Genomic DNA, 72,089 nt, shown 5'->3' with positions numbered 1-72,089 from the left:
CACGGACATTGTGTCTAATTTTATTTCCTCCTGTTTACTACGCGATATTGAATAACGCGGGCGAGTAAATTTTCACTCGGGGTAGCTTACATTCTGCTAATCTGTTACACCTAGTGTGGGTTACGTAACTTGTGAGTCACTTTAATTTTGGCGTCCAGGCGCACGAAAACGGAAAGACTGTACCACCATTTCTTCAGGAATGTTATTTAGTAAATTAACTTGCGTCAAAACACTTCTTAATTAATGAACAGATTTTGTCTCACTTACGTGATGTGACTTTCTTTCGAAGATAAAAGACGTGAAAAGTTGCGAAGAAAACAGTTCAGTTTTGCAATCACGACTGCAGCCGAGAACTATACAGCTGAATGAGACTCACTCACACATAATAAAAGACAATTCATGTTACGAGCACCTGTGTTACGCAGCCGCAGTATATATGTGCCCATCAGTCTCTTATTACCGTAGAAAGCATAAATACTGTGCACACCCGAATCTGGTCTAGAAACTGCAGCGGAATGCTATTGTCACCAACATCAATGAGATACACGCTGTGGTAAACAAATAAATACTCCAGCTGACATAGTACCTCTCTGGTCCCATTTGTCATCGCAAAAAGATTAAAATCTATGAATAAATTACAAAATTTCGTTTAATGGTACTCTTTAAATACAGAAAAATTTAGCTAAGAGATATTTCCGGAGACATGTAAGATGTAATTATACCGGGTGATCAAAAAGTCAGTATAAATTTGAAAACTGAATAAATCACGAAATGGCGGCCGCGGTGGTCTCGCGGTTCTAGGCGCGCAGCCCGGAACCGTGCGACTGCTACGGTCGCAGGTTCGAATCCTGCCTCGGGCATGGATGTCTGTGAAGTCCTTAGGTTAGTTAGGTTTAAGTAGTTCTAAGTTCTAGGGGACTAATGACCACAGCAGTTGAGTCCCATAGTGCTCAGAGCCAAATCACGAAATAATGTAGATAGAGGGGTACAAATTGACACACATGCTTGGAATGAGATGGGGCTTTATTAGAACCAAAAAATACAAAAGTTCAAAAAATGTCCGACAGATGGCACTTCATCTGATCAGAATAGCAATAATTAGCATAACAAAGTAAGACAAAGCAAAGAAGATGTTCTTTACAGGAAATGCTCAATATGTCCACCATCATTCCTCAACAATAGTTGTAGTCGAGGAATAATGTTGTGAACAGCTCTGTAAAGCATGTCCGGAGTTATGGTGAGGCATTGGCGTCGGATGTTGTCTCTGAGCATCCCTAGAGATGTCGGTCGATCACGATACACTTGCGACTTCAGGTAACCCCCAAGCCAATAATCGCACGGACTGAGGTCTGGGGACCTGGGAGGCCAAGCATGACGAAAGTGGGCCGGCCGCAGTGGCCGTGCGGTTCTAGGCGCTCCAGTCAGGAGCCGCGCTGCTGCTACGGTCGCAGGTTCGAATCCTGCCTAGGGCATGGGTGTGTGTAATGTCCTCAAGTTAGTTAGGTTTAAGTAGTTCTAAGTTCTAGGGGACTGATGACCACAGCAGTTGAGTCCCATAGTGCTCAGAGCCATTTCAACCGTGACGAAAGTGGCGGCTGAGCACACGATCATCACCAAACGGCGCACGCAAGAAATCTTTCACGCGTCTAGCAATATGGGGTGGAGCGCCATCCTGCATAAACATCGTACGTTCCAGCAGGCGCTTATCAGCCAGGCTGAGGATGATTAGATTCTGTAACATATCGGCGTACCTCTCACCCGTCACGGTAGCAGTTACAAAACCAGAATCATGCATTTCCTAGAAGAAAAAAAGACCCGATAACGGTAGGTGTGGTAAATCCAACCCATACCGTGACTTTCTCTTCGTGCAATGGAGTTTCCACGACAGTTCTAGGATTTTCGGTAGCCCAAATTCTGCAGTTGTGGGTGTTGACAGACCCTCGGAGCGTGAAATAAGCTTCGTCGGCCCACAACACGTTACTCAACCAATCGTCATCTTCCGCCATCTTTTGAAACGCCCACACTGCAGATACACTCCGCTTCACTAAATTTCCAGGTAACAGTTCATGACGCCGTTGGATTTTGTACGGATAGCATCGGAGGGTACGCCTAAGTGCCAACCAAACAGTAGTGTGTGGAATGCCGGTGTGACGTGCGACTGCATGAACGCTGACTTCCCCGTCCATAGACGAACCCGCTACAGTCTCCATTTCTTCCTGAACTGTCTCTATCGTCTAAACAACCCGTGGCTTCGAACTTGGAAATCATTCTCGCCACAGCTGCATTTGTCAACGGACCTTCAATCGTTCGAATCCCCTTCCTATGGCGATAGTAACGCTGAACTAGCACATTCCCTATTCTGATAATACAGCTGCACTAAAAGCGCCTTTACAGGTAACGTCAACATGCTGCGACTGCTGGTGCATCTGATTTTCTCTCTCATTACAGCTCCTTTTATACACGATTGTCATGCACAGTCACTGACGTTTTGCTGTCCAGCGCCATCTGTTGGACATTTTGTGAACTTTTTTTTTGTTCTAATAAAACCCCACGTCATTCCAAGCATGTGTGTCAGTTTTTACCTCTCTATCTACATTATTCCGTGGTTTATTAAGTTTTCAAATTTATACTGACTTTTTGATCACCGGGTATTTTGACCTAGATCAATAGCAAGTGTGCCCTCACTATATGGCGTACAGTCCCTTTTCAGAGCTATATTAATTACAGGCATGTCGTTATGAATTTCGCTTTTTCAAATGCAAATGTAACAATTTCTACTACCAGTATCGTAATTCCAAAAGAGATGAATACAACGGCGTTTCACTGTTCAAACACCGATTACTAGTTTCGTATTAATTACAGTACTAAGAAATCAGTACTTATCTCTTTGAAACCGATTGCTGTCTCATGTAGAAGTTCATGTTCTTATGGGGAAGCGAAATTGATACCAGTATCTATGTTATCAATATAGCCATGAAAATACACTTTGTGTTATTTAGTGAGGACTTTTCACGGTTTATATGGGTGAAAGAAGAATTAAGCTATCCCAAACGTTCCAGGAAATATCTGATGCAAGCCACAAAGATGAATCATTCTATATACTGATACACGTTTGTTTTTTTTAATGTCGTCAGTCATAACTGATTTATTTGGAAGGCTGACAAACGCACCAGCAATTTATTTTTTCATGCTTAGCACAACGCGTTTCTAGAATTTATTCTCATTTACAACCGCATTTCTACACATAAACATTTATTTAATATTTGCATGTGTGATTTTCTGCCTCTATTGCACTGTAGTTGTCTCTTTGAAGTTATAATGCAATCGGGAAATCGAACAAATCAGTACTGGAATGTTTTTATATGATTATGTTAGAGACGGTGTTTTTCTTTGTGTACTTATAAGTATCCATTACACAGAATATAAACACGCGCAAATTATCAGTTACACTTTTTGTTTGGTAATCATACATGCTACATAGATACGACTACAGTATTTCAACTAAGTACAGAAAACACAAAATGGTTATGTACTTGTGAACATTCACTCTCCAGAGGGGGATCTCACAAATCAGGAATCCTGAAAATGCAAACCTAAAATATTTACAAGACCTTCATTTATACTTTGAAAAGAACTGCGTTGTTGGCAGAGACGTCTCTGCTGAAGAGCCAACTTTCTTCTGCAAACTTACTTATCGACCTGTAATGCCGCAGCAGTTGTTCTGAATAACAGGATTCTACGAATATTTATACATACATCTTTTACCCTCCAGAATATGAATATGGTCACTGAATAGAAACATTAGGCATCCAGAAATATCAGTACAATGGAGCCTTCTTTTTACGCATGTTATCGTTTCTGCCTTCAGTCCGAAGACTCGTTTGGTACAGCTCTCTATGCTAATATACTCAGTGAAAGTCTTTTCATTTCTGCAGGACAGCTGAAACCTAATTCCGTTTAAACCTGATTGGTGTAGTCAAGCCTAGGTCTGGGCTAAAACTCCCACACCTGCCTCCCCCCCCCCCCCCCGGTCACACACACACACACACACACACACACACACACACACACACAGAGAGAGAGAGAGAGAGAGAGAGAGAGAGAGAGACACACAACACTACTACTACTACTTAACTCCGGTAGCAAATACCTACTCTTTGAAGACTCTGAATGTGCCCTATCAACTATCAACTTATCCATTCTTGAAACCAAGTTGTGCCGTAAACTTATTTTCTTTGCAGTTCGATTCAGTACTTCTTCATTAGTTTTCCGATCTACGAATATAATCTTAGCATTTTTCTGTAGAGCCATAGCCGGCCGTTGTGGCCGAGCGGTTCTAGGCGCTTCATTGTGGAACTGCGCGGCCGCTACGGTCGCAGGTTCGAATCCTGCCTCGGGCATGGATGTGTGTGATGCCCTTAGGTTAGTTAGGTTTAAGTAGTTCTAAGTTATAGGGGACTGATGACCTCAGCAGTTAAGCACCATAGTGCTCAGAGCCATTTTTTCGAGCGCCATATTCCAAAAGATTCTATTCTATAAAATATTTTGAGGAAAGATTTACTGGTGCTTTAATTTATATAACTTGTTAAAATATTTCTCCTTTCCAGAAATGTTTTTCTTTCTATAGCGACTATGTATTTTATGTCTTCTCACCTTTACCCATTATCATTTTTTAGCTACCCAAATAGCAAACCCCGTCTACTACTTTTAGTGACCCATTTCCTAATCTAATTTCCTCAGTATCCCAAGATTTAATTCGCCTGCGCCCCAGTATCCATGTTTTCCTCTTGTTGACGTTCGTCGTACAACCTCTTTCACAGGCTTTATCCGTTCCAGTGCAGTACTCTTCCGAACCTTTTGCCGTCTCTGACAGAATAACGTTGCCAGCAACAAAACCAGTTCTGTGTAGTAAATGATTCAGCTTCTATGGCTTATGCGGAGCATGAGGCAGTTAGGCTTAATGGAACAAAGAGAATGTCTGGTGGGCGCGTTTACTGGAAGCGTCAAAGTGGAACCACGGTGTAGCTGTGTGCGGGGCTGGATCGTCGAATAGCGACCAGCGGCCGTGTATCGCAGTGGTGAAGTCACGTGCACGCGCCGTGAAGTTTCCGATCGACCAACCCCGACCACGCAAAGCGAAGACCTCCTATTGTGCGCCTCACGCCGCGCAAACTCGTCCTTCCTGCGCCTGACGCACCCAATGGACACAGGTACTGCTCTCTATCGCATTAAACCTGTCGTCATACCACGCTATTAAACGGTGACCAGCCCAGCAGAGCCACGATTGTACCGTCCTATGCGATGGGTGTTGTTAATGCCAGAGAATATACGGCTGCGTCTGGAGCAGTACCATAATCGAGACAAACGGCCTGCTCATGAGTTTTGTCATTTGCAGCAATAGATATCCATCCAGTGTTACCACTGATGCTCATCCGATATGAATACGGAAATACTGGAGGAAGGGAGTGCGTGCATTGAAAGCCACACTCTCGTAATGTCTGACATTTACTTCTTCATCAGCTGTCCGGTGTGTGCCAGCATCACTTTCGCCTCTTACCATTTCATTCGAGGATGTTACGAGGAAAGAAAGACCGTTAGCACCCCTTCCTATTATTCAGAAATTTCTCTTGTTCAGAGTCTTGGCCGTTACACGAGAGGTACGAGGGTCACTCCAAAAGAAATGCACACTATTTTTTTTAATCCATCTTTTATTCTACATGAACAATATTTTCATTTCTCTAGATAATTTCCATCCCTCTCAACTGCACTGATGACCATAGATGTTAAGTCCCATAGTGCTCAGAGAGCTTCCTCTCAACTGCCTTAGGCCATCTTGGAACCAGCGCCTGTATACCCGCACGGTAAAGTTCTCGACCAACTTGTTGGAGCCACTGTTTGGCAGCGTGCACAAGGGAGTCATCATCTTCAAACCTTGTTCCACAAAGAGAGTCTTTCAGTTTCCCAAAGAGATGGTTTTTGACTGACATGTGGCGGTGCATTGTCGTGCAACAGCAGAACATCCTTCGGAATCGAAAAACACCGTAGCCATAACTTTTCCAGCATAAGGTGTGGTTTTGAATTTTTTTTTTTTCTTGGGTGAATTTGAATGATGCCACTCCACTGATTGCCTCTTCGTCTCTGGTGAAACATGATGTAGCCATGTTTCATCACAACTCTCCCAAGAAATTCATCTCCACCATTCTCGTACTGTTCCAAAAGTTCGCTGGATACCGTTTTTCTCGTTTCTTTGTGAGCCACTGTCAACATCCTGGGAACCCACCTGGCATAAACGTTTTTTAACGCCAACATTTTCCTCTGATTATTTGAATAACTCTTCAATCTAGCCTTCTATACGGCCACGTCCATGTGATCGTTCCACTTTAAATAACTGCGTAAAGATATTCACAGATACTAGAAAGTTGTGACCGCGTGCTCGAACGACACCGGATATTTTCATGTATTTATGCCCGTTACATTGATGACGTGCAACGCAGTACTGATACTGAAATAAGGACGGCGATAGATAGTAAGTGAGAGGAATGCTGTGCAGCATGAGACCTACCTAAGGACTGACCAAAACAACAATGTCGCACATATTTCATCACCTTTCAGGGGTGCATCCTGGATAGTATTATTTCTTCTAACGACATTTCGTTTGGTAACCTTACAGCCATCTTCAAGGTGAGTTACGGGCAGAATTGGAACCATTAGTTCACATTATTGTGTCGAGCGGTTTAAACTGTGCCCGTGACTCATCTTGAAGCTACCAGTAAAGTTATCATCCGAATACTGGAAAAAATTAAAATACTACCGCCGAAAGCACGCCCGAAAGTGATGGAATATTCTACCCCCTGAGAAAACTTCAAGAAAAACATTACATATGCTTATCTTCTAAGTCCGCAACCACCAGGCACTAATCTCCGGCAAGTGTCCTTGCATTTCGAAACAAGTTTTTCTGCATGCAACAGCTTAGTCTGCGGTCACTCTCGTAGGGCTAAAGTCGTTTTCCGCTAGGTTTATTGTACAAATCATGGACAGCAGCGGCCCTGTCCTGTTAGATTGATGCACGGCTGACCCTACATTAAGTTCCAAGCCTCTCCGCAGTGATTATGAAGTGAGGGTACGTGCCATTGGTGATGGTGATTCTTCATCCGGACGTTAAGCTCAACCGTTCCTTTGGAGCTTTTAGACAAGAGTAGGCTATGAGTTGGCATCGGTATCACCCGGTGCCCTTTCTCATCATCATTCAACCCAAATATGACAACGTGTTGTACACGCACCCATTATAGTCACCTACATTCAGCAGGTACGCTTAAGGGGCAACTCTCACACACCACGAGGAGAAAAACAATTGTATACGGAGGAAGAAAACCCTTTCTGAATATGTGACTGAACCTGAAGCAAGTCGGTCAGTGAAGTGACTGACTGGTTTCATACGATGCTTCTTATGCTACCCTGGCAGGGAAAGGATGGTAACAGTAATAAGAAATGACACAAACAATTTGCACGAGATCGATGAATAGCCATTTACAGCACGCCATTATCCATGTAGTTAATTATATCTGAGTGCAGCAGTGGTTGAGAAATTGTAATCGTTCGTAACATAAATAGTTCACGCTTTCTCATAGGATTTTCGTATGGATGCATCCGGTCTGTGTGGGGACGCTTTCTTTCTTTTCAACTCACTTTAAAATAGTCGTGGGTTCCTTTTTGTCGCCTGTTCACAAAAGGCCGTTTACGCCTACAAGAATGGAGGGGCTAACCCTTTGGAAATACAGCGACTTCCGCGACGTGAGGGGAGTTGGCACAACGACTGAGCGGGACGCTACGTCGAGACACGCCTACCTATTTTGTCTGCCCGGGAACAAGTCAGTTACAAATCTACGAACCGTTTTCGTTCAACACAGCTGGCGCGACGCGCTCACTTGGTCAGGCGGTAATCAGACCACTAGCAAGCTCGTGTGGAACAGGACACCAACTTTTCGTTTGTCTCGCCTGACCGACCTTACGGTGTTCATACGATTTCGATAGGAAGAAGAAAGCTACGTGTCTTCTTAGGAGAGGTTAAGTGAAAGTGAGATGGGAATTACGAAAATTCATTTTGGAGCGAACTCCGAGTGGGGCAGAAGAGGTGCATGGCGCTGAGGCTTCAACCTTGACAGCCCATCCCGAGTGGTTCAGACTCCGAGTTTCAGGGAGTAGGGGCCAAGTTCGTTAAGCCTCACGGAAACTGTAGATGCGTAGGGTTACTTATTTTCGTTCGTTCTTTAACACATGATGGACGACAGAGTCTTGGTTGTTTATCCATTGCTGTGCAGATGTGATTTCACCTCATGTATTCTGAACTAACATTTCTGTTGAACAGTATGATCGAAGAAATTGTTTTGTTCGTATGGTCGCGTAGTTTGTGGCCGCAGTCATTGCAAGTAACATACGAGGCGTATTTGGAAAGTAAGGTCCGATTTAGCGCAAAATGGAAGCCACTGTGAAAATCCGATGAAACATTGCACAGAGGTGTTGGGCAGTGTCTTTCGTTTGCCTGTCGATCGCTTCACGTCGCTCTTTCCATTTCAGAGAACGAAGCGATCGCGTATAAATGACTAAAAAAACAGTGTCTCCCGCTAAGTATGTGGAACTGTTGAGAGATTTCACCTGAAGCTATGCAGCCCACATCACACAAATGTCATGCGTTGCTTTTTTCAAGACAATTGTAATCCGCACTCTGTAGGAGCAATGAAGATGCCCCTGCAGTTTTTTCGATGGGCAGCGTTTGATTGATGTTAGACCTTTACTGTGGTTTTCATTTCGCGACCGATAAGACCTTACTTTCCGAACATCCCTGGTATTTCATTCGGACTTGCTAGTTCTCCTTCCGGACCAGTCACTAAAGTAACAAGCCAATTTCTTATGTTCTTTGAAGATGTTAATTAATATTCAGATGTCTCTTTAAGATGGAAATAATTTGTAAAATTCTTTGCTCTATTGTGATGTTTATGAAAAACATTAAACAATCTAATGTATCCTGGACTCACAGTTTTCTTTAAGTACTGAGAAAGAGCAAACAGATCGCTTTCAAATCTAAGCGTCAGGGTCTCCCAGCCAAAAATGCCAAACAACTCTTTTTTTCTACTTCATACAGTGAAGCGTCAAAGAAACTGGTAAAGGCATGCATATTCAAATACAGAGATATCTAAACAGGCAGAATACGGCGCTGCGGTCGGCAGCGCCTATATAACATAACAAGTGTCTGGAGCAGTTGTCAGATGGGTTTCTGCTGCTACAGTGGCAGATTATCAAGATTTAACTGAATTTGAACGTGGTATTATAGTCGCCGCACGAGCGATGGAACACAGCATCTCCATGGCAGCGATGAAGAGGCATTTTCCCGCACGACCATTTCACGAGTGTAACGTGAATATCAGGAATCCGGCAAAACATCAAATCTCTGACATCGCTGCGACCGGGAAAAGATCCTGCAAGAACGGGACAAACGACAACTGAACAGAATCGTTAAACTTGACAGAAGTGCAAATTGCTGCATATTTCAATGCTGGACCATCATCAAGTGTCAGCGTGCGAACCATTCACCGAAACATAGTCGATATGGGCTTTCCGAGCCGAAGGACCACACATGTGCCCTTGATTACTGCACGTCACATAGCTTTACGCCTCGCCAGGGACGGTCAATCCGACATTGGACTTTTGATGACTGGAAACATGTTGCCTAGTCGGACGAGTCTCATTTCAAATTGTATCGAGCGGATGGACGTGTACGGGTATAGAAATAAGCTCATGAATCCAAGGACCCTGCATATCAGCAGGGTAGAGGCTCTGTAATGGTGTGAGGCATGTGCAGTTTGAGTGATATGGGACCACTGATACGTCTAGATACATGTCAGATGTTAGGTGACACGTACATCAGCATCCTGTCTAATCACTTGCATTTATTCATGTTCATTGCGCATTCCGACGGACTTGGGCAATTCCAGCAGGACAGTGCGACACCCCACATGTCCAGAATCGCTACAGAGTGGCTCTAGGAAGACTCTTCTGAGTTTAAATCCTTCCGATGGCCGCCAAACTGCGCAGACATGAACATTATTGAGCATATCTGGGATGCCTTGCAACGTGCTATTCATACTCTTACGGATTTATGGACAGCCCTGCAGTATTCATGGTGTCAGTTTCCTCCAGGGCTACTTCAGACATTAGTCTAGTCCTTGCCACGGCGTGTTGCGGTTCTTTTGCGCGCTCGCGGGGTTCCTACACGATATTTGAAGGTGTACCAGTTTCTTTGGCTCTTCATTGTATAATGAATACTAATTGGAGGACTGAGTATAATAATTCAAAATGTCTGTTACCAGTTCTTAGCTTCACAGAGGCGTTGTTTGTGATCGGCGTTTAGCCTTAATCATTCCAGCTGCGTCTTTGTTGCAATGTCAAAACCTTGGCTCTTCTCGTGCCATCTTGTGAGTTATCATTGCTCCCTGGCCGAAAATTCTCATCTGTTTCTCTACCAGTGCCGTCTAAGCCTAGCAAATTAAACTTACATATTTCGTAATAAGTGCAGGGCTTGTCAAGTCTGTCATGTTGGAAGATAATGGGGCACAGTGAATCCAGTGTTGAAACCCAATCTAAGTTAACCATCAACAGTGTTAAATGTCCTCACTCGGTACACTGCTTAAAAGTTTGGAATTTAACCGGATATTTATGTACTGCATTTCGAACACTCCTACTCTTTCCCCGGTGCTGGTCTACTAGCATTTTTCATTCTTTTTAACTGAAAAAATAATAAAAAACCTTCGTCCCGAAACATCAGAGAGAAGGATGAGTTCCGACCGATGTCCGTCAGCCAACAAACTGTTGCCATCATGTAATTACTCCCATCGGTCTGTCGTGCAAACCCTCTCTTCACTACTGATGTTATCGTTTATAGTAGAGGCATACTTCCTTGGAGCTGCGATGACGTTACTTGGAGCAGCATCGAATAATTGTCGAGTTTAGAGGACAGTGATTATGCAGAACTGGAATTATCTTGTGTATAAGTTAATTTACTCACGGCGCAAAACTCGATATTTCAATTGGTATGATCATAATTTATCATGTGAGCTTGTCGAAAAAGAAACGTAACATCCAGGGGAGGTTTATTGCATACTTTAATCTGCTCTCAGAAAGCCTACCGTTTCTAAAAATTTCTGCTCGTAAATTTTTAGGACTGGGTTGGGTAACTTACGAAAACCGGCATTCGACGGAGGAAGTATGAGAATTCTGTGGCCACTACCGTATATCTCGCGTGGGGATCACAAGATGAAGATAAGAGATTACATAGGCATGTACGCAGTCATTGTCCCTCGCTCGGTACGGGAATTTCACAGGATAGAAATCGTCAATATTGACACAAGACTCTCCGTCATGCATTGTGCAATGGATTGTCGTATACAGTGTATGCATATGTGGATACAGTACTAAATTATTAGACATATTTCATTATACGCCACGAAATTGGAACTACGGTAAACGCATCACTCACATAATATCGACTTAAAACATCATAATTATTCAGAAAAAGTGTACAAATGACATAATCTAAATTCTCAGACTAGAACAGCAAGGACATTATACAGACTCCTATTGCTGGAGATGTTCACATGTAACAAGATTGTTTCGATCGTTCTGAAGAACTTCAGAAATGAGAGGCGAATTTCTTGGTAAATGTATTTTAGCAAAGTTTATGTACATCCACAACTTCCGTCGTTGTCATTTCCTAAGCTCCTCAACTAAAATGTTAAACGCGCTGAAGTTTCCTGCTCAGTAGTTTGAGCACACGTCACCGCTGCATGCAACTTAGGCACACGCGCTTCCGTCTCGGGTTGTACCTACACCCTCTACCTGCTGTGCACACGGAAGCAGGTAGCTACTGTTCCTCTAGGCTCCTATAAAGCATGGAGTCTCTACGACTGCACTGCAAATCCTTCGCTTCAGATCAACCGTTTGTACGCCAGAAATAATATTTGCGTGAGTTATTCCAACGCTTTGGTTTCCTGGAAGCCAGTATCTTTAGCCATACATCGCTACAAGTCACTTTCAAACTGTTAGAATCACACTATTAATCACCCAGGAGTGTCTGTCTGCTCCAACATTCAGAAACGATAGTATATAAATGAGTATCGAATTTCATACCGACTGTGATAGAAGGCTTTATTTATTTCCCAATGTGTGGATGCAGAACATGTCCGTGTAGTATCCAGTTACAGTTAGAGTTTCTTTGTGAAACGTTTTGAAATGCAGTTCGATAATTATTCACCAACAGGGATATCATCGTACGACTAAAATAGATACCTGTAGGAAAAGTAGGTTGACAGTCATCAGAAGACTCTTAAGGTTAAGTAATTTTCCAGTGAAAGAAGTGGCTTGCAAAATAAACTAAAAGTTATTCGTTTCGATTTGCTTTAGTGAGTGAAAGTGTATTTAAAAGTCACTATGAATGTGTAGGTAACTTAACGCTAACTGCTGCTGGTGACAAAATTCACCTGCGACAAAGCATAGATAAATTTAGCTGCGAGAATCTTAAGAAAATCATGCCCTGTCTGAAACATGTTGTAGTCTGACTATGAACTTTGATAAAAGAAAATTGATTACTTTGAAAGTAAAACTGATCCCAGTAAATTTAACTAAAGAAAGAATCTGTTCTCCACACAAGTTGTCTTACCTGGGTGCAAATTGCTCTCGTAGCTACAACGCGTCTCGATAACAGAGCTGCAAAATCTAACTACAGAGATACGAAAAGGTGCAATGTCTACACTAAAAACATTGCTATTATAATTTTTTCATAATGGTTTTTTAAATAACTGGAAATTAATTAACTCTTGGGATGTGGACGATGATTCCTGTTTACATGAACTCAATTCCAGTTTTATTTCCTTAGGCTTAATGCCGTTTAATGAAACCTCAAAAATACTTAAGATTTCTGTGAAACAGCGTCACGATAATCCAAGAATTACAAAACCTGAACTTCACATGTATAACCTCTCTTCAAAGAAAATTCCAAAATCTATTCCTTAAACCCATTTTTCCCGCAGCGATCAACAAATCCTAATAAAAAAATGAAAAGCAAAAAGATTCCTGATGTGGATATCTGACGATCCAAGAATGCTGCATTATCAAACCGCTGCCTCAAATAAAACTAATTTAATCATTACCTGTAATACATCAATATTGGAGTACTAATGTAAAAATCAATTCTTTTTCTCTCCAGAATAAGTCGTCTATTGATTCATAGTATAACCCAAATATCTCCATTATTTGTCCCTTGCTGCTACCTAACTGACATATGTCCTGTCAAACTCCTTCTCTCACTACTACACATTTAGTTAGTTAGTTACGTGTTCCAATGATCTCACTGTAATCGTTATGATGTGGAACGGTTCGAGTGCATAAGAAATGCATACATGAATGAAGGTTTTAGAAAAAAAAAAGGTGACAATTTTTATTACCTACCCCATTCCCTTAAATGGCACAAAATGCATATATTATACCTATAGCTTTATTTATTCCTATTCAAGAAGTCGTCTAACTTTCTTCCCTTACTTCTAATTCTTTCGTTCTCCCCTCGATGTTAAATCCCACATTTCCATCGCTCTTCTGTGCATAGCCACGGAAGCGTCTTGTGCTCTAAGAAAGCGTTACTGCAGGAGAGATGCGAGAAAAATGCAAAAAGTAAATTACACATGTCACACGCTAAGATGATAGTGCAATAAGAGTGGAACATTTTCAGAGGAGAGTACATATTCCGGGTTTCCAGCAGACATAGCTCTGTTGCGACATGGTTAACAGATGCACTACAGTGTGGAATTGAAATGACGCGGCAACTGGAAACGTACTCAAAGACGAAATACGCTGAACAATGCGATGCTTGTGCGTAAAACCTTTAAATTTCATTCAGATTCGTAGTGGAATATGGCGATATATGGACCAAATTCAGTGCGGCGCACAGCCAGCAATTTGACCGAGCTCGCACAGACGTGGGTGATGCTGCTTCATCCTGAAGGCCATCGACATCGACCACTGACTACAATTTGTTGGCAGTCGAGGAACTAATTTGTAGCAATAGTAGATTTTTCCAATGATTAGGATGCTCACACAGTGATTCTCGAATGACTCTTGCACCGAGTAGCGGATTATTACCGTCGAGAAAATGAAGAAGTCCCGACTGTAGTTTACTAAGACTTGGTGACTATATCGAAAAGTAGTGCAATGTTTTTGTCACTCTCAAGTGTACTGCGGCATTCAGGAAAAGTTACTTGGCTTGCCATACTAATGTGTAATTTATTTTTTGAAGTACCCATGTATCACTTTTAGAGAAGTGACGGAACGTGAAACAGGATGATATGTGGAAAGAAAGTAGAATAAAGTGTTCGTCATCGAATTTTGGGAGACTGGGATAGAGTAATAAATAACTCTGCTAACCGGTTTCAATACGTGAGCCAATAGTGACATGTAAATGTCTTACTTACAGGCGTGAAGTATGTTATCTCTCACAGAATTGCTCTTTCATTAATGGATTCTGATGCTAAAATTTGAATCATTACTAAGCAGTACAGATCTTCGCTATAAGTGAGAACTGTGAGATACAATGATGGAAAAAAAATTGCAACACCAAAAAATAATTAATGTAGGGTATGAAATTTCGGAAATACATTTGTCTAGATAACATACACCACTGGTCATTAAAATTGCTACACCAAGAAGAAATGCAGATGATAAACGGGTATTCTTTGGACAAATATATTATACTAGAATGTGATTGCATTTTCACGCTATTTTGGTGCATAGATCCTGAGAAATCAGTACCCAGAACAACCACCTCTGCCCGTAATAACGCCCTTGATACGCCTGAGCATCGAGTCAAACAGAGCTTGGATGGCGTGCTGCCCATGCAGCTTCAACACGATACCACAGTTCATCAATAGTAGTGACTGGCGTATTGTAACGAACCAGTTGCTCGGCCACCATTGACCAGACGTTTTCAATTGGTGAGAGATCTGGAGAATGTCCTGGCCAGGGCAGCAGTGGAACATTTTCTGTATCCAGAAAGGCCCGTACAGGACCTGAAACATCCGGTAGTGCATTATCCTGCTGAAATGTAGGGATTCGTAGGGATCGAATGAGGGGTAGAGCTACTGGTCGTAACAAATCTGAAATGTAAGGTCCACTGTTCAAAGTGCCGTCTATGCGAACAAGAGGTGACCGAGACGTGTAACCAATAGCACCCCATACCATCACGCCGGGTGATACGACAGTATGGCGATGACGAATACACGCTTCCAATGTGCGTTCACCGTGATGTCGCCAAACACGGATACGACCATCATGATGTTTGATTGGCTCTGAGCATTATGGGACTTAACATCTAAACAGAACCTGGATTCATCCGAAAAAATGACATTTTGCCATTCGTGCACCCGGGTTCGTCGTTGAGTACACCATAGCAAGAGCTCCTGTCTGTGATGCATCGTCAAGGGTAACCGCAGCCATGGTCTCCGAGCTGATAGTCCATGCGACGGCAAACGTCGTCGGACTGTTTGTGCAGATGGTTGTTGTCTTTCAAACGACCCCATCTGTTGACGCAAGGATCGAGACGTGGCTGCACGATCCGTTACAGCCATGCGGATAAGATGCCTGTCATACTAGTGATACTAGGCCGTTGGGATCCAGCACGGCGTTCCGTATTACCCTCCTGAACCCAGCGATTCCATATTCTGCTAACATTCACTGGATCTCGACCAACACGAGCAGCAATGTTACGATACGATAATCCGTAATCGCGATAGGCTACAATCCGACCTTTACTAAAGTCGAAAACGTGATTGTACGCATTTCTTCATCTTACACGAGGCATCACAACAGCGTTTCACTAGGCAACGCCGGTCAACTGCTATTTGTGTATAAGAAATCGGTTGGAAACATTCCCCATGTCAGCACGTTGTAGGTGTCGCCACCGGCGCCAACCTTGTGTGAATGCTCTGAAAATCTATTCATTTGCATATCATAGCATCTTCTTCCTGTCGGTTAAATTTCGCGTCTGTAGCACGTCATCTTCGTGGTGTTGCAATTTTAATGGCCAGTAGTGTATTTAAGTGGTTAACATTGCAACATCGCAGGTTAATGTAACCACGAGGTAAGAAATCGAAAATGTGAAATGCTGGTACATTAATAACCGATGTAACCGACAGAATGTTGAATGCAAGCATGCAGACGTGCATGTATTGTGTTTTAGAGGTGCCGTATGTCAGGTTTTGGGATGGAGCTTCGTGCCTATTGCACCTGGGCGGTCAATACAAGGACGGTTAATGCTGTTTATGGACGACGCTGGAGTTTTCATCCGATGTTGCCCCATATGTGCGTGATTGCATACAGATTTGGTTACCGAGCAGGCCAAGGCAACATGTCGAGACTCTGTAGAGCATGTTGGGTTACAACAGCGGTATGTGGGTGAACGTTATCAGGTGGGTAAACACCCCTGGAATGTTCATGAATAGCAGAGCAATAGGTCGAATCACCAGACTGACGTTCAGTTTTGCAGTCAGGGCGGGTGGGATGACCACGAGAGTGCTCCTGCTGTCATACGAAATCGCACCCCATTCTATTACACGAGGTGAAGGTCCAGTGTGTCGAGACAGGTTGTTTGTAGGCCCACAGCTGCCGTCTTCCTAACCAAGACACGGCCATCACTGGCACCGAGGCAGAACCAGCTTTCAGCAGAAAACACAAAGGACCACCACCCTGCTCTCACTTGACACCCCTGAACTTACAAATAGCGGTGATATCGGGACAGTGAGACATATGGCACAGGGCGTCTGTCTCGAAGCTGTCGTTGAAGAAATTGATTTGTAACAGGGCGCTGGGTTACTGTGGTGCCAACTGCGGCAAAAAAAAAAAAAAAAAAAAAAAAATTGAAATGAGCGTATAGCATCGTTTACTGGAAGTCCCCATCCAGGGAAGTTCGGCCGCCAATTGCAAGACTTATTTCAGTCAACGCCACATTGGGCAACTTGCGCACGGTCATGAGGATGAAATGATGATGAGGACAACACAACACCCAGTTCCCGAGCGGGCAAATTCTCCAACCCGCCCGGGAATCGAACCCGGGCCTTCTTGCATGGGAGGCGAGCACGTTACCACCCAGCTAAGTAGGCGCATACTGTGGCAAAAAATTGGTGCTGCAGATGCAGCACGATGCGCTAGGGCCATACTTCGAAAACCATAGACTTGCTTCTCGGCAGTGGCACGTAACCGTATGGTTCAAATGGCTCTGAGCACTATGGGACTTAACATATATGGTCATCAGCCCCCTAGAACTTAGAACTACTTAAACCTAACTAACCTAAGGACATCACACAACACCCAGTCATCACGAGGCAGAGAAAATCCCTAACCCCGCCGGGAATCTAACCCGGGAACCCGGGCCCGACCACGAGCTGCGGACCGTAACCGTATGTATTCCGGTCTTCTTGCGACAGGACATTATCGTCACCACCATTGTCAGCAATCGTGTATAGTGGCTACCTTACTGCCTAGTCTTTCTGCGATGTCGCAGAAGGAACATCCGCCTTCTGGTACCCCTATTACACGACCTCGTTCAAACTGAGTGAGGTGCTCATAATATTGTCTTTAATGGCATTTTTAATAACGGTATCTCACCATGTCCATAGTCCGCCTGCTTAGCTGGGTGGTAATGTGCTCGCTTCCCAAGCAAGCGGACCCGAGTTCGATTCCCGGCCGGGGTGGAGGTTTTCTCCGCTCGGGGACTGGGTGTTGTGTTGTCCTCATCATCATTTCATCCTCATCAAGTCGCCCAATATGGCGTCGAATGAAATAAGACTTGTACTTGGCGGCCGAACTTCCTCAAATAGGGGCTTTTCGGCCAACGATGCCATACGCTCATTCTTAACTATAACTAACACTCATGACCGTTACAGCGTGTATTTAAGACAAACATGATGCGTACGCAGCCTCATATGGCGCCACTCTTATGCAACTGTCCCGAAATTTAAATGTAAGTCGTCTTTCAGAAGTAGAGAGACGTCTACCAACACTTGTTTATGTCGCACAGCGTCTTCTTGGTTTTGCGGTTTTTCTGTCAATGTATTTGACATAACTGGTCGTTTTATTATAGAAGTGAGGTAAGGTAACCACTATGAAGGCTTCGTAATAGAATTTTGAAGATGGGGTCATGGAGCAAATAATGCATCAACTGGTGCTAACACGAGAGTCAATGTCGAACAGTACGTGTCTTCTCTGCAAGCAGGAACTGTGTTGTTTCCGATAGAATTGGCATCGCAGTTACGGGAGCGAGACATTTAACTGAGCCGACGAACTCTGCGCTGAACTGGAGTTGGCAGTGGTAGAGGCTGGGAGCAATTAGGCACTGCCTGCCGGCTCGGGGCCGGAGCATTGCCCCCGCTGGCTTAGCCATGCCTAATCTGGCGGCAACTGCGAGTTGGGTGGTCGTCCATCCGGCAGAGAGCCGCGCCCAAGTTCTGCCGATCACCTGCAACACGTTCGCATGCTGCGGCTGTCTGCTTCCCGACAACAGGCAATTCGGGTACTCCCGGGGGCTTCGGTGCTCGCTCCGCGATTATTGGGGCTCATACTCCTTCGTTATGTAGAGAGTTGGTACTGGGACGCGCTACAAGCTCTGTGTATTGACAGTCACACAACTCCTCAAACTATTCCCAGGAATACAACCATCTTTGATATGACTTGCCAGTCTTTTCTCCAATGATGTGAAGGAGATTAAATAACCTTAAACAAATATAAGCGGACTAGTCCTGGACTATAAAGAGAGGGAGGGACAGGAGCAGATGACGGAAACAAATCTTGTTTCTTTTTCATCTACCTAAAGAAAAGAGTGAAATGAATGACACGTGAGCTTTCTCGGTATACTAACGCGAAAATGAACTAACAGGTATCACAAAAATGTTACAAAATTTTGTCGGGCTTCCAGCCGCATCAGGTCGTTAGAAACCACACGAGCTTTTCTTCGTCTTCTCCTTGGCCATTGTGAAATACCGAGAAGAGCCGGCAGTTCATGTGATTTCAACCACTTGTGAGCCTGGAAACTCGAGGAGATTTTATAAAAAAAAAGGTTAAAACGTGTGTGAAATCTTATGGGACTTAACTGCTAAGGTCATCAGTCCCTAAGCTTACACACTACTTAAGCAAAATTATCCTATGGACAAACACACACATCCATGCCCGACGGAGGACTCGAACCTCCGCCGGGACCACCTGCATTGTCAAAGACTGCAGCGCCTCAGACCGCTCGGCTAATCCCGCGTGGCGAGATTTTATCAACACATACTGCAGTGAGACCATGTATTCCTACTTCGGAGACATTTATTTGGATCCTGGTTCGTAATGTAAAGTTTTCCTCAACCCGAAACTGGATTTGAGCACCACACTGCTCTGAATTTGTAGTCATTTACAGCGGGTAGTACTCGTCTTCTTCAGCCCAGGCCTCCGCCTTATTGGTGAACCGACACTTTACATAAAATCCGAGCCAAGCTGCAACTCAGTTTTCATTAGATCGCCAAGGCAACGCCAGAGATGAAACTCAAGCTATCTGTAGAAACAGTCTTTATATCATTTGAAGACATACAGCACCAGTCACTTTCTATATAGCTTTAGTTATTCCATGACCGGCTTCGGTGTTTCACCCACTTTCAATTGGCGTAATACATTTATAGCTTCATCACTATTTCACTTCGGTCGGCTGCGTTTTGAACCCTGCATCCGCATCTTATTGCCGTATCGATAAACGGGCGAATTCGATGGTAGGGGAAATCCCGAGGAATCAAAAATTGGTTCATTAATAATGGAAGTAACACTTGCTGGTAAAAGTCGGTGGTACCACTATGCTGAGTATATTAAAGAGATATCATCTGTAATAAGACCAAGATCGGAAGTTATGAACTAGGGCTTCTGCCCATATCTCCCCACTCACATTTTTGTGGTTTTAGTCTATCAGTATTGGTGGAGGACTAAAATACAGGGTGAGGCACCTAACATTACCGCTGGATATATTTCGTAAACCACAACAAATACTGACGAATCGATTCCACAGACCGAACGTGAGGGGAGGGGCTAGTGTAATTGGTTAATACAAACCATAAAAAATGCACGGAAGTATGTTTTTTAACACAAACCTACGTTTTTTTTAAATGGAACCCCGTTAGCTTTGTTAGCACATCTGAACATATAAACAAATACGTAATCAGTGCCGTTTTTTGCATTGTAAAATGTTAATTACATTTGGAGATATTGTAACCTAAAATTGATGCTTGAGTACCACTCCTCCGCTGTTCGATCGTGTGTATCGGAGAGCACCGAATTACGTAGGGATCCAAAGGGAACGGTGATGGACCTTAGGTACAGAAGAGACTGGAACAGCACATTACGTCCACATTCTAACACATTTTTATTGGTCTTTTTCACTGACGCACACGTACATTACCATAAGGGGTGAGGTACACGTTGGACGGGCGTTTCATAGGACGTGCAGGACGCATAAATTGGCCAGCCCGTTCTCCTGATCTTACACCTCTGGACTTCTTTCTGTGGGGTACGTTAAAGAAGAGGATATGAAACAACGTATTGTGGCAGCCTGCGGTGACATTACATCATATGTACTGCGGCGTGTACGACATTCATTACGCCAGAGATTGTAATTGTGTGCAGCAAATGATGGCCACCACATTGAACATCTATTGGCGTGACAAGTCGGGACACACTCTATTCCACTCCGTAATTGAAAACGGAAAGCACGTGTGCACGTGTACCTCACCCCTCATGGTAATGTACATGTACATCAGTGAAAAAGACCAATAAAAATGTGTTAGCATGTGGACGTAATGTGCTGTTCCAGTGTCTTCTGTACCTAAGGTCCATCACCGTTCCCTTTGGGTCCCTACGTAATTCGGTGCTCTTCGATACACACGATCGAACAGCGGAGGAGTGGTACTCAAACGTCAGTTTTAGGTTTCAATATCTCCAGATTTAATGAACATTTTACAATGCAACAAACAGCACTGATTACGTATTTGTTTATATGTTCAGATGTGCTAACAAAACTAACAGAGTTCCATTTAAAAAACGTAGGTTTGTGTTAAAAAACATCCTTCCGTGCACTTTTTTTATGGTTTGTATTAACCAATTACACTAGCCCCTCTCCTCACGTTCGGTCTGTGGAATCGATTCGTCAGTATTTGATGTAGTTTACGAAATATATCCAGCGGTAACGTTAGGTGACTCACCCCGTATATGCATAACATATTGGTGGGCATATAAAAGTGCAACAATGATACAAAGAATATTGCACATCATGGCACTATGACGCAGATTTGCTTGGTGTGTACACATGGTTCAGTCATATTTATGCGTCAGAAGCCTGAATCTACATATACAGCTAATCTGGTCCACTCGCAGATAAGGCGAGAGGGAAACGACTGCCTATGAGCCCCTGTACGAGCCACTAATTTTTCTCGTCTTATCTTCGTGGTCCTTATGCCAAATGTACGTTGACGACAGTAGAATCGATTTGCAGTCGGCCTCAAATGCCGGTTCTCTAAATTTCTCTCGCGAAAAGAACGCCGTCTTGCCTGCAGGGATTCACATTTGACTTCACGATGCATTTCCGAAATAGCTGCGTGCTGATCAAACCTATAGGTAACAAATTTAGCAGCACGCTTCTCATTTGCTTCGATGTCTTCCTTTAATCTGACTTGGTGGGACCCGAAACACTCGGGCAGTACTCAAGAATGGGTCACACGAACGATCTACGATGTGCGTCAATAAAGTAATGAGACTGATGTGAAATAAAAATAAAAATGTTGCTTACCGTTTTAGTCAAGTTTAGTATTATCTTCTTCAAAGCAGTTCCCTTCTGATTGCACACACTTTTTCCAGCGCTTCTGCCATCGATGGTAACACTTCTGGAACTCATCTTCTGTAATATCATCCAATACTCTCGTCACAGCTTTTTGGACATCTTGTGTTGTTTGAAAATGGTATCCCTTGACCACCGTTTTGACTCTTGGAAATAGAAAAAAATTCCGTGTTTCTCGCTGTTGTGGTGTGAGATTTTTGGGGACCATTTTTGCACAAATCTTTCTCGTACGAAGATCTTCACTTATTATTAGACTAACCGTTTCTCGGATGATATTCAGTTCTTCTGCAATCATTTTCACTGATAATCTTCGATCTGATCGTAGGAATTCACGCACCCTGGCCAAGTTGACATCCGTCCGTGAGGTTGATGGTCGTTCACTGCGGTCTTCATCTTCAACATTCGTTCTGCCTACACTAAACATCTTATGCCCACGAAAACCTTGAGCTCTTGACATAACCTCCTCTTCAAAAGCCTTCTGAAGCTTAACCATAGGTTTTCGTCGTGTTTTAATTCAATTTAACGCAAAAGGAAATGGCATACCGTTGCGCAATATTATGCAGTTCCATTTCCGTGACAAGAGACACAAACACGTGTTAACTTATTACAGCACAACTCACGACTGAGCAGTTGCATCGATGTACCGCTTGGACTAGAAGGAGCTTGTAGACCAAGGTCAAAGATATTGTGCCCTTGCAAGCTCGCAGGCTTGCCACATATTGCAATGAACATCAGTCTCATTACTTTATTGTCGCACGTCGTATACGCCGTCTCCTTTACTGATGAGCTATACTTTCCCAAAAGTCTCCCAGTAAAACGAATTCCTGCATTAGCTTTCCCACCTACCAATGTGACGTTCTCTTTCCATTTCATATCGCTTTGCAACATTACACCTAGATATTTAATCGATGTGACTGTGCCAAGCTTCACATTACTAATGCTGTATTCGAACATTTTTCATAATCATCAGCATTAACTTAATTTTTCTACATTTCGATCAAGCCGCCATTCACAGCACCAACTATCAATTCTGTCAAGTTATCTTGTATGCCCCTATAGCCACACAAGAACGACACCTTCCTGTACAGCACAGCGTTATCAGCACATAGCCGAAAATTCCTACTCACCATCCCAAATGTTCAAATGTATGTGAAATCTTATGTGACTTAACTGTAAGGTGTCAGGCAAATCCAACACCTTACATGAAAACCCTGACATGATAAGCAAATCCAGTAGTATGTCACATAGCTCCGAATAAATCGTGACATTAAATTAACCAAAGTAATACGAGTAACGAGTGAGCAAATGGAATACCACAGACTAACACAAGAATGCCTAAATGCATGTCGTACCTTCCCACCGTGAGGCAGACGCAGTTCTGAGGGGACAAACGAGAACAGAAGCCGAGAGCAGAACCGTGTTAAGCTAGAAGGCCCTACGATAAGGGAGGGGCTGGACACCCACGCCACCAGCCTACCTGTACGACTACACAACGAGCACGTTTTAGCGTGAGACTGTTTCGCGTCTCAGGTACGTCAAGGACAACCCCCAGCCCATGTTAAAAGCTAGAGCCCTCCAGAAAAGCAGTATAGATCTTACGATAACACAAAAAGGGCCACTACCACCCGCAAGTTTTAGCGTGAGACTTTTTCACGTGTCTGTTACATTAGGACAATCCTCCAGCCCATGTTAAAAGATAGAGCCCTCCAGAAGAACAGTAGAGATCTCACGATAACGCTAAAAGGACCACACCAGCAGCAGGTTTTAGCGTGAGACTTTTTAGCGTCTCTGTTACGTTGCAAACTTTAAAAAAACATTGCCCCACCACGAAAAGTATAACGTTTCTCATTGGATAGACAGAATTTTTGTAGGCGGAGCTTAAGGTTAACATTGAGACCCTGATTGGTCAGATGAAAACACAGCCAGATAGGTTTTTTAAATCTACTTCGGTAAATTGTAGAAAGGAGAGGAGAGTTAGTTCCGAGACGGCGAGCTGGATGGCTGGTGCGCCGGCCGCTGTCGCCCTGACGCTGCCTAAACACCGACAAGGTAATGAACGCACGCGATGCCGCATTTTTGAGCGCATAAGGCTTCACTCAGAACTGCAGAAGGCTCATCTGTTACACCCCCTTTTTGCGTAATACTAGTGTCGATCGTTAATTAAAACTCATGGTGTTCACATTTGCCACGCGATGATTTTTCTTTTGTATACTTATTGAGAAGCCACATCAGCCACTGTAATTTACGACAAGTTAAATAAGTAATTAAAGATAATTGAGGGTCACTGTAGACCATTTTGATAGTTGTAGACCATTTTGATAGTTTTCTCTTTTGTTAAACTTAAATTAAACCGAGATTATAGATGTGATATGGCATAGGATCGATTGTAGAACTTGCAAACCCATTCAGGGAATATTCGTTCACATTTTTGTTGAACGCAGTTGGTTTTTACCATCCTGTATTAAAACATTTCCTTTTATCCATAGTGCAATTTATAAACGATGTTTTGTGAGTAGAATAAAATTTCCAATGGTAAACTTAACTGCTTTTTCGGCGTTATTTTACCAGCTAACTAAAAATAGGAAAGCCTTGAACCCTTTCCACTATACTTAGTTAGTATTAAGATTCTTTTACAGGGAGTGCAGTGGAGCTGACGCTGAAATCATTTAGTATTTGTTTATATCATCGCTAGTCTCACTGAACTCTTCTGAATTCTACATGTCATGGGTGGTCTGGCGTCTCCTTACCAGCAACAGGTCCCAGGTTCAAACTAGTTAATTCCCTAAAAAACACGCTCAGAGCGTCGTTGCGCGACAGTGGTAGGGAGACACGATATAGAACAAACAGACACCACCATGAATGTTTAGATAACTGCTAAGGTCATCAGTCCCTAAGCCTACACACTACTTACCCTAAATTATCCTAAGGACAAACACACACACCCATACCCGAGGGAGGACTCGAACCTCCGCCGGGACCAGCCGCACAGTCCATGACTACAGCGCCCTGAGACCGCTCGGCTAATCCCGCGCGGCACTCACCCTCCCACCTGAGCATTTATGTATATAGCGAATAGGAGCGGTCCTGTCACACTTCTGTTAGGGCACTCTCGACGATACCGTTATGCCTGATGAACACTCACCGTCGAGGACAACGTATTGGTTTCTATTACTGAAAAAAGTTTTTGAGCCACTCACATATCCCAGAACCTAATTCATATGCTAGGTTCTTCGTCAACAGTCTACAGTGGGGCAACGCGTCAAACTATTTCCGGGAGTCTAGGAATATGGAATCTGGCTGTCGCCCTCCAACCGTGGTTTGTAGGATATCATGTGAGAAAAGATAAAGCTGAGATTCGCACGGTCGATGCTTTCTATATCCGTGATGATTTGTTCACAGAAGTTTTCCTGTCTGAAGGAGCGTACAGCATGCAGTCGTCAGCAAGTTGTAGCTCACGTCGGCATCAATGACGCCTGCCGCATGGGTCCTGAGGCCATCCTCAGTTTTTAAAGGTGGCTGGAGGACGTGGTGAAGACGGCTGGTCTCTCATGTGGGATAAAGGCAGAGATCGCAGTTCGGGGAATCGTTCCCGGAATTGATCGTGGTCCTTTGGTTTGTAATGCTGTGGAAGCATTGGCTGTTGTATTATTGGTTCAAAAGAGGACCTGCAAATGACGACAGGCAAAGATTACTAGAGATTTTTGCATCTGTGAAAAGATCTATCGTGAAGCGTACAACAGCTACCATCGTCACACCTTGGCTGAAGATATGGCGGAGAGCCCGAAAAAATGCTGGTCCTATGTAAATCGCTAAGCGGGTCTAAGGCTTCCATCCAGTCATTCGTTGACCAGACTGGTTTAGCAGTAGAAGTTAGCAAAAGTATGGCCGAAATTTTAAATTTCACGTTTAAGAAATCGTTCATGCAGGAGAATCGTACAGACGTACTGTTGTTTGACCGTCGCACAGAGTCCCATATGGATGACACAAGCAACCCCGGCGAAGAGAGACCACTGGAAGTGTTGACAACAAACAAGTCTCCAAGTCCGGATGGGATCCCAGTTCGGCTTTACAAAGAGTAGGCCTACTCTACGTCATTGGCCCCTAACTAAGTTTACATTTATCGCAAAGTGCCAAGTGACTGGAAAAAAGCGCAGGTGACTCCTGTATACAAGAAGAGTAAAAGAACGCACCCGCACAATTACAAACTAATGTCCTTAACATCGGTTTGCTGCAGAATTGTAGAGCGTATTCTGGGTCAGAATATAATAAATTTCCTAGAGACCGAAAGGCTCACGTCTACGAATCAGCGCCGCCTTAGAAATTATCGCTCGTGCGAAACCCAGCTGGCTCTTTTCTCACGTGATATACTACGAACTATAGATAAAGGGCAACAGGCAGATTCCATATTTCTAGATTTTCGAAAAGCATTCGACGCGGTACCGCACTGGAGACTGTTAACGAAGGTACGTGCATATGGAGTAGGCTCCCTAATATATGAGTGGCTCGAAGACTTCATAAGTTATAGAACCCAGTATGTTATCCTCAACGGCAAGTGTTCATCGGAGACGGGGGTAACATAAGGAGCGTCCCAATAAAGTCTGACAGGACTGTTACTATTCTCTATATACGTAAATGACCTGGTAGACAGGCTGAATAGCAATTGCGGTTGTACACTGATGGTGCTATGGTGTACAGGAAGCTGTCGAAGATAAGTGACTGTTGGCTGATACAAGATGACCTAAACAATATTTCTAGTAAGTGTGCTGTATGGCAGCTGGCCCTTAATGTATAAAAATGTAATCTAATGCAGATTAGTAGGAACAACAAACCCGTAATTTTCGGATAAAGCATTAGAAGTGTCCTGCTCGACACAGACACGTCGTTTAAATACATCTACATCCATACTCCACGAGCCACCCAACGGTGTGTGGCGGAGGGCACTTTACGTGCCAGTATCATTACCTCCCTTTCCTTTTCCAGTCGCGTATGGTTCGCGGGAAGAAAGACTGCCGGAATGCCTCCGTGCGAGCTCGAATCTCTCTGATTTTACATTCGTGATCTCCTCGGGAGGTATAAGTAGGGGGAAGAAACATAGTCGATACTTCATCCAGAAACGCACCCTCTCGACACCTCGACAGCAAGCTACACCGCGATGCAGAGCGCCTCTCTTGCAGAGTCTGCCACTTGAGTTTGCTAAACATCTCCGTAACGCTATCACGCTTACCAAATAACCCTGTGGCGAAACGCGCCGCTCTTCTTTGGATCTTCTCTATCTCCTTTGTCAACCCGACCTGGTACAGATCCCACACTGATGAACAATACTCAAGTATAGGTCGAACGAGTGTTTTGTAAGCCACCTCCTTTGTTGATGGACTACATTTTCTAAGGACTCTCCCAATGAATCTCAACCTGGTACCCGCCTTACCAACAATTAATTTTATATGATCATTCCACTTCAAATCGTCCCGCACTCATACTCCCAGATATTTTACAGAAGTAACTGCTACCGGTGTCTGTTCCGCTATCATATAGTCATACAATAAAGGATCCTTCTTTCTATGTATTCGCAGTACATTACATTTGTCTATGTTAGGGGTCAGTTGCTACTCCCTGCACCAAGTGCCTATCCGCTGCACATCTTCCTGCATTTCGCTGCAATTTTCTAATTCTGCAACTTCTCTATATACTACAGCATCATCCGCGAAAAGCCGCATTCAACTTCCGACGCTATACCTGAGCGTTACGTTGCGAAGCGATATGAAATGGAAGGAACATGTGGGAATTGTGGTAGGGAAGGTGACTGGTCGACTTCGGTTAACTGGGAGAATTTTAGGAAAGTATAGTTCATCTGTAAAGGAGACTGCATGTAAGACCCTAGTGCGACCTATTCATGAGTACTGCCTGGGTGTTTGGGATCCACATCAAGGCGGATTGAAAGAAGACTTCGAAGCATTTCAGAGGCCAGTTGCTAGATTTGTTACCGGTAGGTTCGATCAACATGCAAGGGTTACGGATATCCTTCGGGAGCTCAAACGGGAATCCCTGGAGGAAAGAAGACATTTATTTTGAAGAAAACTTCCGTGAAAATTTAGAGAACCGGCATTTGAAGTGACTGCCACCAGCATACATTTCACAAAGGGTCCACTAAGATAAGATACGATAAATTAGGGCTCATACTGAGGCACATAGGCCGCCTTTTTCCCTCGATCTATCTGAGAGTGGGATGGGAAAGGAAACGACTAGTTGTGGTACAGGTACCCTCTGTCACGCACCGTATGGTGGCCTGCGGGGTATGTATGTAGATGTAGATGCAGCTGAATTTATTATATTCGAACTCAGAATGTGTTCAAGTATTCTGCAACAAATCAACGTAAAGGATATTGGTCTGTTCAAATGAAATGTGTGTGAAATCTTATGAGACTTAACTGCTAAGGTCATCAGTCCCTTAGCTTACACACTACTTAACCTAAGTTATCTCGGGAACAAACACACACACCCATTCTCGAGGGAGGACTCGAACCTCCGCCGGGAGCAGTCGCATAGTCCATGACTGCTGCGCCTAAGACCGCTCGGCTAATCCCGCGCGGCTATTGGTCTGTAATTATGCGGATCCACTCTTCTATACAGGAGTCACCTGCTCTTTTTTCCAGTCGCTTGGGCTTAGCCCAGTGCAAGGGATTATCCCCGTGAAAGTGAACTGGGATTCTGTCTGCATCTGGTGACTTATTTGTTTCCAATCGTTTCAGTTGCTTCTCTACGCCAGGGATGCTTATTTCTATTTCCTCATGCGGGAGTCTGTGAGCCAGTCAAATTATGGTATATTTGCACGATCCTCCTGTGCGAATAATTTCTTCGGTGGTCTAGCGGTTCTAGGCGCGCAGTCCGGAACCGCGCGGCTGCTACGGTCGCAGGTTCGAATCCTGCCTCGGGCATGGATGTGTGTGATGTACTTAGGTAAGTTAGGTTTAAGTAGTTCTAAGTTCTAGGGGACTGATGACCACAGATGTTAAGTCCCATAGTGCTCAGAGCCATTTGAACCATTTGAATAATTTCTTAAACAAAAAATTTAAAACTTCAGCTTTCCTTCTGCAGTCTTCTGTTGCCACACGAGGCTGGTGGACGAGTGACTGGATAGAAGCCTTCGGCCCGGTTAGTGATTCTGCGAATGACCAGAATTTTCTCGGATAGTCTGCAAGATATTTCGCAGAGGTATGACGGTGGAAGTTGTTGTATGCTTTGCGCTTTGATATTCTTGCGGATGCACGAATTTCTGCTAATTTTTTCCGGTCGACATTTGCGCGTTCCTTTTTGAACAGAGAATGCAACAGTTTTCTCAGCATTTTTCCGATCTGATTATTAAACTAAGGTGGGACTTTCCATCCTTAACCACTTACTTGGCACATATGTCTTCAGGGCGCGATTAATAATTAGTCCAAGCTTTGTCCGTAACTTCTTTACGTCCGTCGTATTGGAACTAAATAATGTCCATTCATGTTCCAAGTGGGATGCTAACAACTGATTATCTGCTTTTTGTAACATAAATACTCTCCTAGCCTTCTTGATGGATTTATTAACATTAGTAACCATCGTGGCTGCGATGACTACCTGATCACTAATCGTTGTCGCTATAGTGAGACTGTCGATAAGGTTAGGCCTGTTTGTTGCCACAAGGTCTAATGTATTTCCTCTGCGTGTGGGCCGTCGAACTAGTTGTTCAAAGCAGTTTTCGAGAAACGTGCTCAAACTTACTTCACAAGAATGTGAACCCTGCAATGAATCCACAGACGTCCCAGTCTGTACTCGGTAGATTAAAGTCACCTTCGACTAATACTGGATAATCTGGGTACTTCCTCACTACTGCGCATACACTTGAGCTGAAAGACTCTACAATTGCTAAGGCGAAATCAGGTGGCCGGTACAAAAAAAAGCAACGATAATTAACTTCAGTCTATCTAGACCTGCTACTCATGTTCAGATTACTTCACAGGCAGCCTCAGTGTCGACTAAGGTAGACACAATTATTTTGTCGACAGCAATAAACACTCCATCTCCTATGGCGTGCCTATTGCAGTGCAGACGTGCCTGCCGTAACAGCTGAGTGGTCAGCGTGATGGATTGCCGTCCGACGGGCCCTGGTTCGCTTCCCGGCTGGGTCGGGGATTTTCTCCGCTCAGGAGCTGGATGTTGTGGTGTCTTCAACATCATTTCATCCCCATGCGGGGCGCAGGTCGCCCAGTGTGGCGTCGAATGTACACTACTAGCCATTGAAATTGCTATACCAAGAAGAAATGCAGACGACAAACGGGTATTCATTGGACAAATATGTTATACTATAACTGACATGTGATTACATTTTCACGCAATTGGGGTGCATTGATCCTGAGAAATCAGTAACAAGAACAACCACCTCTGGCCGTAATAACGGCCTTGATACGACTGGGCATTGAGTCAAACAGAGCTTGGATGGCGTGTACAGGTACAGCTGCCCATGCAGCTTCAACACGATACCACAGTTTATCAAGAGTAGTGACTGACGTATTGTGACGAGCCAGTTGCTCGGCCACCATCGACCAGACATTTTCAATTTGTGAGAGATCTGGAGAATGTGCTGACCAGGGCAGCAGTCGAACATTTTCTGTATCCAGATAGGCCCGTACAGGACCTGCAACATGCGGTCGTGCATTATCCTGCTGAAATGTAGGGTTTCGCAGGGATCGAATGAAGGTTAGAGCCACGGGTCGTAACACATCTGAAATGTAGCGCCCACTGTTCGAAGTGATGTCTATGCGAACAAGAGGTGACCGAGACGTGTAACAAATAGCACCCCATACCATCACGCCGGGTGATACGTCCGTATGGCAATGACGAATACACGCTTCCAATGTACATTCACCGCAATCATGACATTTTGCCATTCGTACACCCAGGTTCGTCGTTGAGTACATCATCTCAGGCGCTCCTGTCTGTGATGCAGCGTCAAGGGTAACCGCAGCCATGGGATCCAGCACGGCGTTCCGTATTACCCTCCTGAACCCACCGATTCCAGATTCTGCTAAAAGTCATTGGGTCTCGACCAACGCGAGCTGCAATGTCGTGATACGGTAAATCACAATGGCGATGTGCTACAATCCGACCTTTATCAAAGTCGGAAACGTGATGGTACGCACTTCTCTTTACACGAGGTATCACAACAACGTTTCACTAGGCAACGCCGGTCAACTGCTGTTTGTGTATGAGAAATTGGTTGGAAACTTTCCCTAGCTCACCACGTTGTAGGTGTCGCCACCGGCGCCAACCCTCTGTGAATGCTCTGAAAAGTTAATCGTTTGCGAATCGCAGCATCTTCTTCCTGTCGGTTTAATTTCACGTCTGTAGCACATCATCTTCGTGATGTAGCAATTTTAATGACCAGTAGTGTAATAAGACCTGCACCAAGGCGGCCGGACCTGCCCCGCAAGGAGCCTCCCGGCCAATGACGCCAAACGCTCATTTCCATTTCCAGTGCAGACGTGCAGGGAGAGAAGCAGTGATGTTCTGAAAGGTACCGAGAGGGATGTCGAGCCATGTTGACTCCAGCCATGGCCATGTGCGCTGGTTTTCTCGGTTGAGAACCCGTGGCGAGAAGTCCGCAGTTTGTGGTCTTGCGCTCACGTTTTCGCTTCCCGAGCACGGGGTCCCGGGTTCGATTACCGGCGGGGTCAGGGATTTTCACCTGCCTCGAGCTGACTGGGTGTTTGTGCTGTCCTCATTATTTCATCATCATTCATTAAAGTGGCGCGATTGGGCTGAGGAAAGACTGGGAATTTGCATGGGTGCTGATAACCGCGAAGTTGAGTGCCCTACAAAGCAAACATCATCAGCATCAGCATCATCCGTGGCGAGAACAGACATATCCAGGTGGTTCTACAAATTCTCAGCTGGGTTGAAATCCCGGGGTTCGGTGGTCAGAGTGTATGTTACACTCATCCTGATGCTCTTAGAACCACTCACATACACTGTGAGCTGTGTGACACGTTGCATTGCCCTGCTGGCAGACGCCACCGTGCCGATAAATAACCAAACTGCATATAGTGGTGGACATGGCCACCAAGGATAGCTGCATATGGTATGTTGCGCCATTGTGCATTCCAGAATCACGAGATCAACCAGGCAATGCCACGAAAACATTCCCCAGATCATAACGATCCCTCCTCCGACCTAGACCCTTCCGACGATTGTTGCAGAACCGTACACGGTAACAGTGATCTGTCCGATGGAGCATGAAACGTGATTTATCTGAAAAGGTCTCCTGTTGCCAACCAGTGGACGTCCAGTTGGGCTCTCACATTCCAACCTTCGTCGCCGATGAGCACAGTCAGTATGGGTGCATGGAAAAGGGTCTTGTGTGGATGCCCATAAGCAGCAACGTTCGGTGAAAGGTCGTTTGCTGAACTGTTGGTAGGCCCTCTGTGCATCTGGACGATCAGTTGCTCAATAGTTGCACGTCAGTTCGCTCGTACACGTCTCCGCAGCCGTTGTTCACCCCTGTCATCTATAGCTCGTGATGCACCAGAGTTGCCTCGGGGCCAGTTTTGGATAGCGTCATTTTTCCATGCGCGGTATGCTTTAACACGAACAGTATACCAACATAACCATTTCGGAAATGCTTTGGACCGAAGTCCATTGATCATGCCCTTTTGGATACGACGGATAAACTGATCTCTTTCTACATTAGAACGAATGCACTGATTTCCGCGTCCCACTGATACGTTTCTTGTACCCTCCACTGCTAGAGTGCCACCTAGGGTCTGCGAGCGGTTATTGCACGTTGATCTCTGTGGTCATGTTAATGTGACTGGACCTTGCATATCTATTGAGAAAAAACGCATATCAACTATTAAAGTAGCCACTTACATAGCAATTAATAATATTTAAACCTCCAAAAGACGATAAACTCAGCCGGCCGGAGTGGCCGTGGGGTTCTAGACGCTGCAGTCTGGAACCGAGGGACCGCTACGGTCGCAGATTCGAATCCTGCCTCTGACATTGATGTGTGTGAGGTTTAATTAGTTCTAAGTTCTAGGCGACTGATGACCTCAGAAGTTAAGTCGCATAGTGCTCAGAGCCATTTGAACGATAAACTCACTAAAGAGAGCTAGAGATAATTCAACAGGCAAACGGTCCATTGAGTTTTGAATAAATAAAAAACAGGTGATTCTTGGAAACACAGATGCGTGAGAGTGGTAGCAAAAGAAACAGACGTTGAAGTAGGTATAGTACAGTCCCTCATATAGAGTGGGTAAGACAGGAAGATCTGAACTGGTCTCGAATTTGGAGTAGGGAGTATTGTCGATTTAAGACCTGTCCAAGGTATCCTCCGGATTCCAAACGGATGTTCAAAGCAGTCAAGCTAGGAAATTATTTAAGACTGTTTATAATGTAAACCACACTGGGAAATTTGATATTTTTAGATTCTTGAAAACTCAATAGAAGGTGACTGGAAAAGGCATGAAGCCCTTTCTTGCTGCCTATAATTTCTGACAGACGAGAGGTCATAAGATGCGTAAATAAGTTCGAAAATATATGAGTCCTGAGAGGAAGAGCAACATGTCTGCGTTTAATTTTGTCCCTCCCAACTTCTAAAATCTTATTTAGAAGTTATGCAAAATTCATAAGCAAGTACATCTTTTCTCTCGGGGAGGTAGAGGTCGGCGCGCGGCTTGCGCCTGCTCTTAAGACGGCGTATGTTGGTTGCTCTTCCTCTTAGTTCATTAATGTTATCTCTATAGGCGGGACGAGGCCTTCCACGAAATTAAATTTCTTGTCACTGCAGAAGCATAGGAGAATTATATTAAGATCAATCGGATCGCAACGTGATTTCGGTTCCTGTCAGCCGCAGAGTGAGGAGACGTAGTGTACTTTAACTACAGCTGTATGTGGCTGGTTAAATAATTATAAGTTGCAATTTTCTCTGCCTCCTTGCATATGTGAGCTCTTGAAAAGCCGTGTTTCTACACAAACAGATCCCCTAAAAGGAAGGATGTCGGCGATGAGAATGAGGTGGAGTGGTAGAAAACAACAAGTATACAGGGTGTTTGAGGAGGAAAGGTCAATATTTTACAGTGATAGTATAAGTAATTCTGAACAAAAAATGTTATATGAACATAGGTCCACAAATGCTTTGTTAGGGAGGTATGGGTATTGAAAGGAACTTTAATTCTGCAAAAATGATGTGCACAACATGAACATATAAGCAATACAACTGGACCGTAACGTGACTTTCTTGAAAACAATGATACAGAGGAGGACAGTTATGTTACACATTTTTACATTATGTTTATTTACTTTGCATTTAGTACATAATGCATTAAAACATGCACATTACATGTATTCAGTTGGAAAAAAACGTACCACGTCTTCTACAAACAGCTTTAACACTTATCGTACAGATGTTGTACACTTCACAGTACAGATTCGAATATCCCACCATGTACGTCAACGCAATTTTCCACTCTAGCGATAAAATGTTGTTTTGCTTGTTCAATTGCCTGTGGTTGGTTTTTAATCAATTCAGCAGCGTCAATGATGTGACGTAGCAGTTCATCACGTGTATTTACCTTCACTTTGTTCACCTCTGTTTTCATCCAACCCTATAAATAGAAATCCAAAGGTGTAAAGTCAGTTGATCTTGGAGGCCAGTTAATAGCACCGCCATGGCCAATCCAGTGATTAGGCTAAAGTCAGTTGATCTTGGAGGCCAGTTAATAGCACCGCCACGGCCAATCGAGTGATTAGGGTAGGTGCGGTTGAGATGGTCCCTCACATGTAAGGTAACATGTGGAGGGGCACCATAATGTTGAAAGTACATTCCAGTTCACTTGGATAAAGGAACGTCTTCCAATAGTTCCACAAATGAATTTTCCAAAAAATGCAGGTAGCTCTTTCCCGTCAATCGCTGATTGACGATAAATGGACCTGTTAAAAGGTTAGATATCATTCCGCACCAAACATTTATGGCAAGACGACCTTGGAAGTTGCTATCCAATGAAGCGTGTGTATTTTATCATGACCATCGGGTGCAGTTTATTCCATGTCGTGAAAACTGGGCTTCGTCAGTGAATAGTATGTATAGAAGCAAATGACTCTTCTCAATTATCCAGTGACAGAATTGAAGTCGTTGGGCATTGTTGCCAACGTGGTGATTTTGGACAAGCAGTATGTGAAATGGATACAGGTTTTCCGCATGTAATGTTTCCCATACACGTGTCTGTGGGACATTCACACGCAGGGACCTGCGATAATGTCTTCCTGTTCTTGCAAAGTTTGTTGAAGTGCACGCTCGGATGAAAAATGTCTACTTGGAAAAAAGCCTGTTGCACACTGAGTGAGAAACTCTTTGGTAAACATCCTGCGATCAGGTAATCGCCGAGTCGGAAACTGCATGTGGTATTCTTCTCTAGCAGCGGTAGCATTACCGTCGCAGAAGCCATAAACACATACCATATCTGCGTATTCCTCATTACTGTAGACGCGTGGCATTGTTAGCAACGCTTGTACGAACACAGTTCACACTATACACTACACAGCTAACTGATCCGTACACTACACAATGCGGCTTACATGGCACAACTGCGCAAACAAAGGGTGACTGTACTACGTACGTCACAAGACCATAATACGTGGTAGGTTGCATAGCGTAAACATGGCATGTACCAGTGCACTGTTTGCAAGAAAAACACGATACGGTCCAGTTGTATTCCATATATTTTCACGTTGTGCACATCAGTTTTGCAGAATTAAAGTTCCTTTCAATACCCATACCTCCCTAACGAAGCATTTGCGGACCTATATTCATATAACGTTTTTTGTTCGGAATTATTTATACTATCACTGTGTAAAATATTGACCTTTCCTCCACAAACACACTGTATAACTAATAAGCAACATGAATAGAGGACTGCATTAAACCAACCATAGCACTGATGAATGATATACCAGCATACTACATCTTCAGGGCAGTAATCTTAAATTTTCAACTATATAGCATCTGGCAGATTCGCGTATATGTGGGTCCACTGTGCATTTCCCAGCAACAACAGAACTCTCACGCGGTATGAAGGCTGAGAATCAGCAGTACTAATGAAGTTAAATGAAAACATGGAAACCAAAATTATCTTCCCTGACACCGTTATTACACTGTTATCGAAGTTAGGGAAATTATCATGGTAAATTTCCTGTCATTTACCGGTCAAAATATCGATAAGTATCAAACATTGTAAACACTCTGTTAACAGGGGAAACTCCCTGAGATTTAGTGATAAGATGGCGTCGTGGATAGCGCGTCAAAAACTGAAGACAGATCAAACATGAAAAGAGCAAGAAGGTGTACTGAGCTGTGAAAAAATAAGCAAAATAGAAGTAGTGAGCAGTCCGATCTCAAGATGGGCAACATCGAGCAAACTTCAAGAACTTTGCCGTCGTTGTTATGTGATCACGGTGATGGACTTCGAAAATGAAGATCCGCGTTCGAATCTCCCTCATGTCTCTCTCTCTGTCTCTCTCTCTCTCTCTCTCTCTCTCTAGCAACGCTATGAACTCTCCGTCCGGTCATTGACGAGCCTTTTCGCTGTATTCAGATTTGTGTCTTTGTCGTGCTGTAACATCCGTTTGCAGCAGCGGGGTGTAAGGAAGGGACATTCAGAAGTACGTACTTCCTATTTGTTCTACACAAGTACCACATGTTACGACTCTCCCGTTCCATTTTGGAAGTTTTGAATTCCTTTGTTGTGACAGAGTTCATACCCGTTTATCTATTGTTTTCATTTATGTGAGAGGCCTATGCAGCATCTCGATTGCACTCACATTTCATCACATTTACTAGCGACGATAATATATATCCTTATCATATGACTGATGTTCTCTAACCAATGTATAGTATGACAGTTGGCAAGTCTACAGAAAGTGAACAGACACGTCAAAGACCGGATAGACCGTTCATAATTTTGTGAAAAAAAAATACCAACGCCGTGATCACACAGCCACGGTAAAGGTTCTGCCAATTCGCTCGAGGTTGCATTTCTTGAGATTGAACCGTTCACTGTATATATTTTTCTTCTTTTTTCATAGTTCAGAACACCTTCTTCCTAATTTCACGCTTGAACTGTGTTCAGTTTTTGACGGGATGTCCAATGGGCTTTAGTCTGGAACCGCGCAACCGCTACGTCGCAGCTTCGAATCCTGCCTCGGGCATGGATATGTGTGATGTCCTGCATGATGACAATCGAGCTGACAGTTCTTCTCAAATGGCCAGAAAATTTACTCTCTATGTGAGAAAACCATTATAGCATCACAGCGACAGTCATACTTTTCAACATCGGTTTTCCAGGCACAAATTATACACTGTAACGCCAAAGAAACTGATACAGGCATGCGTATTCACATACAGAGACATGTAAACAGGCAGAACACGGCGCTGTGGTCGGCAACGCCTGTTTAAGCCAACAAGGGTCTAGCGCAGTTGTTAAATCTGTTACTGCTGCTACAATGGCAGATTATCAAGATTTAAGTGAATCTTCCTTGCAGATTAAAACTGTGTGGCGGACCGAGACTCGAACTCGGGACCTTTGCCTTTCACGGGCAAGTGCTCTACCAACTGAGCTACCCAAGAACGACTCACGCCTCGTGCTCACAGCTTTACTTCTGCCAGTATCTCGTCTCCTACCTTCCAAACGTTACAGAAGCTCTCCTCCAATCCTTTACTTCGGGAGTGTTAGTTCTTCTGGGATCGCAGGAGAGCTTCTGTAAGGTTTGGAAGGTGAAAATCTCATTCTCAAGATTTAAGTGAGTTTCAACTTGGTGTTATAGTCGGTGAACGAGCAATGGGCCACAGCATCTCCGAGGTAGCAATGAAGTGGGGATTTTCCCGTACGACCATCTCACGAGTGTACCGTGAATATCAGGAATCCGATGAAAAATCAAATCTTCGACATTGCATGTCAGCAGGGGACTGTCCAACCTGGTGGAGGCTACGTAATGGTGTGGGTCGTGTACAGTTGGAGTGATATGGGACCCCTGATACTTCTAGATACGACTGCGACAGATGACACGTACCTAGGCATCCTGTCTGATTGCCTGCGCCCATTCATGTCAATTGTGCATTCCAACGGACTTGGGGAATTTCAACAGGACAATGCAACACCCCATACGTCCAGAATAGTTACAGATTGGCTCCAGAAACACTCTTCCGAGTTTAAACACTTCCGCTGGCCACGAAACTCGCCAGACATGAACATTATTGAGCATATCAGGGATGCCTTGCAACGTGTTGTTCAGAAAAATCTTCACCCGCTAGTACTCTTACGGAATTATGGACAGCGCTGCAGAATCCATGGTGTCAATTCCCTCCAGTAATACTTCAGACATTGGTCTAGTCATTGCCAGGTTATGTTGCGCACTTCTGCGTGCTCGCAGGGGACCTACACGATATTAGGCAGGTGTACCAATATTTTTGCCTTTTCAGTGTACAATCTTCAAATATACCTCCTAGACAACTGTCTTCTTCATTGAAGAATTAACTGTTATAGACTAAAATCTGTGCAGCCCAGTGATGGTTAAAATGGCTCTGAGCACTATGGGACTTAACATCTAAGGTCATCAGTCCCCTACAACTCAGAACTACTTAAACCTAACTAACCTAAGGACATCACACACATCCATGCCCGACGCAGGGTTCGAACCTGCGACCGTAACGGTCGCGCGGTTCCAGAGTGAAGCCCCTAGAGCCGCTCGGCCACACCGACCGGCTAGCCCAGTGATGCCGACAGAAAGAAATGTGAGAAATCAGAAAGAAGGATCTGAAAGAAAATGGCAACATTATCGTGTTATGTGTAGTGCCACAATGTGACTGCTCATATCGAGTGCATATTTAAGTGAAAGTGCCAAGAGATTTCAAAAAGGTGATTAGTATACTTGGACGGTATTGCTGTTGTTTTTAGGCTGTTTCCCGTACTGGTCTGTATAAGATAAATATTGGTTATACATTTTAGACTCAGTTAGCGAATGAGAAAATAGCTATAGAACAATAATTGCGTACTTCACAGATAAATTTTCGGTTCCTACTTTATGACAACGCTTATGGGGACAGGATGGGCAATAGGTTATAAAAACAAATCCCGGGTCCAGAACGGTCAGATTACCATCATGTGTAAACAAAATATAGTGAACAACGCCAGCAAAATAATATGGTGTTTAACAGAAGAATCATATCGAATTCTGTGCTGATGCTTTAAACGTGCAATGTGGCTACGCATTGCAAGCCATTAGTTTTTATGAATTCAGTGTATTCCCGTTTTGCTACAGCACTGGATAGGCCCAGGTGACACTTTTAAAGCTATTTTACACAGCTATCCATACCGCTGCACAAGCTGTTCACTATACAGATTTCAAGGCTCATATTATTTTTTCCGTTGTAAACGACCTTATGTGTGCTGAACAAAGTTGTAGCTTACCGTGTTCCCATCTTGTGCATACATGTTCACATTTTGCCTTCGTACATATTTAACATGCGTCCGTGCTCGCCTGCAGGCACGCATTTTTGCTGTAGAAAGAGACGTGTTTTCTTACCCAGTTTACGTCGCTGCGTGTAAAACATTGTTAGCGGCGAAGTTCTCTGCTGTATTACAAGCCATTCTTGCTGTTTACGATGCATCTTTTCTGTACAGTACTAGATTAACATAATTTAATATGCTCTGATCTTTTGGTTGTCTCGCCCTCACCCCCTTCCCCCCCGCCCTAACACTCACCCACACCAAACCTAGCGTTAAGTTCCCTTAAGTTCCGCGCGGTTTTTGTGTCAAAAAATGGCATCCACCTCTACATCTACATGGATACTCTGCTAATTACACTTAATTTGCTGGCAGAGGGTTAATCAAAAATCTTTCACAACAATTATCTATTATCCCTCTCTCAAACAGCGCGCGGAAACACCTATATCTATCCATGCGAAATCTGATATCCCTTATTTTATTATGATGATCGTTTCTCCCTATGTAGGTAGACGCCAAGAAAATACACTCCTGGAACTTGAAATAAGAACACCGTGAATTCATTGTCCCAGGAAGGGGAAACTTTATTGACACATTCCTGGGGTCAGATACATCATCTACATCTACATGACTACTCTGCAATTCACATTTAAGTGCTTGGCAGAGGGTTCATCGAACCACAATCATACTATCTCTCTACTATTCCACTCCCGAACAGCGAGCGGGAAAAACGAACACCTAAACCTTTCTGTTCGAGCTCTGATTTCTCTTATTTTATTTTGATGATCATTCCTACCTATGTAGGTTGGGCTCAACAAAATATTTTCGCATTCGGAAGAGAAAGTTGGTGACTGAAATTTCGTAAAAAGCTCTCGCCGCGACGAAAAACGTCTATGCTGTAATGACTTCCATCCCAACTCGTGTATCATATCTGCCACACTCTCTCCTCTATAACGCGATAATACAAAACGAGCTGCCCTCCTTTGCACCCTCTCGATGTCCTCCGTCAATCCCACCTGGTAAGGATCCCACACCGCGCAGCAATATTCTAACAGAGGACGAACGAGTGTAGTGTAAGCTGTCTCTTTAGTGGACTTGTTGCATCTTCTAAGTGTCCTGCCAATGAAACGCAACCTTTGGCTCGCCTTCCCGACAATATTATCTATGTGGTCCTTCCAACTGAAGTTGTTCGTAATTTTAACACCCAGGTACTTAGTTGAATTGACAGCGTTGAGAATTGTACTATTTATCGAGTAATCGAATTCCAACGGATTTCTTTTCGAACTCATGTGGATCATCTCACACTTTTCGTTATTTAGCGTCAACTGCCACCTGACACACCATACAGCAATCTTTTCTAAATCGCTTTGCAGCTGATACTGGTCTTCGGATGACCTTACTAGACGGTAAATTACAGCATCATCTGCGAACAACCTAAGAGAACTGCTCAGATTGTCACCCAGGTCATTTATATAGATCAGGAACAGTAGAGGTCCCAGGACGCTTCCCTGGGGAACACCTGATATCACTTCAGTTTTACTCGATGATTTGCCGTCTATTACTACGAACTGCGACCTTCCTGACAGGAAATCACGAATCCAGTCGCACAACTGAGACGATACCCCATAGCTCCGCAGCTTGATTAGAAGTCGCTTGTTAGGAACGGTGTCAAAAGCTTTCCGGAAATCTAGAAATACGGAATCAACTTGAGATCCCCTGTCGATAGCGGCCATTACTTCGTGCGAATAAAGAGCTAGCTGCGTTGCACAAGAGCGATGTTTTCTGAAGCCATGCTGATTACGTGTCAATAGATCGTTCTCTTCGAGGTGATTCATAATGTTTGAATACAGTATATGCTCCAAAACCCTACTGCAAACCGACGTCAATGATATAGGTCTGTAGTTAAATGGATTACTCCTACTACCCTTCTTGAACACTGGTGCGACCTGCGCAATTTTCCAATCTGTAGGTACAGATCTATCGGTGAGCGAGCGGTTGTATATGAGTGCTAAGTAGGGAGCTATAGTATCAGCGTAATCTGAAAGGAACCTAATCGGTATACAATCTGGACCTGAAGACTTGCCCGTATCAAGCGATTTGAGTTGCTTCGCAACCCCTAAGGTATGTACTTCTAAGAAACTCATGCTAGCAGATGTTCGTGTTTCAAATTCTGGAATATTCCATTCGTCTTCCCTGGTGAAGGAATTTCGGAAAACTGCGTTCAATAACTCCGCTTTAGCGGCACAGTCGTCGATAACAGTACCATCGGCACTGCGCAGCGAAGGTATTGACTGCGTCTTGCCGCTTGTGTACTTTACATACGACCAGAATTTCTTCGGATTTTCTACCAAATTTCGAGACATCACATGATCACACTGACAGAACCACATGCACATAGACACAGGCAACAGAGCATGCACAATGTCGGCACTAGTACAGTGTATATCCACCTTTCGCAGCAATGCAGGCTGCTATTCTCCCATGGAGACGATCGTAGAGATGCTGGATGTAGTCCTGTGGAATGGCTTGCCATGCCATTTCCACCGGGTGCCTCAGTTGGACCAGCGTTCGTGCTGGACGTGCAGACCGCGTGAGACGACGCTTCATTCAGTCCCAAACATGCTCAATGGGGGACAGATCCGGAGATCTTGCTGGCCAGGGTAGTTGACTTACACCTTCTAGAGCACGTTGGGTGGCACGGGATACATGCGGACGTACATTGTCCTGTTGGAACAGCAAGTTCCCTTGCCGGTCTAGGAATGGTAGAACGATGGGTTCGATGACGGTTTGGATGTACCGTGCACTATTCAGTGTCCCCTCGACGATCACCAGAGGTGTACGGCCAGTGTAGGAGATCGCTCCCCACACCATGATGCCGGGTGTTGGCCCTGTGTGCCTCGGTCGTATGCAGTCCTGATTGTGGCGCTCTCCTGCACGGCGCCAAACACGCATACGACCATCATTGGCACCAAGGCAGAAGCGACTCTCATCGCTGAAGACGACACGTCTCCATTCGTCCCTCCATTCACGCCTGTCGCGACACCACTGGAGGCGGGCAGCACGATGTTGGGGCGTGAGCGGAAGACGGCCTAACGTTGTGCGGGACCGTAGCCCAGCTTCATGGAGACGGTTGCGAATGGTCCTCGCCGATACCCCAGGAGCAACAGTGTCCCTAATTTGCTGGGAAGTGGCGGTGCGGTCCCCTACGGCACTGCGTAGGATCCTACGGTCTTGGCGTGCATCCGTGCGTCGCTGCGGTCCGGTCCCAGGTCGACGGGCACGTGCACCTTCCGCCGACCACTGGCGACAACATCGATGTACTGTGGAGACCTCACGCCCCACGTGTTGAGCAATTCGGTGGTACGTCCACCCGGCCTCCCGCATGCCCACTATACGCCCTCGCTCAAAGTCCGCCAACTGCACATACGGTTCACGTCCACGCTGTCGCGACATGCTACCAGTGTTAAAGACTGCGATGGAGCTCCGTATGCCACGGCAAACTGGTTGACACTGACGGCGGCGGTGCACAAATGCTGCGCAGCTAGCGCCATTCGACGGCCAACACCGCGATTCCTGGTGTGTCCGCTGTGCCGTGCGTGTGATCATTGCTTGTACAGCCCTCTCGCAGTGTCCGGAGCAAGTATGGTGGGTCTGACACACCTGTGTCAATGTGTTCTTTTTTCCATTTCCAGGAGTGTATTTTCTCATTCGGAGGAGAAAGTTGGTGATTGAAATTATGCGAAAAGATTCCGCCGCAACGAGAAACGCCTTTGTTTTAGTGGTGTCCATCCTAAATCCTGTATCATGTCCGGATATTCTCTCCCCTATTTCGTGATAATACAAAACGTGCTGCTCTTCTTTGTACTTTCTCAATGTACTCCGTTAAACCTAACTGTTAAGGGCCTCAGAACGTGTAGCAGTACTCCAAAAGAGGACGGACAAGCGCAGTATAGGCACTCTCTTTAGTGGATATATTACATTTTCTAAGTGTTCTGCCAATAAACCGCTGTCTTTGGTTTGCCTCCTCCACAACATTTTCTATGTGTTATTTAGATTTAAATTGTTCGTAATTGTAATTCCTAGGTATTGAGTTGAATTTACGGCTTTTAGATTAGACTGATTTATCGCGTAACCGAAGTTTAACGAATTCCTTTTAGCCGTCATGTGGATTACCTCACTCTTTTCGTTATTTACGGTCAGTTGCCAATTTTCACACCATACAGATATATAATCTAAATCGTTTTGGAATTGGTTTTCATTTTCTGATGAGTTTACTACACGATAAACGACAGCATTGTCTGCAAACAATCTAAGACGGCTGGTCAGATTGTCTTCTTCATCAAATGGTTCAAATGGGTCTGAGCTATTGGACTTAGCGTCTGAGGTCATCAGTCCCCTAGAACTTAGAACTACTTAAACCTAACTAACCTAAGGACATCACGCACAACCACTCACGAGGCAGGATTCGAACCTGCGACCGTAGAATTCGCGCGGATCCAGACTGTAGTTCCTAGAACCGCTCGGCCACCCCGGCCGGCTCCCCTTCATAGTTTACATGAAGTAAGTAACAGCAGAGGGCCTACAACACTACCTTGGTGAAAACCAAATAACTTGTGTTTTACTCGATGACTTTCCGTCAGTTACTATCAACCGTGACTCCTGTAACAGGAAATCACGAATCCCGTCACATAACTGAGACGATATCCCATATGCCCGCAATTTCACTACAATGTGCTTGTTTGGTAGAGTATCAGAAGCCTTTTGGAAATTTAGAAATACGGAATCAATTTGAAATCCGTTGTCAATAGCACCCAACACTTTGGGTGTGTAAAGAGCTAGCTGTGTTTCACAAGAACGATGTTTTCTAAATCCGTGCTGACTATGTCAACAGACCGTTCTCTTCGAGGTAATTCATAATGTTCGAACGCAATATACGTTCCAGAGTCCTGCTGCATCTGGACATTAATGAAATGGACATGTAATTTAATGGATTACTCCTACTACGTTTCTTGAGTATTGTTGTGACCCGTGCAACTTCCCAGTATGCAGTCAGGACCATAACACTTTCTTTAATTAAGTGATTTAAAATTTCACTAGTCCTAGTATACCTACTTCTAAGTTACTCATGTGGGCAGCTGTTCTTGCACACATCGTAAGGACTGAAGAAGCATGTCACATTTTTTTAGATCCTTTCGCCGAGGTGCATTTTGAGCTTTTGCCCATTAATGGACTTAAGTAATTACCCATCTTTTATCGACTAATTTTACAACCCTACGCGTGTCCTACACATAATAACATTATCTTTAGCTGCTGTGTTGTAGAGTTACATGCACACTACATTTAAGGGGAGTTAGAACGGAATTTTTTTCACATTTTCGAATTTTTATCTCATTACAAAATTTGCAATTTACCAAATACAATGATGTATATATCACTTATAAACTCACATTGGAAGTATTTTATTTTATTTTTTAAATATAATATACATCGGTTGAAAATGTTAAAATTTTTACATGCATTACTTCAAGATCTAATAAAATTGGCAATTTTTTATACACAAGGCAGTGGACTGCAGTTATAATGGTTAACAGCTTTGGCCATGTCCAGAGGAGGATGGGCACCAGGTTGGGGAAGTTGAAACAAAGTCTGAGAGACAAGAAACTTTCTGATGGTAAAACCATAAGAGGCAGGCTGACAGACAAAATTATTGATGAACTACAGCAGTATTATGGGATGACCATTAGAAATAATACTGAGGATTTGTTGAAAATGAAGCAGACGGTATGGGATGCCTTCTTCCACAGGCTGTCAACTGATGAAAAACCAGTACACCGTCTTTGCTCTCCTGGACCTGATTCATGGTGCAATTACCGCAATTCCCAGTACTCAAACAGTTCATACAGCCATAAACATTCCACCCCAGCAACAGTCATAAACATCATAAGACCCATTAGAGATCTGGCAAATCCTTAATTACTGTAGAAGTGTTGCATAGTCAGGCTCAAAATCCCAGTGAGTCGTTCAATAATCTTATATGGACTCGCTTATCAAAAACTTTTTTGTTGGAATGAAGACACTAAAGTGGGGAGTCAGTGATGGTATTTTTGTTTTTAATTATGGCAACATTGGCAGGGTTAAAGTGCTACAGCATATGGGAATAGTCAGGATGAAAAACGGGAGGTTATCGTCCTATCGACGGCTGGCGCCGAAGAGAAGTGGATCGGGATGGAAAATGACCACTTCCTTTGCAAAGAACTAATCCGCACTTCAATAACATTTATATAATCATAAAATCTTGAAAATTAAAAGCTCATATGGTGTTGATGAAAAGAATTCTGTAAAATTGTTCTAACTTCATCTGTAATGTGCTTAGGTTCTAACTTCATCTGTAATGTGCTTAGTGATACATGTAACGCATAACTTCTGCAAGAAATTTTTCTAAATATATTAAAATATGCAATAATTGTTAAGCCTCTTTATAAGGATGGTCACAAGAAAGATTTACATCATTACAGTCTAGTTACCTTACTGATGTCTTTTTTCCGAATATACGAAAGAGTAATGTACTCAGGAGTAGTCTCACATTTAAGTAGAAACAATTAGTTAGCAGAATGAGATTTTCACTCTGCAGCGGAGTGTGCGGTGATATGAAACTTCCTGGCAGATTAAAACTGTGTGCCCGACCGAGACTCGAACTCGGGACCTTTGCCTTTCGCGGGCAAGTGCTCTACCATCTTTTTTTTTTATTATCAGATTGACTTGGTATATTTCACGAAAATTCAGACAACCATAGTCAAATCATCATTTAATATTAGCTGCAAAAAGAAAATCAACAAATTAGGTGAAACACAAATAAAACATTTCTTCTGAAGGGGAAGACCAACCCGTTACCCCACCCGTATGAATTTTGGGTGTATATATATATACATGCAAAAGAGAGAGAGAAAAAAAAATTACGAAAAAATACAACAAGGGAGGGGACTCGAGCTCAGGGAAGAAACAGGAATCACAGGGGAACTTAACCAACCCCTTGACGGTTAAACACAAGAAAAAGCATATTCGCAAAAAGCGTTCGGTATTGTGGTAACCGCTGCCATTTCCAATGCGCAGTTGACAAATAATGGTGAAAAACGCGGGGATCTGGGTCATTACCGCCTTCAATGACGTAATGGACATAGTAACCCAAGAGCCAAACAATCGTGTTCGTTTTCGTCTGAGGAAAATAAGAGATGTCCGGATGTAAGAAGATGTCGTCTGGGAATGCGGTTTCAGGCCCTCTAGTAAGAAAAGCTAATTGACGGCGGACCCAGAGCCAATGATCCCGTCCGCAAGCAACTAGCCTGTGAAGTAAGGTGTCAGTTTGATGACATTCCTCACACTGATCAGTCGGACGAAGGCCAATACGAAAAAGACGATCTCCAGTAGGTATCAGACGGTAAATGACCTTATACCACGTTGAAACAATCTCCATCGGCAAAATGGGAAGACTAAGATGAGACCAGACCGTTTTCCATGACGTTGACGCGGAAGCAAGTTCAACAGAAGAAGGGAAACATGCTGTACCCCAACGGATTTGTAGCATGTTGGTAGTTATATGCGTCATAGAAAGTATATCAGCACCCAGAATACCGACAAGTACAAAGTATTCACGAATGTGCCGCAATTTAGGATTAATCCGTCCAACATCAACAGGAGGGGTCAGACTGGCCGCCCGGAGGCGGGAAAGTAAACGAGAGGTGACTGAATGCGGAGCCCGCGTACAGGTTAAAACATTGCGGCGGGCAAATAAGATGGACGTCTTCACTTTGATATCTGAAAGACCCAATCCTCCAAGCTTCCGAGGCCTGGCCACAACTTCATATCGGACACGGAAGATATGGCGGCGCCACAGAAATCGACTAGACAGCTGTTTCAGCCTGCGGGCCATCATCGCGGGAAGCGGGAAGACCTGCGCAACGTAGTATATTTTACTGAAGACATAGGTCTCTAAAACCCGTGCCTTGTGAAGGAGGCTAAGGGAACGGCGGTCATGTTCAAGGATCGCCCCGTGAACACGACTCGTAACCTCACGCCAATTTAGTGCCGCCATTTTGATCGGATTACGATCCACTATGATCCCCAAGGTCTTATGGCGATCGACAACCGTCGCCCAAGGAATGACGACATGATCAAAGCCTCTCAACGGCAGGAACGTGCATTTGCGATCATTAATGCGAGCACCAGCAAGACCACAAAATGAATCCAAGGTATCCTTAAGCCGCGGTATATCCTCGGCATGTCGTACTAAAACCATGACGTCATCGGCGTATGCACGGACTGCAAAAATTTCCCCCAATATATTCCAGCCACGTAAGTGCATAGTGAGATGGCGAAGTAAGGGCTCTAAGGATAGAACAAAAAGTGACATGGATAAGGGGCTTCCCTGGGGTAACCCCCGTCTGATCGATATCCGGGGGGTAGGGTGACCGTTCACAATCACCGAGACACTGATACCGGTAAAAAGATTAGTTAAGACTTGTCGAGCATCATTATTAAAGCCGACAGCGGTGAGCACTCTCGATAAAAAATCATGGCTGACGCGATCGAACGCTTTTTGGAAATCAAGAAAAAGCAAAGCCCCTGGGATATTAGCGGCAGCCGCCACCGAGATTACATCGCGACATTCGAGAACGGAAGTCAGTATCGTGCGTCCAGGCACACAGCTTTGGTGGGCGGCAATAATGGTATCGAGCAGCTTAGAGAGACGGATATTAATTGCTCGAGCGACAAGTTTATAATCAAAGTTAAGGAGAGTAATAGGACGGAGGGAATCAATTGCAGGTCGACCTGTGGATTTCGGGAGGAGGACCATTCTGCCTTCCTGAAAAGGAGCAGGAAGTGAGACTCCCCGCATCACTTCATTTACCATTGACGTTAAGGTGTCACCAATGAGCGGCCAAAATTGAACATAGAACTCCTTAGGAATACCATCTAATCCAGGCGACTTGCGGGACTGCGATCCTGCAACAACATCATATATGTCATCCTTTTGAAAGGGACGCAGAAAGGCGTCGTTTAATTGAGGAGTGACGACGCGAGGCAGCAAGGAGGTAAAGTCGTCAAGAGAGGTTTCCGCCGGGACATGAGTATCGTACAGATCAGTAAAATAGGTGTAAACGAAGTCAGAAATGTCACGGTGAGAGGTGAACACGCGGCCGTCAGCGGTTGTGAGGGAGGCTAGGCACCCACGTTTCCGGCGCGACCGTAAACGGACTAGATGGTAGAGTGACGTCAGTTCCTCTTGTAGAAGGGAACGGGGTTGAGACCTCGTCCGCAGGCCCTCCATTTGAATGCGTTTGAGCTGCAGCAATTTGGCTTTGATGCGCTGTATATCAGTAACCCGGAGGGGAGCATGCGTAGCACTATCGTACAGTTGACGTAAGACAGAATAGTAAAATTCTTGCGTTCGTCGATCTTCTGCCACCTTCGCAGCCCCAAAACGCATGAGAGCCCTACGGATGTGAGGTTTTGCATACAGTGTCCACCATGCCACGATAGACGGGTACCGGTCCATAGTACGAGAACAACGTGTCCAAATGTCCTCCAGGACGATACCAAGGGAGGTATCTTGCAAATACGCGATATTGAGCATCCAAGGAGGACGAAACAATTTTACCGGTTGTCGCTCGTAATTAAACGTAACGGCTACAGCGCAATGATCAGTAAAACAGGCTGGTATCACATCAACAGCCAGAAGTTGCCCACACAAGGAATCGGAAAGGTAAAAGCGATCGAGGCGACTGCTAGACGTGGGAGTAAAGTAGGTATGTCGCACAAGCGTAGGATAGCGAGAAACCCACACGTCACGCAGGTGCAAGGAGCGCACAAGGTCGTCGAGTTCTTTACTGAAATTAAAATTAGGAGACTGATCTACCGGCCGTAGAACACAATTGAAGTCCCCACCTAAAATTATCTTTGTCGGGGATTTACGAAGCAGGTAAATGACTTCTTCTTTATAGAAACTCGAGCGTGCGGTAGTACAACCCGAACCAGAAGGGGCATAAAGAAGGAGTAAACTGAGATCATAAAACGTGCACCCGATCCCCCTTCCACTGTCAAGTACTTCGAAATTCATCAACGGAATGCCTTCTCTATAAAACAAGGCAGTGCCCGTAGAAAGTTCGGAAGCGACATTAAAAAACGTCGAGAACCCAGGAATGGAAAACTGGTCGAATAGGACTTCCTGTAAAAAAACAACATCTGCCCCAGACTGATAGATAAACTGTCGCAAAGCGGCGAGCCGAAGCTCAGAACATATTCTGTTAATATTCAGAGTAAGAAATGTATATGCTTGCATGGAACTTCAACCTACAAAGAAAAACAAAGATCGGCAGAGAGCCGTCAGCTGACGGAGCAGCATACAAGTAATCATACCAGAAACAAGCACTGAACCACAGAGAGAAAAACTACGAAACAGAACCCTCATCTTCCCACTGCTTTTTCTTCGGCCGTGACGCGGCTCTCCGTGGCTGTTTACGGATTCGACTGCGGCTCCGCGGTGCCGACGCTGCAGCGTTCGGCTGCGTAGGAGCATCATGTAGACATTCCGTGTCAGATTGCGAGAGAGAGGCCTCTACATCCCACTCGTCCGCAGACATGGGTTCACGGTGGGACAGTTGGTGAATAACAACGGGATCCACTGGCTCTGGAGAATCAATCAGTTGTTTGATGGGAGGAGGCTGTGACCCAGAGGGGGCGACAGAAATTCCAGAAGGGGGATGCGAAACAGAGTCAATAGGAGAAGTGTCAGAGAGCACCGGAGAAGACACGTGGCAACCAGAAGCAGGTTCCGTCACGGGCGTCTCCGAAGAGGCTGCCGCGGTAGCAGGAACAACGTCAGATAAGGTGTCAGGGAGCTTCTGCAAAGGCGTGATAGCACCTGTGGCTTCCTCATCCACGATTTCCGACTGAGAAAGAGAGTCCTTTACCGGAGGCCCATCGGAAGGGCGAGCCAATAAGGAAGATTCATCAGCCGCATCATCCTGTGTTCGCCGACGCTTGTTGTGAGAAATCAGCGCGGGAACATCGGAATTATGGGCAGCAACATCCCTACTCAAGGACAACGGGGGAAAATCACGGCCGTTGTCGGGTAACGGATCACTGCGTCTCTCAGTAACAGTGAGCGATTCAGTCCGAGATCCTTGCGGGAGAAGATCAGCTAAAGTCAATTTTTTACGCTGTTCGTATGTAGGTTTTAATACCACCACACGCCGCGGACAATTAGTACGGAAATGACCAGTTTCATTACAATAATAACATGTTCCTTCCTGGCCACTGTACGTGATATGGACCCTATAACCACATACCTGTAGGTGAGAAGGAATAGGTTTTTTGACCACCATTTCCACCGACCGAATACCACTATATACCTGTAAGCGGTGCTGAGCAGACCAGCGTTCCTTTCGAATATGGCGTACGTCCCCATAAGGAAGCAAAACGGACTTCAGAAAAGAGTCGTCAACCTCGGGCGGAAGGTTAAATACCCGAACATTCGTATATACCACTTCTGCATTTGCCAAGAGAAACATACTAGTGGAACCATCACGGTGCGTAAAGGGTACCTGAGAACCATGACGAGAAAGTAGCCTATCAACCTGGAGCGGGTCAAGAAACTTAACAAAAAACACATATAATTCGCTGTCGAAATATGCGGTATGCACCTGATCAGTAGTGACCTTAACTGTATCGACTAACCAGTCATGTATCTCCAAAGAACCGGGCTGGACGTGACGCGTGGATTTGTCAAAGGTAAAACTGACTGTACCTGTACGCGGAACTTTCGTGGGAACCATGGTGGACATCACGGCGAGAGACGACGCCGCGACAGGAAGGGCCGCACGAACACCAAACACCAGCCGACAACCAGCGATGCGACGCGCACGGAGACCAACACGGCACTAAACTGACAGGAGGAAAACACGCTGCGCTACGGTAGAGGCGGAACTAAGAGCACGACCTAGTCGACCGACGCGCGAAGCGAGAATGACCATCTGAGCTACCGAAGCACGACTCACGCCTGGTACTCACAGCTTTACTTCTGCCAGTATCCGTCTCCTACCTTCCAAACTTTACAGAAGCTCTCCTGCGAACCTTGCAGAACTAGCACTCCTGAAAGAAAGGATATTGCGGAGACATGGCTTAGCCACAGCCTGGGGGATGTTTCCAGAATGAGATTTTCACTCTGCAGCGGAGTGTGCGCTGATATGAAACTTCCTGGCAGATTAAAACTGTGTGCCCGACCGAGACTCGAACTCGGGACTGTAATTAATTACGTATTGTTTTTTGCACTATGTTAAAGTCTTTGATCCCACAAAACCTTCACAGCCAAAAGTATTTGTTTCTCTACCTGACGATCACGTAACAGCCGGAAACTGGCTTGTAGAATAAAAAGTATTGTAGAATTTTGCTGAATATTACATCACTGTCGTCCATAATGTGTGAAATATTCTACCAACCAAACAATGAAACAGGCAGTTAATGCGGTTCGATCTCAGTTAAAAATGTGGTCGACTGCCGTGGGCAGTCAACGGAACTAGCCAATGGCTTTTTCAAGTGATTTTGCAGGAAACTAACACATTACATTAATCTTATCTAGGTTTTTAATGTGGGGTTTTTTGTTTATGAAATATTAGAAACGTGACTACAAAATACGACACGTATGCTTCAGTAATCGTCAGCCCATAGTAAAAAATCCCACTGATTTTATTTTTTCAGTGATTTGTTTTGTATGGAAACAGCTATAAAAATTATTTATCGTTCACAGACGCACTGTCAGCATCGGACGCTGACATATTTGTGGCTGTCAATAACAATGCTGTAGATGTATTTAATGTATTCTGTTGTAGTGTTTGACGAGTCTGTGTTAGAACGTCAGTATCCGAAATAGTTTCCTATACACCCTTACGGGCGTATTCCTATTTATACTTAGCTTTGACGACCGCAGAAATGCGAGGCCGAATATTCCTTTGAATGTTGAAATCACCGGTACCCGTTTCACGCCCGCAAATATTCCGGGCATCCAAAGCGTAGTCGCAGTTGTTAGAGATGCACGGCTCTTTGGAGTGCTTCATATCAACCACAAATTTTCTATTACAGGAATGTGAGAGAAAATAAAAACGAGTCCCCAAACAGCTGCCGTGTTGCAGCCCTGCAGGAACACAAAAAAAAAAAAACTGCTGACATCATATTGCATCATATTGAGCAAAAGGAACACAGGCACAGCTAAGAGAAATGAATAATAACTTCAGTCACAGCCATCATCATCATCAAAACTATCATCATCATAATCATCACCATTAATTTTAAGTCCAGTACTGAATAAGACTCTTTCCGAATTCTCCTTTACGATCTTCCGTCACAAACACCCACGTTGCTCTCTCTTGTTATTTATTTCCGTTTCATTACGTCTCCCATTCCACTCCGTTCCTTGATCCATGTTTCTTCTATCTCTCCTTGCAATTCTTAATATACATGTCTTCATTGCTCTCTGAGCAACAGTGAGTTTTTGAATAGTTTTCACATGAATAGTCCGTAAGTGAAAAGTTGTAGCCGCACTGTCTAGGGCGCATTGCCATGGTTCGCGCGGCTCCCCCCGTCAGATGTTCGAATCCTCCCTCGGGCATTGGTGGGTGTGTTGTCCTTAGAGTAAGTTAATTAAGTAGTGTGTAACCCTAGGGACCGATGATCTCAGCAGTTTGGTCCCATAGGAACATACCACAAATTTCAAAACTGGTAGTACACCCTGGCTGTCAACTTTACTTTCCAAACACATCGGAATATTCCATACTAAGCAATCAATTACTTGTAAACGGACTGTACAGCGAACGAAAATAATTTTTTTTAAAAATTCTAATTTAACGATTTTACGTGAACGCAATATTAAAGTATACTGAAGCGCCAAAGAAACTGGTATAGGCATGCGTATTCAAATAGAGAGTTATGTAGAAAGGCACACTACTGCGCTGCAGTCGACAACGCCTATATAAGACATCAAGTGTCTGGCACAGTTGTTAGCTCGGTTACTGCTGCTTCAATGACAGGTTATAAAGATTTAGAAATGTTGGAAATTTGTGGTAAGTTCCTATGGGACCAAACTGCTGGGGTCATCGGTCGCTGGACATACACACTACGTCTAACTTAAACTAACTTACTCTAAGGATTACACATACACTCATGCCCGAAGGAGTACTCGAACCTCCGACGGGGATGCCTTAGAGCAAACGGCTACCAAGCGAGTTACTCAAGATTTAAGTGAGTTTGAACGTGGTGTTACAGTTGGCGCACGAGCGATGGGACACAGCATCTCCGAGGTAGCGATTAAGTGGGGATTTTCCCGTACGACCATTTGAAGAGTGTACCGTGAATATAAGGAATCTGGTAGAACATCAAATCTCCGAAATCGCTGTAGCTGGAAAATATCCTGCAGGAACGGGATAACGACAACTGAAGAGAATCGTTCAACGTGACAGAAGTGCAACCCTCCCACAAATTGCAGCAGATTTCTGTGCTGGACCATCAACAAGTGTTCAGAAGATATCTTCACCCTTTCGTCCTATTACGGATTTATGGACAGCCTTGCAGGATTCATGGTGTTAATTCCCTCCAGCACCCTCGCCATCTACTGCGCAGTAATCAGGCCGTGCACACTCTGACGCAAACCGCCAGCAAGTGAGCGCCTATATGAATGGATCACAAATAGAAGCCGTACCCACACATGATCAAGTTATTGCATGGGAAATTGCTAAACCAACTAACAGAATATTCTAAGTTTTTTCGCCTGTTCTTTCACGGACAAGCTACAATAAAAAAAACTGCTGGAAGGTATGGAGCTTTGCAGTTGATAAAAGTTTGATGCACATAGAGACTTTTTAATGAAGTAAATATTCCTACACTTACGTATGTTGCTCCAATATTATACACTGAAGAGCCAAATAAACTGGTACACCTGCCTGATATCGGGTAGAGCCCCGCGACACGTCGTGGCATTGACTCACTATGTCTGAAGTGGTGCTGGAGGGAACTGGCACCCTGAATCATTCAAGGCTCTCCATAAATCTGTAAGAGTACCAGGGGATGGAGCTCTCTTCTGAACAGCACGTTACAAGCCGTCCCAGATATGCTCAATATTTTTCATGTCTCGGGAGTTTGGCGGCCAGTGGAAGTGTTTAAATTCGGAAGCATGTTCCTGGAGTCACTTTATAGCAATTCTGGACGTGTGAGGAGCCGCATTGTCCTGCTGGAATTGCACAAGTCCGTTGAAATGTACGATGGTCGTGAATGGATGCAGGTGATCGGACAAGATGCTTACGTACGTGTCAACTGTCAGAGTCTTATCTAGAAGTATCAGTGGTCCCATATCCCTGCAACTGCACACACCCCACACCATTACAGAACCTTCATCAGCTTGAACAATACCCTGCTGATATGCAGTATCCATGAATTCATGAAGTTGTCTCCATACCCGTACACGTCCATCTGATCGATACAAATTGAAACGAGACTCGTTCGACCACGTAACATGTTCCCAGTCGTCAACAGTCCAATGTCAGTGTTGACCGTCCCAGCTGAGGAGTGAAGCTTTGTGTCGTGCAGTCATCACGGTACACGAGTAGGTCTTCGGCTCTGAAAACCCACATCGATGATGTTTCGTTGAATGGTTCGCACCCTGACACTTGTTGATGTGCCAGCGTTGAAATCTGCAACAATTTGCGGAAGGATTACACTTCTGCCACGTAAAACGATTTTCTTCATTCGTCGTTGGTCCCGTTTTCGCAAGATCTTTTTCTGGCTGCAGTGATGTCGGAGATTTGTTTTGTAGGATTCCTGATATTCACGGTACACTCGTGACATGGTCGTACGGGAAAATCTCCACTACCTCGGAGATGCTGTGCCGCTCGTGCGCTGACTATAACATCCCGTTCAAATCAATTAAATCTTGATAGTCTGCCGTTTAGCAGCAATAACCGATCTAACAACTGCGCCAGACACTTGTGATATATAGACGTTGCGACTGCAGCGCCGTTGTCTGCCTGTTTACTTAACTCTGTATTTGAATACACATGCCTATACCAGTTTCTTTGCGCTTCAGCGTACATCCGTGATCTCCCTGTAGAACACTGGAATCCTCGAAACATTAATTCCTGAATCATCATGAGCATCATCTATATAAAATTAATTCCAACAGCGAACCGAAATAGTGGATACGGTTGGCTAGGCAGCGTTGCATACGAGTGGAGATAGGGTAGAGAAAACTCCAAGGATGACTATTACGCGAATACGTTTGTTGCTGCAGCAGATACACTGTGTGAAAAAAACAAACGTTTTTCATATTAGATGCATTGTGCTGCCACCTATTGTCAGATACTCCATACGAGCGACTTCAATAAGTCATTAGAAATTGTGAGAGAGCAGAATGGGGCGCTTCACAGAACTCACGGACTTCGAATGTGGTCAGGTGACTGGGTGTCACCGTCTGTACGCGAGATTTCCACACTCCTAAACATCCCTAGGCCCACTGTTTCCGATGTGATAGTGAAGTGATAACGTGAAGGGACACGTATAACACAAAAGCGTACCGGCAAACCTCGTCTGTTGATTGACAGAGATTGCCGACCGTTGAAGAGGTTCATAATGTGTAATATGCAGACATCTATCCAGACCATCACACATGAATTCCAAACTGCATCAAGACCCACTGCAAGTACTATGACAGTTAGGCGGGAGGTGAGAAAACTTGGATTTCAATGCCGAGCAGATGCTCATAAACCCACTTCGCGCCTGTAAATGCCAAGCGACGCCTCGCTTGGTGTAAGGAGCGTAGACATTGGACGATTCAACAGTGGAAAAACATTTTGTGGAGTGATGAATCACGTTACACAATTCGGCGATCCGATGGCAGTGTGAGGATGTGGCAAATGCCCGGTGAACGTCATCTGCCAGCGTGTGTAGTGCCAAAAGTAAAATTCGGAGGCGGTGGTGTTATAATGTGGTCGTGTTTTTCATGGAGGGGCATGCACCCCTTGTTGCTTCGCGTGGCACTATCACAGCACAGGCCTACATTGATGTTTTAAGCACCTTCTTGGTGCCCACTGTTGAAGAGCAATTCAGGGATGGTGATTGCATCTTTCAACAGGATCGAGCACCTGTTCATAATGCACGGCCTCTGGCCGAGTAGTTACACGATAATACCATCCCTGCAATGGAGTCCTGACCTGAATCCTGTAGAACACCTTTGGGCTTTGGGATGTTTTGGTGGTTTCCCAGGTCGCAGTGGGCAATGATCATAATGTTTTGGCTCATCATTGTCCTAAAGGTCTTACAGTGGTTTGGGTGCTCATGGTAACAGGAATCTTACCATATCACATTGTTTGCGTAAACATTGTCATTGATGAGAAACACAGAAGGCACAAAATTCTCGCCCATGAAACAACCTACACTGTAGCACAACAAATTGTGAAAATGCATGACAAGCATAATGATGCTATTTTATAATATCTTTAGTGTGGATGCTCCGTAGATCCAACCTTATCGCCACTGAATTATTTCAATGTCCTCGTGCCGCTAGCGTCAGTATTTCTCTTTTATCATGTCTGTTGTGGTTCTGTTCTTTCTGACATGTCCGAAAGAACAGACACCACACATATAATATTAATATAAACTCATCTTCTGCACGAAAGAAATATTGTGACACTGACGATAATTATTATACACGAAGACAACAAACGAACGTCGTATGAATATAAATTATTGAACGCAGGCAGATTTTTTTTGCCGTCACGTCCTGATGATCTGTGACAGCCAACTACAATCTGATTACTGATCATAAAAAGAAATGGGGGCGGCAGCAGCAGTTGCGACAGTCAACTGTCCCTGAGGATCCTGAGGGCGGAAGACGTCCGAAGTTTCACTCAACTTTGACATAGCAGAGACGTCGGAAACTTTTTACACAGTAAAAGAAACTGTTTCCATTCCGATTATTTAGAATTTGTATTTATGCATTTTGTATTACAGGACGGACATATCTCTAGTCATTCATTGCCATCCACTTTCACTATCTTCACAGTTAGCAATTTAAATATGTAATTAGTAGCCACATAATCACATACTGCAAACGGAAAGAAAACTTGTATTGTTGCTTTCAGAACCCTCACATTGCCTCTCCAATGAATAAACGTCATCTTCTTTGGTCCTGTAACCTCAGAAGAAACATTACATGGTATTTTTCGTTGATTCTTGTTTCATTCGGTACAGATCTCCACGTGTAAAAATTTCACTTGCAGAAGCTACTGTCTTCTAAATCCACTACTATGCGATCATAATTTAAATTTAGCGTATTACGTAAGTCACTTAAGACCGTTTTCGCAGTTAAAATATCCTTTTCAGTACTTTTTGATTGGCTATTTCGTAAAGGAATTTTTCATCTCGAACGTATATGAGAACCGTCGTTCGTGGGTACACAGTAACCACTTTCAGTTTATTTCTTAAATCTGTGGATTAGTCTTTAAAGGCTATATGTTTTATTAGCATCACAACTGCATATTAACTATGACGATTATGTAGTTGTTTTCACGTAATGTGCTGTGCACTGACGGAAGGAATATTCGACGATCTTAAAGCACAAAGTTTCACCGTCATTTAGCGAAATGAATGTGCAAGCTCTTTGATGAGTTAATGTTTGAAACATGGTTCTGTAACTGAAGATGTCAGTATAAACGCAGAAAATGTAGTATGATTAACGCCATAGGTATTAAAACCTTATGAAAGTCGTGCTTCTAATGCATGTTTTTCACCATTAATAATTCTTCCAAAAATCTTCCAACATTCTTCCAAATATCTGATGCAATTGTATTTACCCAACTGCTAGTGTCGAAAACGATATACTGTTCATGACTGGAAGACGCTAGCTGTTAATATTGTGTTGTACCACACTCGCAGTGTATATCGCCTTCTATAAATAGAAAATGTCCCCATTGCGGAATAACATGATGAAATTTAATACTCTTGTACATTTTGAGGGCTATCAGAGTTCCTGTAACAATAAATGGTGGAACTGCTGCAGAATATATTTAATTTCGAATCATTTGTATTCAATTAACTGTCATCAGGTTGCTGTTTGCTGTTATTTTCGTGGCTGACGAGAAAATAGCAACACAACATTTTACAAAAAAAAACATTACGTCGTTCCAATTATTTTAATCGTACCCGTAATTTGGAAACATGAGCTGAGGGTTAATTACGATGGACAGCTATTCCACAAATTGCTGCTGTCACCAAATCCTGACATACTGGTGCCTAACATTCCTCTGCAAAATACAATCAGTTAGGCATAACACAGTTAGAAAATCTTTTAGTATCTCACATTCTGAGAGCACTGATAACACAATGGCATACGCTTGGGACGAGAAGACATGTAACTTGAGATACTCTTTTCAACCATTTCTTTTATTAACACCATACTCCTCGACAGTTAGACGGAGGTAATTCTCACGCATGTTGAATAACTTCTATTTCTTCACCAGGAAATACATTGCAATAATAACAAACTTGTTCCAGCCAACGGAGTGTTGATCTAAAGAAAAACGGACTTTTTAGTTTCTCTACTGAATCTTCCAAGAATTTCTCGGCGAGAAAAGTGACTTTTCTATTTTGATTCAAGCCCCCTCCTCCACTCCAGTCTCCTTACACCCGCCCCCCCCCCCCCCCGCCTTAACAATCACACACACACACACACACACACACACACACACACACACACACATACACACACACACACACGCACAATTATGTCAGTAGACTAGTAGAGATTATGAAAGTCTAAGAACAACGAGTAGTGGAGGGGGTGTGGGACGTTTGCAAACCAATTCAACCTCAGAGGAGTAAAGGGGTAAAGTTATTGTTGTTGTTGTCCGAAGACTGATCAGATGCAGCTCTCCAAGCTACTCTATCCTGTGCCATTCACTTCATTTAAGAATGACTACTGCAATCTACATCCTTCTGAATTTGCTTATTGTATTTATCGCTTGGTCTCCTTCTGCGATTTTCACCACCAACACTTCCCTCCAGTACTAAGCTGGTGATCACTTAATGTCTCAGAATGTGTCCTACCAGCCGACCCATACTTCTATTCAGGTTATTTTCTCTCCAGTTCTGTTTAGTGCCCCCTCATTAGTTACGTTATCTACCCATCTGATCTTCAACGTTCTTCTGTTGCTCCATATTTCAAAAACTTCTTTTCTTGTCTAAACTGTTTATCGTCCACTTTTCACTTCCATACGTCGCTACACCCCAGACAAATACCTTCAGGAAAGACTTCCTAACACTTAAATCTAAATTCAGTGTTAGTAAACTTCTTTTCTTCAGAAACGTTTCTCGTGCCACTGCCATTCTACATTTTATATCCTGTCTATTTCGGCCATTTGTTGTAGAACAGCAAAACTCATATACTACATTAAGTGTCTCTTTGCCAAACCTAATTCCCTGAGCATCGCCTGACATAATTTGAGTACTTTGCATTATTCTTGGTTTGCTTTTATTCTCCTTTCAAGACACTGTCAATTTCGTTCAGCTACTCTTCCAAGCCCTTTGCTGTTTCTGAAAGAATTACAATATCATCGGCAAACCTCAAAGTTTTAATTTCTTCTCGCTGAACCTTAGTGCCAACATTAAATTTTTCTTTGCTTTCCGTCAACGTTTGCTAAGCCCACATACTGAATAACACCGGGGATAGGTTAGAACCCTGCCTCACTGCCTTCTCAACCACTCCTACCCTTTCATGCCCTCGACTCTTAGAACAGCTGGATTGTTTCTGTACAAGTTAAATAAATGTAAATATCGTGTGACGAGGGCCTCCCGTCGGGTAGGCCGTTCACCGGGTGCAAGTCTTTCGATATGACGACACGTCGGCGAGTTGAGTGTCGATGGGGATGAAATAATGATGACAACACAACACCCAGTCCCTGCGCGGAAAAAATCTCCGACCAAGCCGGGAATCGAACTCAGGCCCTTTGGATTGACATTCTGTGAGCTGACTACTCAGCTACCTGTGCGGACTCTGTACAAGTTATAAACAGCCTTCTCCTCCCTGTATTGTATCTCTGTTACCTTCAGAATTACAAATAATGTACTTCAGCAAACATTATAAAAAGCTTCCTCTAAGTCTACAAATGATAGAAACGTAGGTTTGCCTCTCCTTACCCTATATTCTAAGATAAGTCGTAGGGTGTTCCTACATTTCTCCGGGATCAAACGGCTTAGAGCACTAAGGGACTTAACATCTGTGGTCGTCAGTCCCCTAGACTTAGAACTACTTAAACCTAACTAACCTAAGGACATCACACACATCCATGCCCGAGGCAGGATTCGAACCTGCGACCGTAGCGGTCACGCGGTTCCAGACTGAAGCGCCTAGAACCACAACGGCTCTCCGGGATCCAAACTGATCTCGAGTATAATTTATGAACGTCAGTTTCCGGAAATAATGTATTTCCATTCAGAAAAACAAATTTATACGTCGTCTTCAATGTTATCACGTATCAATGCTACACTATACTGATACAGCTACAGCGTGTTACTAAATTTTCCTTACCAATTCTTCGGATGCGTAGTTAATGGCTCAAGAGAACCATGTTCGTGAGTGCTTACAGTGCGGGTACGACAGGAACAAGTATTTAAAATAAGAATTTCCATTCTTCCAGATGTACTGGGCCAATGATCTGTTATAGTTTTCTCTGGGTATGGTAATTAACACATTTGTAAGCAACTATCTGATCCCGTACCCACAGTCAATACTAATTGCTGTTCTAGTAGTGGAACGTGATACGGACTATAGGCGGAAAAACAGGGTTCTATATAGTATAGAACAAAGTTCTATATGGTGTCTGGTGCCCGAAGTTATAGGTTTCACTGAGTTTCATTTGTTTGTTTGAAGCCTTTGGAGGGCCTAATAAAATTCAACTTATGTTTCGGAGACGAAAGAGCACGTAGCACCATATGCTGCAGAAGCACGTAACTTTTCCTCTTCCTTACCCATTTGTTTCCCCGTTTGGCAGCTACCTCGTTTATACCCCTCCACACTCCGGGTAGCCAGTAGGCAAGGCTTATGTAATCTTTGTTGATAACACCTTCCAGTCTGACTCTTTTTCGTGTTTTACATGTGGTGAATAAACAATCTTGATAAAATCACAATCACACTGGCACGAAGGTACGTAATCGTGGAGAATCATACGGAAATCTGAAAATTTTGTTCTCATTCAATCTGAATAATAAAGTTTGTCGCCAATTTTATGTCAAGCGTATACTTCCAACGGAAATTTGCAAGTGTCCAAGCGTATATATGAGAGCTCCCAGCAACGTTAAAAAAACCTGTATAATTCACAGTCCAACACAGACAATTACACTACTAGCCATTAAAGTTGCTACACCAAGAAGAAATGCAGATGATAAACGGGTATTAATTGGACAAATATATTATACTAGAAATGACATGTGATTACATTTTCATGCAATTTGGGTGCACAGATCGTGACAAATCAGTACCCAGAACAACCACCTCTGGCGGTAATAGCTGCCTTGATACGCCTGGGCATTGAGTCAAACAGAGCTTGGATGGCGTGTACAGGTACAGATGCCCATGCAACTTCAACACGATACCACAGTTTATGAAGAGTAGTGACTGGCGTATTGAGACGAGCCAGTTGCTCGGCCACCATTCAAAAAATGGCTCTGAGCTCTATGGGACTTAACATCTGAGGTTATCAGTCCCCTAGAACTTAGAACTACTTAAACCTAACTAACCTAAGGACAACACAGTCATCCATGCTCGAAGCAGGATACGAACCTGCAGCCGTAGCGGTAGCGCGGTTCCAGACTGAAGTGCCTAGAACCTCTTGGCCACACCGGCCGGCTCGGCCACCATTTACCAGACGTTTTCAATTGGTGAGAGATCTGGAGAATGTGCTGGCTAGGGCAACAGTCGAACATTTTCTGTATCCAGAAAGGCCGTACAGGACCTGCAACATGCAGTCGTGCATTATCCTGCTGAAATTTAGGGTTTCGCAGGGATCGAATGAAAGGTAGAGCCACGGGTCGTAACACACCTGCAATGTAACGTCCACTGTTCAAAGCGCCCTCAATGCGAACAAGAGGTGACAGAGTCCTGTAACCAATAGCAGCCCATACCATCACGCCGGGTGATATGCCAGCATGGCGATGAAGAATACACGCTTCCAATGTGCGTTCACCGCGATGTCGCCAAACACGGATGCGACCATCATGATGCTGTAAACAGAACCTGGATTCATCGGAAAAAATTACGTTTTGCCACTCGTGCATCCAGGTTCGTCGTTGAGTACACCATCGCAGGCGCTCCTGTCTGTGATGAAGCGTCAAGGGTAACCGCAGCCATGGTCTCCAAGCTCATAGTCCATGCTGCTATGCTGCTGCAAACGTCGTCGAACTGTTCGTGCAGATGGTTGTTGTCTTGCAAACGTCCCCATCTGTCGACTCAGAGATCGGGACGTGGCTGTACGATCCGTTATTTCCATGCGGATAAGATGCCTGTCATCTCGACTGCTAGTGATACGAGGCCGTTGGGATCCAGCACGGCGGCCCGTATTACCCTCTTCAACCCACCGATTCCATATTCTGCTAACAGTCATTGGATCTCCACCAACGCGAGCCGCAATGTCGCGATACGATAAACCGCAATCACGATAGGCTTCAAATCGACCTTTATCAAAGTCGTAAAAGTGATGGTACGCATTTCTCCTCCCTTCACGAGGCATCACAACAACGTTTTACCAGGCAACGCCGGTCAACTGCTGTTTGTGTATGAGAAATCGGTTGGAAACTTTCGTCATGTCAGCACGTTATAGATGTTGACAACAAAGACGTCGAAAACTGGTACACACTCTGAATCTCCCAGATGGTAGCAGGGTGATATACACGGCCAGCAAATAACGAAATATCCTCGTAATGTGGTTGAAACACGCCACCTAGGAGTGGCGTGGCCTGCATTGTCGAGAGCATTTCACCGTTCTAACAGAACGACACGATCAACTGCAATCTATTTCCAGACATCGTCAAACCTTCGCTAACTACTAAAACGTGTATTCAAGGGCCTCCTCCCGCATCTAGGTAGTACTGGTTGAGAGAAGTTGATTCTGGATGGCATTGATCTGACTCTGCAAAGGAACAATTGAATAAGAATGTATTCTGAGATCACATATCTGTTCTATACTGTTTGGTAATCAAGCGAAATGCTGTCACCAAAAAAAAAAAAAAAGGCTAATACCATAATTTGTTAATATAGGAGTCTCTGGTTCGCATCTTCTTAACAGTAAATTTTTGTTTTTTCACTTTCATTTAAATTGTATGTTTTTGTCAAATGGAAATTATACTAAACTAATATTGAATCATTATTTAATAACAAATGAAACAAAAATAAAGTAAAAAACGGTACGCTAACGCACCGCTTCTGCGACACCGGTAGACGAGCCAGCAGCGGTTCAAATCAGTCTCGTGGATTAGCGACGAGGTTAGCCGGCTAGTCTAGGTGTGGTTTTCAGGCGGTTTTCCACATCCAGATAGCTAAATGCAGAGCTGGTACCCGCTTTCCGCCTCAGTTGCACTTTACACAAACACTCAGAAAACGTTTCCGCATTTGTACATGAGATCTACAGTAGATGCAGACAGAAGGCGTACGCAGATTCCTTCCTAGGAGGAGTGGTGTAACCGGCCACCAACTGCCAAAACCCTCATAATAGTGCCGACACTGTAGTGAAGGAGGAAAAGGTGAAGAAAAAATGAAGAAGATGAAGACAATTAGCTGGCTGCAAGTAGCATAACTTTCTTTTTCATTTTCGTGTCCATTCTTTTCTAGTATTTTGTTTTATATTGAGTTAACAAAATCCCAGTCCAGCACAAACTCGATGGTAACTTGGGTGCTACGTAAATTTATTATCTCTAAATAATAATCGATAGACTCTTGGTCGTACATCTTGTTAAAGACAATTTGGAACGGTTACAGCCGTAAGTTGACTCGAGCGCCGAGGGAGCTGAGTATATCAGTATCGGTAAAATGACAACTATTGGGTCTGGCCAGAGTGCGAGTATCATGGTCCGTAGAAACAAGCTGTATCCATTGTCCTGCAAAAGGCCGCGCCTGTATTATTCCCTTAATGTTTTCGCTACCTTGACGTAGCCCGACCCTCAAGGCATAAGGCGCCCACGCAGCCACTAACAGCCGCTTCGCTTGCACCTCCGAGACTGCAGTAGCACCGTCTCGTTATCCACTACGACACGAGGCAGCTTGTTAATTCTCTGGAGTGACTATCGAACCACCGTTGTGGCTATATCAGGACTTCCCAGCGGATAGAAGGCAACACGTCGTTCTTAACAGGACGGAATCGTCATATATAAAAGTTACTCCAGGAGTACCCGAAGGTGGTGTTACTGAGCTGCTACTGTTCGCAGAACATATAATGGGCGGTTTTCCAAACGGCAGACGCTTTTTCACGAAGGCATTAACGTCTTGTTTCACAGTGGAATAAAAGTATGGCCATATATAGGTAGTATTTCCGACAAATTACTCAGTGTTCCAAGAATACAAAATTATACATCAGTTACAGAACCACTAAGAATCCACAACGATTATTGAGACACATACCACGTAAATCAGAACCGTTTTACAATTAGGAATCTAAAAAATTAACTGTGAAAGTGTCCAAAATTTTATATTGGACAACCAGGAAGAAAAGTTAGTACACGATTTAAAGAACACATGACTATAAGCGACAATAACTCATCTACATTTGCTGCACACTTAAAAGACACAAACGACGAAATAAATACCTAATATAGACGGATGATTTCAAATATTACATAAGTCACAGAAAGTGGTCATGCATGTAATGGAAGAAATTGAAATTTACTTCCATGTAAAAGATCAGTCAGACAGAGTTTTAAATGAGCAAAAAGACCTGCGAAACGGGACATTCCTAGACAACTTCTTACCAGTTCTACTGTGAAGCATTACAGAATCATAGAATGTAAAACTTTCGCTTCACTCAATGAATATGACTGTAATGCGAAACTTCATGCAGCCATAAAGCAGTTTTAGTTGCCTCTCGTAGTTCTCAGTACTGTTTCATTAGAGTACTGTGATAGATTTCATATATAGGATCTTTGCACTACCTATTCAAAAATGACGTGCTCCCACAGTAACAGAACAAATATTTACAAGTTATTTTAAAGAAATTACATACAGTTATATTTACACTTATGGCGAACGATAATTAAATGTAACTGAGAACAGAAGCATAAGCAGGTTAAGTAGCAAATTTCTGTAAAATAATTATAATCTTCCTAGTGTTAAGTACGTTAAAACATCGGCCGTATATATAAGAGCTTTTCAACAACTGCTCGAAAGTAACCTGTTCCTAAAATAGCGAGAACGTCTCGGATTTATTTTATGAGCATAACATGGTTTCATAGGTGCAACGACGTACACGACATAATTTACTACTAAAGAATCATCCATAATATGCGCCTAGTATATCTTCAGATATGACTTGCTCCTACATTAAAATCACAACAGTCACTAATGTATCCATTGTATGATACATATGTTTTAATTATTTGACAATGGTCGAACGCCGAAATTGTGGCCGAGTGGTTCTAGGCGCTTCAGTCTGGAACCGCGTGACCGCTACGGTCGCAGGTTCGAATCCTGGCTCGGGCATGAATGTGTGTGATGTCCTTAGGTTAGTTAGATTTAAGTAGTTCAAGTTCTAGGGGACTGATGACCTCAGAAGTTAAGTCCCATTGTGCTCAGAGCCATTTGAACCATACAATCGTATATGAAATAAAGAGAATGGCAGCTGAAGATATCAAGAAATCTTTCAAAAAATATATCAACAGTTATGGCTATTACTTTCGAAATAATAGACAGTTTACTTCAGTGTTTCGTTTTCACTTCATGATATAATAGATATCCTCGGAAGCTTTTCGAGTCTGTAAGTTGCAAATGCCGGATAACTGGAGGATCACCGTCTGATGCTCGGACTGGTAGCTGACCCACGACGCAAATACGAAGAGGATACGTGCATTACTGATAGACTGAAATATTGGCAATAAATCGCTGGAAAAAGTAATAAACGTAAAATAACTAGACGCAACTAACTGGAGCGACATAAAGCGAAACGACCGCATGGAACTAGTTGTAAAAAAATACAGCCTAGGCTGAGATTCTTCGGAAAAATTCTAAGGACATATAATCAATCCACGAAACAAGTGGCTTGAGTATTCGAACGATGTGTTAAATATTGCTTATCAAGCTGGGAGAGGAGATATAAAAGCTCCTTAGTAGAGCGGCGCTTTTCGTGAAGAGTTCTTTCCGTAATTGCTACAGTGTTACATTAATGCTCATTGAGATGCAGTGGCCTACGCTAAACGAGAGGCGTTCTTTATTACGGATAGGATTACAGTTAAGATAATGTGAACGTGCCATCCAAGGAGATTCGGACAATACATTAATTTCTCAGAAAAAATCAGTCTCTCATGGAGACTTACAAAACGTTGCCTCCAGGCACCGTTCGCGAATGGAACGGAAAAGGGGGAAATGACAGTGAAATAAGAAGCATTATCTACCACAAATTTCAACGTGGCTTGTGGAGTATCATTACAGTTAAGACGTTCACAATCGGTACTTACTTTAAAACATCCGAGCTGGAAGGTCGTGCTAGATGCATAAATCTAACTACTAACGTTTCGTTATCGTCTGCAGAGAACATCTCCAGAGATGACAAGCAGCAGCTCTGTAGCTGAATATGCTTTACGGTGTAGAGAGCGTGAGCTAAGATTTCATGAGGCTAACTTTTTATCCAAGACCACGCTTTTATGTTGCGTGCTTGTGTAGACTGGCGGTAGAAATTTGTAAACGTCATAATAATTTTAACAGTAAAGAAGTGGGAGTCTTCTTTGAACAAGAAGAGAAATTCTAATGATCGACTCCCAATAACTGAGAATTATGTCGAATCTTAGAGTCAATAATGCGAGTACACCTTCATGATCGTGTGACCTGTAAACAGATAATAAGGACAAGAATTCGGGGCCTCTTCAGAGATCATTCTACACACTTACCATTGTTTTCATCTCTGAAGATGCCGCAGCAGAAGGCTAAAACCTCAGCGAATAGATTTCGGAACCAACCACAGCATCTCAACCCGATTTTCACTATTAGTTTCTGCAATTGAAAATATTTTAACTTTATGCAGTTTGACCTATTATGTGGGGATACGCACAACAGTGAAAGATTTCCTGCTGTGGACGTACGATCTTTAATTTGCAAACTATTTTTATATAACACTGATCTTGCTTGTTAGATATGGAACATGGTATCATTACAGTAACTAATTATGGAATAAAAAATGCCCTTCGCTACTTTCATCTCTTGAATGCACAGAAAATTACTTTTATTACCTGTACGGAAGTTACAGTATGTTACGTTCACTAAACATAAAAGCTGCAGTGGCTTTTTAAAAAAAATATATGAACACTATTAGCTGCCACGAGTAACATGAGAGCATGAAACTAAAAAATATGAAATTTGATTATTATGTTATTAGCCAGGACAGGTTTTGACACAGCAGTCTTTGATCACACACAAGTAAAATTTTATCATTCATGAATTATTTACGTAACTGATAACATAACAGCAGCTGCCCATGTCCACCAGATTATTCTCTACTAACTATATGAAATGGTCAACTTGTTTGATATTTGCGTCTGCACAGAGCCTGTGTTAACTGCAAATGCCGAAAATTCCTTTTGAAACGCGTACATCGCCAAGCACTCCTACAGCATTTGCGGAGGTGTGTAATGAAAGCGTGCATAATTGCTAAATGTCAGCGCTCCAGAATAAGCTCAGTGAAGCAGAAACGGCTTTTGTTAGAGCGGATTTGCGAATTCCACGCGCTAGGGGTGCCAGTTTATTTAGTGGAAGGTGTGCAAACACAGAAGGCACCTCTTGTAAAATTCCAATGGTAAGGATCTACAATAGGTGACGATTGTCCCGCAATGCCGTGATATAAGCATCTCGCAGCTGGCGTCCAATAACAAAGGTGCGTGGTATGAAGTTAATAGAAGTAGAGGGACTAATACAGCGAAGTGCAGGCTGCATGCTGCATGCTGCATGCTCCTCCATTGTGAGCCTCACCGCGGGGCACCCTTTGTCAGCCGCCCTTTGGCCGCCACGGCTGCCTGCTGGGCAATGCCGCCGCACTCTAGAATTTAATTAACCGCCCTACCAAATCTTAAGGTTCGCCACCTCGTCGAACATCACTAAGTCCCGAGTATTCCATCCTATTATACTCAGTTTACTTCTACACGGATGGCCATTAAAACTACAACACCAGGAAAGATAGCTAAAGACGGTATTTTACTTATTCTTGCGAACACAGTACCTGATTTAATATGTAAGTGATTTGTGGGTATACAGGGCGCAACATTTAGTGCTCAGCGCTGCCACCTTTGGCATCTACAACATCTTTCACCCGGTCGTGAGTCGAGACGAATTGAACGAGCCTGCAGCACAGATACGAGTATATCATTCCGTGCTGCTTCAGTCGTAATGGGTGAAGAGTTTTGGATTGCCAGTATCTCGGCAACCCTCGACCAGATTTTCCCTGCAGATCTGGAGAACGTGCTGGACAGGACACCCTCTGTATCGTGGCAGGTCAGAGCACAGAGGGGAACATCAGGTTGAAAGCTACCGTCACGAAGATGTAGAAGATATGACACTGTCATCAAACTTATAAGTCAGTTAACTAGTGACATATTCCAAAGATAGTTTGAACGATTCTTTTATCGAAATGATGTGTAACGGCTCAGTTACAGCATATGTAGACATGATTAGTGTTAATATTAGTGAACACATTATCATTTTATTCCTATTCCTGCAACAACACTTAATTATTTGTTCTACCAGTTTTTAAGTAGAAATTCGTCAATGAAAAGGAGTTGTCCAGGAGAAAATTAGATTTAAACCATGCTTCGCTACCTGCCAAACATTTTATGTTATTCGGAAAGTGATGAAAAATTTTTATTCCATCGTATTGAACTCCTCTCAGATTCGCTGGCGGCTATAACAGTAGGTAATGAAGATCATTATTCCGTCTAGTGTTGTAGGTATTTACATCACAGTTCTTCTCAGACTGTGTCGGATTATGTATGAGGAATTTCACACGCGACAATACGTATTGTGATGGCGCAGTTAAAATGCCTAGCTCCCTGTAAAGGTGCCTGCATGACTTCCGTGGGTGGACACCACGCATTCTTGCTGATCGCCTTTATGCAATCAATACTTTCTTTCTAAGTGAAATGTTACAACAGGAAATTATTCTGCGCGACATTGAGCGCAAATACGCAAAATATGTGAGTTGATACTTTTGTATCCAAGATTAGCACTTACACGAAGACTAAAAGTAGCTGAACTTAATTTTATGGGAAACTCCGTAATACGCTTCTTTTCAGTTCAAGTTTCATACACCCAAAAATTTGAAGCATTGTACACTACTTAGTGACCCCTGCTCATGTGCTACATCATTTGTACAGAACTGAATCTATTCTTTTTTTCAAAATTTAAGGAGTCCATTTTCAGAGAATCTCTTAATAATTCTTTGGAAAATGTCATTTACTAACTCTTCTGTTGAATACTCTCTAATGAGATTTGTTATAAAAGGATCGCCTGCGAAAAGCATCAAGTTTTCTTGTAGAATGTTAAGTGGAAGGTCATTCACATATATAAGGAGTAGGACTTGACCCAAAATTGAAACCTGTGGGACTCCCTTTGTGATTTTTACCCCAGTCACTAAAATGTTCTACTTTTCCAACATTGCCTGAATTATTCAGCACAACCTTTCGCATTCCGTTTGTCTCAAATGTGACGACTGCTGTCCAGATTATTGGCTATGGGAACCAGAAATACAGTGTTGCCTCCCCTGTATCATCCTTCAGGTGATAGGCCCGTGTAACGATGGCGAACGCGATTTTGCAACGTTCATTCTCCTCGGAGCCACCGCTGACCGAGAAGTCCATCGTGATGAACGCAGAACCGGGACACTTCTGTGTCCAGTGTTGTTGGGCGCCGCACTGACAGACAGTCTACAAGACCATCGAGAACATTGAATTTGCTACAACAGCTGGAGACAAGAAGAATCGTATTCCAGTTAAGTCTGTCGCTGCCCAAGCCCTGCTGGATGGTCCTGCTGTTTTCGTCAGTTGCAGACTGAATTTTAGTTTAGATATAAATGATTCATTTGGCCATGGCAATGCATGGTTTACTGTAGCCATTGTTAGAGGAGGTACAGGAGTACCAAATGTTCCAGGACTTGAAAGTTTTGTGGACAGAGACATTATTGCCTTTCGCACGTAGCATATTTCTGAACTAGCTAATAAGGATTTTGGTAAATCAGCATATGTGTCGCCTTCATCTCTCTAATGCTGCGAACAACCGAATAGAAACAATTCAGTCGTTTGCTGGAAAACAATTGGCTCATTCGGTTGTAGTTTAACGTATCGGTTGATATTTATTCCTTTGTTTTTGAGCGAAACCAATCTGTCTGAGGAACCGAATGAAAACAATTGATTCAGTCGGTTGCAGTTTTACATATCGGTTGATAGTTGATAAATTCAGTTCTTTCGAGTGAAAGTTTTACATATCGGTTGGATTATTCATTCATTTAGTTCTTTCGAGTGAAACCAGTTTTTGGAAGCAGGCAAATGAAAACAGTCGACACAATTTTGCAAACTCACTGGGTTATTCCTTCTTTCTTTCCAAGTGAAACGAGTCAATAATTTTTCTGTCGTCTGAATTACTCATTTTATTCGTTCTTTCAACTGAAACCCGATGACTGAGTTACCCACTCTTCTGAATCGGAAGGTATCTCTACCCTGGGACTATGTAGAGAAAGCATGGGGGACGGGGTGCACGAAAGTTAAAATAAGATTTATACGAATGAATTCAATTATATACTGAATAGAGAAATTCTTTTTTGGTTATTGAAAACTAATAAGTTCACTGAAGCGCCAAAGAAACTGGTACACCTGCCTAATATCGTGTAAGGCCCCGCGAGCACGTAGAAATGCCGCAACGTGACGTGGCATGGACTCAGCTAATGTCTGAAGTAGTGCTGGAGGGAACTGACACCATGAATCCTGCAGGGATGTCCATAAATAAGTAAGAGTACGAGCGGGTGGAGATCTCTTCTCAACATCACGTTGTAAAGTATCCCGGATATGCACAATAATGTTCTTGTCTGGGAAGTTTGGTGGTCACCGGAAGTTTTCAAACTCAGAAGAGTGTTCCTGGAGCCACTCTGTAGCCATTCTGGACGTGTGAGGTGTCGCATTGTCCTGCTGCAATTACCCAAGTCCGTCGGAATGCACAATAGACATGAATGGATGCAAGTGGGAAGACAGGATGCTTACGCACGTGTCACCTGTCAGAGTCGTACCTAGACGCGTCAGGGGTCTCACATCAACTCCAGCTACACACTCCCCACACCATTACAGAGCCTCCACCAGCT

The sequence above is a fragment of the Schistocerca gregaria genome, chromosome X (genome assembly GCF_023897955.1).
Source record: "Schistocerca gregaria isolate iqSchGreg1 chromosome X, iqSchGreg1.2, whole genome shotgun sequence".
NCBI classification, from domain to species: Eukaryota; Metazoa; Arthropoda; class Insecta; order Orthoptera; family Acrididae; genus Schistocerca; species Schistocerca gregaria.
The sequence above is the reverse complement of the archived record's forward strand: the minus strand, read 5'-3'. Positions refer to the sequence as shown.